Source organism: Haemaphysalis longicornis, unplaced genomic scaffold, assembly GCF_048455015.1.
Source record: "Haemaphysalis longicornis isolate Haplotype H1 unplaced genomic scaffold, Haemaphysalis longicornis Haplotype H1 scaffold_12, whole genome shotgun sequence".
Classification (NCBI taxonomy): Eukaryota; Metazoa; Arthropoda; class Arachnida; order Ixodida; family Ixodidae; genus Haemaphysalis; species Haemaphysalis longicornis.
In genome coordinates, this window is record NW_027526225.1 from 57,150,143 (window position 1) to 57,211,090 (window position 60,948).

Here is a 60,948-nt window from a genome sequence, read left to right on the forward strand (position 1 = left end):
TACTCGAGTCCCCCTCGCGGGGAGATGGGCCCTTTTTCTACAAGCTTGCAAATCGTCGCCGTAAGTGATATTGGCCGCAGGTTTTCTAGCACCATCGCTGGCTTGCCAGGTTTTGGTATAGGAACGATATGCGCTGCCTTCCAGCTGCCAGGAACGACGCCCCTAAGCCATACCTGGTTGATTGAATCGAGGAGCTGAGAGAGCACATCATTGTTCAAATTCTTGAAGGCTTCGTAGGGTATAGCGTCTGGACCAGGCGCAGTTTTCCGCATAGCACGGTCTATTGCCGCAAGCAATTCTGCCATCGTAAAAGCCGTGCCAATACCCTCTACGTCAGGAGGCAATGGAGGTTTGTCCACATGTGCAGGGAGGAATCTTGGGCAAGACCTCCACTTTGTCAGCTGATCCGGTGGCCTACTCCGTTTGTGGATTGCGAAGGGATGACTTCACAGATTCGTTGTCGTCGTCTTCGGCGCGGCAGACCCGTGGCGCACCGGTCGCTCCCCAACGACGGCGACGAAGGCAGGAGCTCCTCATGTGGCGTGAACCCACGTGCAAGCGTGGATGCCGCCGAGAGGTCGCCGCGAGTCACGCGCTCGCGTGCGCTCGGGGTCAAGCCATTGTCTGCTGCCGCATCGTCCTCGCCCGTGGGAGCACGAGCTACGCGCCGCAAGTTCTGCAGGGTACCACGACCTTCTGTTTACGCCGGAAGGATTTGTGTCGGCCTAAACAGCTCTGCTGTTAAATTTTTTTGCTGCAGCCTGGCTTGTCATCCCCAATACGCAATGTTCGAGTCGACCCTATTACAATGGCCGAAGAAAAATGAAATTCAAAATGGGAAACTTGAATTGACGACGTGACCGCTGCCCCGAAAAGCCGGAGGAAACTAGACCCGCGAGCTCTTCGACAACAGGGGGCGGTGCGAACGCGGGTCACACATCGGTGGGCCTTTAAAACTTTTATGTACCTCAGACTTTAAAGGTCTTGGATATAATGCCGATTGATAACTAATCCAATGGCTTGGATTAGATTAGATTGGATTATAAATGAAATAGACTTCATATTATGTGATAACCCTGGCGTCGTGAAGGATGTGAAGTGCTCGGAAGGGTAAGATGTAGTGACCACCGTATGGTAAGATCTCGAATCAGGATAGATTTGAGGAGGGACCGTAACAAGCTAGTACGAAAAAAGCCGATTAATGAGCTAACAGTAAGACGTAAAGTAGAAGAATTCAGGATCGCGCTGCAGAACCGATATTCAGCTCTTACCGAGGAAGCAGCAGAGTTTACTACACAGGAAGCCAGCGACAACCTTACACGCATTATCAGGGAGTGTGGAGTAGAAGTCGGGGGGATCATGGGCAGGATACTTGTAAACTTTCCCAGGAGGCGAAAGATCTAATTAGGAAACGCCAAAGCATGACAGTCTCCACCCCAAATGACAGAATCGAACTAGCGGAGCTTTCGAAGTTAAACAATAAGCGTAAGACAGCTGACATATGGAAGTACAATATGGAGAGGATCGAATACGCTGTAAAGAACGGAGGTAGCCTGAAAGCAACGAAGAGGCGTCTTGGTGTGGGGAAAAATCAGATGTGCGCACTTAAAGACAAGCAAGACAATGTCATCATAAATAGGGATAAAATAGTCACAGTAGCCGAGGAGTTCTATAGGGATCTGTACAGTAGCCGGGACATCTAAGATAATGCCGAGCGAGAAAGTAGTTCAGAGGAGATAGACATCCCACCTGTAACGACCGAAGAAGTAAGGAAGGCTTTGAAAGAAATGAAAGGGGGCAAAGCACCTGGTGAGGATCAGATAATAGCAGACCTCTTGAAGGATGGCGGAGAAATAGTACTTGAAAAACTGGGAAACCTGTATAAGCAATCCCTAATGAGCGCAAGTGTACCGGAATCTTGGAAGAACGCGAACATCGTCCTAATCCATAAGAAAGGTGACAGGAAGGACTTGAAAAATTACAGGCCGATCAGCTTACTGTCAGTCGTCTACAAGGTACTTACCAAGGTAATCGCTAACAGAATTTCTGCAACCTTAGATTTCAGTCAACCTAAAGAACAAGCAGGGTTCCGTAAAGGCCGTTTAACAATGGACCATATCCACACGATCAATCAGGTGATAGAGAAGTGCGCTGAGTATACTGAACCCCTATATATAGATTATGAGAAAGAATTTGACTCGGTCGAAGCATCAGCAGTCATTCAGGCATTACGGAACCAGGGGGTAGATGAGCATTATGTAAGAATAGTAGAGGATATCTACAATGGGTACACAGCTACCATCATCCTCCACAAGGAGAGCAGTAAAATACCTATAAGGGCGTCAGACAAGGAGACACAATCTCTCCAATGTTATTCACAGTATGTTTACAAGAAGTATTCAGAACGTTGGATTGGGAACAGGTGGGAGTAAGGGTTTATGGAGAATACCTCAGTAACCCCGGATTTGCTGATGACGTTGCCTTGCTAAGTAATTCAGGGGACGAATTGCAAAGCATGCTTTCCGCACTTGACAAACAGAGTAGAACAGTGCGCCTGAAAATTAATATGCAGAAAACTAAAGTAATGATCAATAACCTCGGGACAGCACAGCGGTTTGAGATAGGTGGCGAGGCAGTGGAAGTGGTAAACGAATAATTAGGCCAAATTGTGACCCAGGATCCCCACCATGAGGCAGAGATAATTAGAAGGATAAGAATGGGGTGGAGTGCATACGGCCGGGCAGACATTCTCAGATAATGAATGCAGCCTACCATTGTCCCTGAAGAAGAAAGTGTATGACAGCTGCATCTTACCGGCACTCACCTATACGGGGCAGAAACTTGGAGGCTCACTAAGAGGGGTCAACTTAAATTGAGAACGACTCAGCGGGCAATGGAGCGAAAGATGATAGGTGCAACGTTAAGGGACAAAAAGAGAGCGGAGTGGGTCAGGGAACAAACGCGTGTTGAGGACATATTAGTAGAAATTAAGAAGAAATGGACGTGGGCAGGGCATGTAATGCGAAGGCAAGATAACCGTTGGTCATTAAGGGTAACAGAGTGCATCCCTAGAAAAGGCAAACGTTGCAGGGGGCGGCAGAAAGTTAGATGGGCAGATGAGATCAAGAAGTTTACGGGGATAAACTGGTCGCAGTTAGCACAGGACCGGGGTAATTGGGGAATAATGGGAGAGGCCTTTGCCCTGCAGTGGGCGTAGATAGGCTGGTGATGATGACGATGATAACTAATCTCCTCAAAATCCAAGTTATGAGGCGTATAGTCTTAAGATCTAAACCAATGTTTTGACGGCGTGAGACTATGACGGGGATCATTACACATACCGGGAGGTTCGTTTTCCAACGCCTCGCGCTATAAAACGCCTCTCTCTTCAAAGACACGGGATTTCTTTTTGTGCGCAGACACGAAAAATCTGCGCAACCCCACCCATCTAAGATGATATGTCGCCAGAAGACGACAACGATGATGTGCGCGCGAGAGAGGCACTGGGTTCTGTGGCACGAGCGCGCCTCACGCGTCGGACGCTGGCCAGTGCTGTCTCTAACGCCCGAACTACTGCCAATGTTCCTACCTCTTGAGTTGTAATAAATCGTCGGCAGCCATCCACGGCTGTGCGGACGCAACAATTTGGCGACGAGGAAGACTGCGGACTCACCGGCACTTCACCGGCAGGTCACCGACGTCAAGAAACGGAACGACATGGCGACGTGCGACTTCGGTAGGCTACCCGAATTCAGCGGCAGCTCCGGCTCCTGGAGATCCTGGTATGGAAGGCTTCAATTCTTCTTTGAAGCTAACGACATCAAGGACGCTTCCAAGAAACGCGCTCACCTGCTAACGCTGTGCGGGGAACAGACTTACGACATCGTCTGCGCCCTCGTTCAACCCAAGCAGCCCAGCGAAGTGGACTATGATGACATCGTTGAGGTGCTCAAGTCTCACTTTGATCCGCAACCTTCTGAAGTCTTCTGCAGGGCACGCTTCCAACGACGGGACCAAAGGCACGACGAAACGGTCAGTGATTACGTGGCAGCGCTCAAAAAACTAGCAGCGGATTGTAATTTTGGCACCAGCACAGATATGGCTGCGAATCCATCTATGCTACCACTGGACGTAATGTTGCGAGATCGTTTTGTCTGTGGTCTTCGGAATGAGCAGGTCCAACAACGGCTATTTGCAGAAAAGGACTTGACGTTCAAGAAAGCTTTTGACTTCGCATTGAGAGCTGAAAACGCCGTTGAAGACCAGAAAAACGTGAAGGCGGAATGGAGAGAGATCCACAAAGCCAGTGCAAGTACCTGCAGTACGGGAAAGACAGGCCGCTCCAGCAGCTACGCCGGGAAGAAGAACCAACGTTGTTGGCGTTGTGACGCACAACATAGTCCGGACACTTGCAAGTTCCAGGCAGCTTCCTGCAACTACTGCAAGAAACGCGGACACATCGAAAAAGCATGTATCAAAAAGCGGAAAGAGGCAAGAACGAAGGGGAACAACAGCATCGAATATCCATGTGAAGGAATTTCGACAACAGCCTCAGCCCAGGACACGACTTCTCAAGAGTCGCCAAGCAAGGCGCTTTATGAGCTCAACACCTTAATGGACACATCGAGCACCCAGAAGGTCATGATGCAGCTACGCGTACATGGCAAATCGTTGACCTTCGAAGTCGACTCAGGTGCAGCCTGTACTCTTATCAGTGAGACAACGTTCAGATCCATGTGGACGAATGACCCACCTCGGCTCCAGACGAACAACATTCTCCTACGCACATGGTCAGGCTAGTCTCTTCCAGTGCTCGGCTGTGCAACGGTATTAGTAGCGCACAAGGACAAGACTTTGACATTACCACTTGTGATAATCAAGGGATCAGGTTGTAACCTTCTCGGACGAAACTGGTTTCCTCATTTGGGAATAGAGATTTTCATTTCATTTATTCCACCTTAAAGGCCTGAAGGCATTACATAAGGGGGGGCGCAGTACAAGGTATGATGAACAACTCCACAAAACTCAAAGGGTTCCAAGCGTAAACATTCAGAGATCAATGATGAAAAAAAAAGTACAATATACAAAGCAAAACGTCAATATTACCAAATGCAAATAAAAAGTAAAGGTACAAAGGTAAGCTTCCAGAGAAAAGTGGCAGCAGTTTATACAGTAGTTAAAAAGTATTTAAACATTGGCAAGGAAAACAGCACATTCAGTTAGATTGCGACATGTGACATTTTAGTTTACTGCGGAAAATTTGGCGGTTATTGCACGTGACTATATTATCAGGTTGTTTGTTCCACAGTGTTATTCCATTGGGAAAGAAGGATGTAATCATTGCAGAGGTGTGTCCGTTTATTGGTGCGATAGGGTGACTGTGGTTTATGCGGGATGAAGTTCTGTGCGATGGTTGAAGGAGGACGTGCCGTGATTGAGGGTGATAATAGAAAGCATGCATTAGACACAATCGAGAAATGATACGACGAGATTCAAGTGACGGCAGTTTCAATGATTCTTTTAGTGCAGTAACGCTGATATCGTTAGTGTATTTGGAGCAAATAAAACGGGCGGCGCGGTTCTGAATCCTTTCTAAATCGTTAGTTAGATATGTTTGTGAGGGGTGCCAAATTGAGCAAGCATATTCTAGTTTCGGTCGGACGTAAGTTTCATAAGTTAACTTTTTAATGTCTGGCGAGGCTAATTTTAGGTTGCGGCGCAGGTATCCGAGAGTGCGTGAAGCTTCTGAACAGATGATTTGAATATGCATTGACCACGATAGCGACGATGACAGGTGCACTCCGAGGTATTTGTATGATTGTGTAGGGCTAATGGGAACAGACTTTATGCTATAGGTAAATTTTTCTGGGCTCATTTTGCGGGTGAATGACATAATTTTACATTTAGTCAGGTTTAATGGCATTAGTGATTTATCACACCAAGTTACAATTAAATATAAATCATGTTGAAGTTTAGCGCTGTCGTCTGGTGTACAGATTGGAGAGTATAAAACGCAATCATCGTCAAAAAGTCTTAATTTGGTTAGCACATCGGTGGGTAAGTCATTTATGTATATTAGAAAGAGAAGCGGGGAGAGACAGGCACCTTGGGGGACGCCTGACGTTACGTCGGAGAGAGGTGAGTCGTGGTCATTAGCGCTGGTGAACTGCTTACGGTTTTTTAGAAAATTTTTTATCCAGAAAATTATGTTGGGAGGGATTCCCAGGCTGCATAGTTTAGAGAGTAATAGGTTATGAGGAACACGGTCGAATGCTTTAGAGAAATCTAAAAAGATGGCGTCAGTTTGAAGATTTTCATCCATGAAGTGAAGTATATCATGTGTGAATTCTGCCAGTTGTGTTTCGCATGATAGTAGTTTCCGGAAATCATGTTGATGATCAAAGAAAAATTTGATGGATTCCAGATATGTCATTAGGTTTGAAGCTATGATAGGTTCGAGCATTTTAGATGGCATTTTAGATGGAACATTTTAGATGGATTTTAGACAACCGGAATCGACAAGATGATTGAAGATACAGTGAGACAGTGCTCTGAATGCCAATCAATGCAGAAGAGCCCACCAAAAGCTCCTATTCCCACATGGGACCGTCCCCAGACACCATGGCACACCCTGCATGTTGACTTCGCGGGACCACTACTCGGGCGCACCTACTTGGTTGTTGTGGACGCGTACACCAAGTGGGTAGAAGTCCGTCACGTCACCCAGACAACATCCGCGGTTGTCATTGACGTACTCCGGAGCCTCTTCGCTACGTTCGACATTCCACGAAAAGTCGTCTCGGACAACGGAAGAGCCTTTATTTCAACCGAGATAAAGCAGTTCTACGCATCAAATGGCATACAAGCTATGACGTCACCAGCGTATCACCCTGCAACAAATGGGCAAGCAGAACGATACGTGGCAGAACTGAAGAGAGCCCTCTTAATGGATAAACACTACTCCATACAGTGCAGACTTGCAAGGTTCCTGTATCGGCAGCACACGACGGTGCACACAGCCACAGGAATGACACCGGCGAGAGCGATGTTTGGCCGCGAACTTTTATGTCCCCTCGATCTGCTCAAGCCAGAGAAGGAAACGCAGACCTCTGATCACCAGCCGACGCTGAAACAATCACGTCGTTTCGAAGAAGGGGAAAGGGTGCTCATACGACAGTTCTTAAGAAAGCCACATTGGATTGAAGGCGAAATTCTGCGCCGCGTCGGACCACGATCCTGGGTGGTAGAAAGCGCCCTTGGAAAGGTTCGCCGTCATCTGAACCACATCAGGAAAGCGAGCCAGAGCAGGACACCCACGGACTGGAGCACAGCAGACGATTTCGCTGACACACCGCAAGAGACGCCGTCGAGTTCTGCTGTTCCACTGTTACCGGACTCGCTGGATATTCCAGATGTTTTCTCCCAGCCATCGACCTCAACGTCTCAAGCAGGGACCACCCGGCAACTGCGACCAGCCGAGGCTAGGCGGCCTCCAGATCGCTATGGAGACTTTGTTTACTGTTTGCTCTAAGGGGGGAAGAATTGATATGTCGCCAGAAGACGACAACGATGATGTGCGCGCGAGAGAGGCACTGGGTTCTGTGGCACAAGCGCGCCTCACGCGTCGAACGCTGGCCAGTGCTGTCTCTAACGCCCGAACTACTGCCAATGTTCCTACCTCTTGAGTTGTAATAAATCGTCGGCAGCCATCCACGGCTGTGCGGACGCAACATAAGATTTGCTTAAAATAAGGCCAACGATCTAAAACAAAACACGCCTTCATAGGGGGATCAGACAATCCGGTAGCGTTACTTGATGAGGAGCATCATCATCATCACAATCTAGCGCGAGACGCCACCGTGTCAAGAGCTCGCGCAGGCTCATTATGATTCGAGCAGCATTTTAGGGTTCACTGCGCACCGTGAGACGACGCTTCCGGCTTGTCTGCCAACTCAGCGTGGTCAACGGCTCTCGCAGTCTCTCCTCGTGACTCCAGCAGCCGCTTATAATATCGAATTACTTCGGGCGTTGACTTCGCAAAACGCCGTTCACGGCACCCCAAGCGCCGAGTCCTTCCGAGAACCTGGCCTCCGGTGGCCGGGTATACCCTCCAGGCGCGTTCGTGATGCCTGGTCCTCGGCCGCCATTACCAGAGTGGGGTGATGCGTTGCCTTTCGGCTGCCACTCGCCCTCCTCACGTGAAGAGCTGCTCGATCACTCTGCCGCATCGTCCTCGCCCGTGGGAGACAGCTACGCGCTGCCAGTTCTGCGGAATAACTCGCAAGGGTACCACGACCTTCTGAATCCACAAGGATCTGCTCCTCCACCACTGCACGGGATGTTCATGCGGGCAAGCGGAAAGTGGCGGCCAGGGTCTCATGACAACGCGCCAGCCGGACCTAAGGGTCCACCCAAATCCCGGTGCGATGGATTGGCCTCCCCACTCGAGGGCGGAGCATGCACTCCAGGGATCACCCGCCGCACGAATACGCTAGGGCCACTAGCAACACGGCCCGGTTGTGCATTCCAAGCGTATGCCAGCCTCGACTTCTCGAGCAAGAGCCTGGGTGGCGTCCCAGCCTACCGTCCCACGAGGAACAGGGCAGCCGCCGGGACCACGACTCCATTTCTGCGCTTCTTGCACCATCACCTGAAAGCTGCACCGCGCTTTAAAGCACGACGAGGTTTAGAGCTGCTGGAACGTCTTCGTCAGAGCAAATGGTGCACCTAAGGCGCCTACCAGAAAACCTCGGAAATCTGGACACTGATGTCGAGCGATACGCATTCCTCGAGTCCCCTCGACATTCTGAAGCCAATTGCGGTTGTTGCGGTGGATAACGCAGGGTATCTAGGGGCGTATTCGTGGCACCCTGGACAAGAAGTCTCTCTGCACCTTGGCACACTTAGCTCTTTGGTAATTGCCTACTTAAATTATTTTACCGCCAAGTTTCGAATTGATCATTTGAGTCAGGGGGTCCACGTTTAGAGTTTTCGAGCAAAATATCCAATTGTAATAAACCGAGTTTTATTCGAAATGTTGACTGTTGTAACTTACAAAAAATAGTGGTACTTGCTCAGCCGCGTTTGCGTGGTTTGATGTATGTACATTACATTTTCAACGTGATTTAAATAGATTTTGAGATTGATTGTGGGGTTTAACGCGCCGACGCTACACAGACGATGAGGCGCGCCGTAGTGGAGGGCTCCCGATTATTTTGACCACCTGGGGATCTCTAACGTGCGCCGAAATTTCGAACACACGGGCGTTTTTGCTTGCCGCCTCCATCAGTAAAGCGGCCGCCGCGGCCGGGAATCGAACTCGCGTTCTTGGGCTCAGCTGCAGAACGAGATTTTGAAAGGCTATATTTCGCACTTATGAAATGACCGTATGTCACCACTTGGGGTGTGTCCCTATGAAGAGCGACTCTTCCAGATGATATCCCTGACAAATGGGCCGGTCTTTGATCTTAACTTGTAGTTCGCAACAAAGGGAGAGAGTCATGGCCTCGAATTGACCACATACAACTTTAGGACACGGCTTCAGGCCGAATCATTACACGGCACAAAATCATGATTAACAAACAAACTAAAAAGCTAACGTACTTGCTGGCTAGCTGAGGTAAGGACCAAAAAAAAAACTCCCCCCACCTCCCCGAAGGGGATCGTGCGGAAATGCGAATGCATTGGGTGCACCGATGAGTGCGCTGCGGCAAGCAGTCACGGAGGCGCGCGCTCCACTGCATTTATATATATTTTTCCGAGCGCAGCGAGCGGAGAGAGGGTACGCGGAGAGGAGAGAGAGACCCGCGCAACACGCCCGCCCCGCGCGCGAGCTCTCTCCGCCGAGCTCCGCGATGCGAGCGCCCTCACACGCCCGAGCGCGCTCCTCCTCTACACTCACTCTCCGCTACTCCGCCCGAGCTCCGCGATGCGAGCGCCCTTACACGCCGAGCGCGCTCCTCTCCCCTCGCCCTCCGCTACTCCCGCCCGAGCTATCACGCGCTCCGGTTGCTAGGCGCGCCACAGCTGTTGCTAGGCGCACGCCGGCCAACGCACGACAACCCCCGACTAAGAAATGCATTCGCATTAAAAAAAAAATGGATACTTGCACTCAACGTGGAAGCTGTCGGGAGTGCGGAGCAGTGGTTTGCCATTGTTTTCCTTGAGTTTTTGTTGTATTTTGTACCTATCTTCGGTTTAGTTGTGTTTTGATTTTGTTTTGCTGTGGTTTCTTTTCGTTTTTTCTTTCTGTGTGTTACCTTTCTTTTGCTGTATTTAGGTTTTCTTTCCCGGTGTTTTGCTTTTGTTGTCTGTTTTAATGAACACGATGCAATAACCCTTCCGATTTCCCGATTCGTGGCCATTCTCCCATATGGGCATGCGCCGCGAAGCGAGGAACAAGCATAGGAAAAGGCTGCTGGAAACTCGCCTGCGATGCCTAGGACTGCTATTGTCTCTTCCCGTGCTTTTGTCTTTCAGGGGCACAGAGGAGCTGGGACACCGTCATAGGGATCTGCGTCACGCCTTCCACTCTTTCGTATAGCGGCCACTAGAAGTCATGTAAGAGGCGCCTAATCTCTCCACTCCTTCACTCAGCCGGAACTGTCCCGTCAATGTTTAAAATGCAGGGTTATGACCAAGCAGGTTTTTAAGTGCGAATGCACTTTATAAGCGACCCCAAACCATCCACCGCCGGCGGCGGCGGCGGCGGCGGCGTCCGCAGTCCTCCTCTCTCTATATAAAAAAAAACAGCATCCGGCGCCAGGTTTCGATCCGAGGACTTTGCGGCCGCAGCGCGACGTTTTACCGACTAAGCCACGGACGCGACGCTGATATCAGTGTTAGTAACGCGCTTTATATCTTTAACGCATTCAAACTACGTCGTCAGCGGCGTGCGTTGGCGACTCAGCGGCGTTATAGCGGCTTGATAACTGCGTGGTGTACACGTGATACTACAAACCCGATGGAAGAGATGGAAGAGAAGGCGGCGAGGCGGTGGGCTGCGGGGGCCGAGCGCAAGCGCCGCAAGCGGGCCGACAACCGTGCATTCGCACTTTCACATTCTCCCCCTCGGGGAAATGCGGGGGAATTTTTTATGATAATGGCGGTCGGTGACCCCTGGTGCTGCTTTCCAAGTACTGTTTACTTTGGATGACATGCAGGGACCAGACGCAGGCAGTTGAGAAGAACGTCAAAGCTTTATTTTTATTTTTACGCCCACTGCAGCAAACCTAGCTAAGCTGATGCTGATCTCTCGAAAACGGGAAACGCGAGGGGGAAAGGGGTCGCGCGGACATTCGCAAAGCGAGTAACCCGGTCAAAATTTTTTAGCCTTTTCTCCCAAGAATGACATCATTCACTGATTCTTCTTTAGACTTATTATATAATTCGGTAACCGTTTCCCCCATTCCTACAGGCTGATTATATAGGGCCATGAGGTGGGCGTTTCAGCCCCAAAAGCCACCCCGTTTCTTGGCCAATCCCCCACGTGGGTATGTGTCACTAGAAGAGGAACAACAACAACAAGAGCGAGTGATGGAGCTTGTCTGGCTCGTCACACAAGGGACAATTTGGAGAGAAGTGAGGGTACGTACGCACTAACACCGTGCGGTGAGGAAAGGTGGTCGTTTGAAACAATTAACGCACAGAAACACATAAACACATCGACATAGAGGCTCCTTGATTGAGGGTCTCCACTTGTGGAGTGCGAAGGGATGGCTTCACAGATTCGTTGTCATCGTCTTCGGCGCGGCGGACCAGTGGCACGAGGGTCGCTCCCCGACGACGACGGGAGCTCCTGATGTGGCGTGAGCCCACGTGCAAGCCCGGGGCCGAATTCTCTAAAACGACGGGGCAGCGCCATGCAGACGCACGTGTTTTGGGGTTGGGGCCGTCGCTTTGAGGAAGCTGTGCACTCAGTGTGAGCCTCAGAAAAGCACCGTGGCAAGGGCGCGAAGCGACAAGTGAAACGATGGGGGGCAGTGGGTGTCGCTTCGCGCCCTTGCCACAGTGCTTTTCTGCGGCTCACACTGAGTGCACAGCTTCCTCAAAGCGACGGCCCCAACCCCAAAACACGTGCGTCTGCATGGCGCTGCCCCGTCGTTTCAAAGCGACACCCCGTCGTTTTAGAGAATTCGGCCCCGGGACGCCGCCGGGCGGTCGCCGCGAGGCACGCGCTCAAGTGCGCTCGGTTTTTTTTTTTTTTTGGTCAAACCAGTGCCTGAAGGTAGTGCCCAGCGCCGGTCACTACCGGAAGGTCGCCGCTAGGCACGCGCTCGGAGTCAAGCCATTGTCCGCATCGGGGTCAAGGGTCAGTGGCAGTTTAGCCTTCAGCCCAGCGTCCCAGCTAATTGTGGGACTAGCGCCAAATCCTCCCCTGACGAGCCAGGGGAGAAGTTGAACCCCAAGAGGGTTCAACTTAAACTGAGGACGACTCAGCGAGCGATGGAACGGAAGATGATAGGTGTAACGTTAAGGGACAAGAAGAGAGCGGAGTGGGTCAGGGAACAAACGCGTGTTAAGGACATATTAGTAGAAATTAAGAAGAAAGGCAGCAAGACTGGCAAATTTCACAGTTTACTTAAACCTTAAAAGAAACTGTTAAATTAAATTTAAAAAAAAATTAAAAGACACTTGAAAGTCCTTCAGCGTGGAAACTGCAAGCAAATCAAACAAATATATTGACTGAAAAAACATTTGTTTATTTCTGTTTCTACGTTAATTCTTTCAGATGCTATTACTGGTGCTGCCGGAGCAGCCAATGCTATGCTGCAGTCCTGACGGCCTTGTGAGGTTCTACAGCAAAATCGCCCTCATTGAGATAACGTGCACTTCCAAGTACAAGGACACTGCCTTTATAGATTATGCAGAACAGCAGACAAAGTCGCCATACCTAATTTTCGTAAATGACGAGATTATGAGAGATGGTCTTCTCTGGAATGTCATTCCCTAAATGGAGTAGTTTTACTTCAAGTACTTCCTTTTGAAACACCTGTAGTCCTAATAAACAGTGTGACTGGCCAATGAGCTATGTCTGCCTCAGACACGCCAATTTTTCTTTGACCATCGAGATAAAATTGTGACATTAATATATGTATCCGTAACAGCTTCGCAGTTGCTGCCCTTTTGATGCAATGGAAGACCGGTTTCACGCATGTGCCGTGTATCCAGAGATCTTAAAAGCTTTCCAGTTGACCGAGCGGTCTAAGGGAAATGCATTAGTTTTCAACAGAATGACATTGGTTTCACCGAGCTCCTTCACTGGAGGACTCTGGTCCCACTAAGAAAGCTTTCGCTATAAGAACCATGCCCCCATTAGCATCAACTATTCTCCAAAATTTTTCAGATTCGCTTCGAGTTCAGTCATCCACATCGTCTGATGTAGCTTCCTACTGCTGATTTTGTCAAAGTTTATTAGGGTGCTGCTGCCTTCAACTCCCTCGCAGTTCTCTGGGCTTTCTTCAATTATCGCGTGGTCATCATTAAGGGTCATCGCCCGCCACAGGCAAACCGTGTGGCACCAGTGCATGTGCTTTGAGGACTAAAACACCGAGACTGACTGTTCTGGCAGTCAGGCTTAACCTGCGTTGTCCTGCGACGTTACCTTCAACTGATGAAGAAGAAAAAAAGCTCCGATGCGCTTCATACCATTGAAGTCGTAATATGCAGCCGCACTGCGACCGCCCCCGCCACCTGAGCTGTGCTTCACGCCGTAGCTCGCTGCGCGCTGACGTTTTTAAAAGTGAAGCTTTGTTTGCCTCACTGATGGCGACTGTCCCCAAAAGCATACTGCAGAAAAGCTAACTTTCTCTGACAATGATGGCGATCATGAGTGAAGTGAAAGATGGCTGAAATGCTACAAGACCAGTAAGACTACTGACGTGACACACAATGCAGCAACTAGATCAGTTTGTGCGATGATGAAAGTCCAGCTTTATTTTTTCACCATTTCACTTTGCGGCCGAATGTGGCGGGGACGACGGGCCTTGCTCAGCAGTATCCAGTTGCTTCAGAAGACGGAACAAAGCAGCTGCTTCCCTGATCCGGCTGAACTCTATGCAGAAGGCCTGGACTTCGATGAACAGATCCTGGAAACGGGAGGCTCTCGATTGCAAACAGCACCCCGAATGGTGCAAAGCACAGGCACACATGCGGTTCTAAGAGCTGGATTGAAAACTGGAACTGCAGGGGGTTCGTGCACACCAGGCAAAGCTTTCTGGGTATAGAACCACTTCAATGCCATGAAGACCAAATACAACTTTGTTCAATTTGAAAGAACTCCTCAAAAGAGGTTTTTTTAACCAAGAACAACGCAACAGGTACCAAAATAGGTAAGTAACCAAGAGGCAAACTTGTATTTTGCCTTTTACCGTTGAGTTGGAAGTTAGAGGGTGACATGCTAAGGAATGGAGTGGGCCTTAAAAGCTAACAAACAGTAATGATGGTAAAAATTTGAATGCATGCAATTTCTCATTCCGACTGGAGATATAAATTGTTTTTGCCTACGACAAGTAATTAAAGCTATTCGAATTTCCAGATTTAATTTTGCAGCCCAATATGGCATAGGTGAACTGTGCACAAGTCAAAGACTGCAATAAGACCACAAAAGTGCATCATTTTTCCCCTAAACCAGCCCTGCATGCATCAAGTGCTAGGAAATTGGTTACATCTTTTAAAGGGGTTCCGAAGAAAGTTTTGAACGTGGCAAAAGGAATAGCACGTCATTAGGCTGTGCGGTTCACTGCATGCATGCCAAAAAGAACTTTTTTTGCGCACGGCAGAAAGCTAAAAAGTTTGCTGCTGAGATTGTAACCCCTTCCTTTGCTTTCTAAATCCGCACATTTTGAAGTGCTACTGAGCAGCATTTCCATGCACTTTTGGCAAGAAGCATAGTCTGCTCAGTGTTACCAGGTTCTATTGACTGACGCGCCCCGATTTAACAGCATTGCATGCAGCCCGCATATGCCACATTCGTCTAGGTTTATCTTTGTTAAGAAAAAAAAAAAAAAAAAAAGAGGAAAACTCATTGCCAAGGCCAGAAAAGGCGTGTATTCTGCTAGACTACAGCTGTTTGCAATGTGCTGTCCTGTGGTCTCCTGTCCATGCTGAGAAGGCAGTCCAAAACCATCCTGTTGAACTGTGCAAACCGACGCATTTAGCGACCACAAGTCCTCCAGCGCTCTTCAACTGAGATTTTCGATGCGTACACAAAAACATAGCAGAGCAGTCATTGGCTGCGAAGCCAGAGAAAAAAAATTTGCTAACACGTACCACCGCACAGCAAGCTGCGGCAAGTGCGGCTACACGACATTAGGCTCTGGCGTTCAGACGAATTGCATGTACGTTTGGGGATGACACTTTGCTACACATGCTTACAGAAGAAATCCGGAGATAATGCAATCTCTCGCACCTGCCAGAAAAACGTCTGAGCCAAACAGAGCCTTAGCTGGTAGTGCCCGCAGCATAACTCCACCCTGGCAGACCACCTGACCTCCATCGGTGGATATGGGGACCCCACCACCGCTCCCTCCTTGCGTTTGTTCGCGAAACGGGAGTTAACCTATACTTGTAGCATAGTATTTATGCCAACAGGCATACTATCGCAAAAAAAAAAAAAAAAAAAAAAGTGGTGGGCAGGATTGCAGAAGCGCACGCATCGAGGCACCCTAGTTGGGCAAGGAACAGTCACTAAGCTTTTTTGATTTAGTGTTCGAGCAGCCAGCTGACAAACAGACGTTAGCGCAAAAGGACAAGATACAGGGAAGAATTAGATAGGCCAAAAGTTCTCCCTTTGCACTGGTCATCCGATGAATATGTACGGGCAATAACGCATTGCAATGGAGGCAGGTTAGCAGTTTAGTTTGCACACATTGTCTGGCAACAATGCATCCCTCTGTGCGTGCGTGCATGTGTGTTAGCACAGACACATTTACGCTGGTATGATTTCTTCCATGTTCCCTCTCTGCCGCTTCCCTTAGCAGATAAATTATGCACAATCCCCAACCCACATTACCACCAGGCAAAATGGGCCGGTATTAGCTATTTAGTGTGCCTTTGGAATGCCTTTTACAAACAGCATCACCCTGGGGGTGCTGGAAAATTATGCCGTCAGTAGGCATTTTTCCCCACTGAAACTGACAGGAGCGTTAAAAGAGAGCCATCTCAGACTGCGTTGGAGCAGCTTGGCATAATTTTTGAAATTTTCAAGCTTTTTAGAGCAGCCTGGCCAGGAAAACAAATTTGTATCAAAACTGCGCAACACGCGCAGCTGTCTCACCCCAGCAAATACATAAGGTGCACTTCTGAGTGAACGTTCAACTGCCAGTTGAATTGAAACTTGCCGTGTAGCACAGGCATTAGGCATTTTGTGCGGGAGCATTAAATGAATCACTGTGCGAGAAAGCCGACGTTTAGCATACGCTTCTGCGACAGAAAAACTGTTCCTTGAAGGGGAGTAGTACAGCTTGCACTTGACGTCAAAGCAAAGGCTTCTCCCGTGCCCTACTCTCAGCTTTGCCAGCGCTCTTCCGATATAAGAGTGGCAGATAAGTTCATGGCCTTCTACCGCACACGCATTCAAGAACATGCCAGCTATAGTGACGTCAGTGTAAGCTACAATATTTGCCATAGAATTGAAACACTAGGATTGCGCTGGTAGGCAATGCAGAACCCCATGCAAAGCGGCGGAGAGTTGCAGCTCTGTGGCTGTGAGTGCAGTGTTTGGCAACCAATCAAGCACGTGCGCCGTTGACCCAGCACAGCGTCACAACGGCCACAATTACACGCAGCGCGACACTCGAAGCAGGAGCACTCAGCGGCGCTCAACTAAATACTGATCTTAAAGTGTAGAGGTGCGCTGCCTGACACGAAAACATGCGACGACGAACAGAAGAAACACAGGAAAAGACAAGGTGAGGCACAAACTAACAGCTGTTTGTTATCATGAGAAGGGGGGTGGTTACATATAAAAAACCTAAAAAACACACACTTGAAAAAAAAAAAAAAAATTACCCCACTTTCCCGCGAGGGGAACCCTGTGGAGATGCGACGTTTGCGTTCAGCATCACGTTCACGCCGCTTCGCAGCCTTGTCTTCAGTGGTGCTATTCCTGTTATCACAGTGATCGGTGCATGTTACTGTTGCGCGGGCGATAGCAGAATTGTTAGGCTCCATTCAACGCATCGATGGAAATCGGAATGCCGGTGCTGGAACGACCGCGGCTATGACGCAACGTGGCGCCGCTATGACGCAACATAATCCAACACAATCCACTTTAATCCAATCCAAGCCAACCCAACCCAATCGAATCCAATCCAATGCCCCTCGCGAGAGAGTGTTCGCTATCGGAGAGGAGAGGGGGTGAGCGGCGGAGAGCGCAGCTCGCGCGGCGAGGAGAATGGGGGAGGGGTGTGGACGGACAACAACAACGCCGTATGGAGGGACAAGGCGAGTGAATGAGATGCAGTCGTATCAAATATACAACTTATTGACAAACATAAGACGTGACATGGTACCTCTTTCTTGTGTATGAAATCTATTTCATGCATCGAAAGCCGGACTGACGGGGCGCTAATGCAATGGGCGCAATCTCCCTCTGCTTTTGACAACATTGCGAATGCTTCTAAGATTTCACGAATAATCTTGTCTTTGGAACAGAACAAGACAGTGGTTAGTTTGCACCTAATCCCGTCTGTTCATGTGTTTTTCCTGTTTGTCACACTTTTTCACAACTCGTAAGATGTGCTCACATGTCCTTGGATTACCTGTACATTAATGATCTTGTTCCTGATGAGAGACTGGAGAAACACGCACACCAAGCGCACCAGCCGGTTTTGCATGTAGCGGTCCTTGATGGTCTCGCACGTCGAGATGCAGTTGGAGATGTACAGGTGCACAAACTCCGTCGGCAGCTCTACGGCCTGCGGGTAACAACCGTAACAGGTACACAAAAAAATTTGTCAGGGCAAATCAACGAGATTTCCTGCAACACTTATGCCTTAGCATTAATTTTTCCCCGTTCAACCCCCCTTGTGCATCTCCGTTTTTGCACACAGAATAACGAGACAAACACTGATCGAAGGCTGAGAATGATTCCTTGCGTAGAGGCATTACCAAATGGTGTTGCTTTTCTGTTCCGTTTCAGCTGCATGTCTTCATCACACAGCCTTGGCAGTCAACTCAACTCTTTGCCCAGAATCCATTGTACCCCCGAAGAAGGCATGGCCATCAGTTGTTATCTTTAACTTTAACCTTTAACACAACGAACACAAATGCATCCACTAAAGGGATGCATGGCCGTCTGCAGACTTGCGCAGGTGTGAAGTGCCCCCGCCAACGGCCCATGCGCCACATACGGTCACACACAAACCGGCCAACAATTTTTCATTAACACGGCCGTTCTAATTCTATCCTGTGGAAAAGTACTTTACACCATCGTACCATAACTGGACACATTTTTGGATGCGGCCGTGTGCGCCTGCCTCGTTCAAGCCGAGTTTCGAACAGGCCTCTAGAGATGGCCAACTGATAGGGATGCGATAAAACTACATTAATGCTCACGTCGTTTAGATTTAATAAGATTGATTATACTCTCTCTATTTAGCTTCATTAGTTTAGTTTTAGCTTAATTTTACCTTGTAAATTAATTACATTGAGGATTTGTAACCGTATTCACTTGATTATAATGCGCACCTTTTTCCCCAAAAGGGCATGGGTGTTATGATCAAGTAACAGCCGTAACAGCGCTGGTGGTTGCTTATCATGCATTATAAACTTAGCAAGGCTACCACAATCGCAGTAGTGCAACATAAGTGTCAAAGATTGCGAGACCCGCCACAATGCCAAAATGAGAGAAAAAAAAAAAAAAAAAAAAAAACACCATCTACCCGAGGGGAACCCTGAGGTGATGCGAAGCATCGCAGAGTTCCAATCCAATCCAAGCCAAGCCAAGCCAATCGAATCCAATCCAATGCCCCTTGCGAGAGAGTGTTAGCTATCGGAGAGGAGAGGGGGTGAGCGGCGGAGAGCGCAGCTGGCGCGGCGAGGAGAATGGGGGAGGGGTGGACGCCGACAACGCCGACAACAACGCCGGATGGATGCAGGGACAAGGCGAGTGAATGAGATGCATCGCATCTAAAAAACTATAATAAGAACACGCACGCGCGCATGCACAAAAATGATGTGCTTGCATGCTTGTATCCTCCCAGTGAGTGGTGGGCACCGGTATGTTACCTGCAAGGCGCAAAGGTCATGTGCAGCTGGCCTGAAAGGCTCCGCGCCACCTTGCCAGTGCTTCTTGCGCCAGTAAAAGTTAAAAATACATGCTAGCAGATAGCAAACACCCCTTATCAGATAGAAAGCCCGTTTTTTCTATACTCAGCCACGAGAAAGGAGACAGCGCAGCGCAAACCCACCTACAAAAAACCCTGTAGTGCAAGCCCATTTTACAGAGGGATTGCTGATCCATCACAGCCTTTCGCTGAACATGTTTTTTAAAGATATTTTTTTGAGTTTTTGTGACGAATGCCGATCCCCATAGGTGGTTTACCACAGAGTACGTTTCGGCTAGAGGGTTATGAGAACAACCTAGTCAAGTAATAAATGAAGTCCTTGCATCCATAAATGGAGCTTGTCCTGTGCAGGGAACTTTTGCGGTTTTTCTTTTTTTCTGGTTACCAAAATCACGTGAGCGTCAGAATCGAGGGTGCAGGGGTGAGACAGCTGGATCAAGTTTGGGAGCAGTTTTTGGAGCAGCGAAATCTCGATTTTGGAGCAGAAGGACCTTGGTTTGGAGCAGTTAACAGCATTTATTATGTCACCTTAGATGCCCAAAAAATCAAATTTTTGGCAACTCGGGGGGGGGGGGGAAGAGCACTTTTTAATCGGTTTTGAATGCATATAACACTGAAACAGCCTCTTAATAAAGTTTTTCTGCCAGAATATCATGAGGTACCAAATGCACTACCTTTTTACAAACCATTTTTAAATTCTTAAGCTCTATGTATAGATAGCATGTAGTCCCATTGAAAATATCGAATTGAAAAACTAAGCAATCGTAAGGCATTTTTATTAGCATGGGAATGCCAAAATTATTATTTTTGTAATCCCAGACTCGGCTTTAAGCACAAGTGTAGAGCCACGGCAAAAGTTGCGCAAAGCGAGGTGACAGTCGTCGCACCCCACCAGCTTTCCCATTTCAAACACTAAGGTGCACGTTCACTACAATCGATCGTAATTTGAGTAACGTTGATACTGTAAGGCCAATGGTAGGCGAAGGCAGATCAGCACGCGCAAACCGCTTTATTTGCAGGCCGAGCTCGCAGGCAGCAAGATGGCGACCACCCCAGGTTACCGATGATGATAGTTTGAGAAGGTGGAAGAAGCGGTGATGATGAGTATATACAGAGATGAAGAAGCCATGGCCTCAACCGGGCATCCGTGATGATAGCATTTCACGGGGACATTGCATTCAGCGGTCCGAACTTCCACAAACGAGGCTACCACTGGTCTCACAATATGTTTAGCCATCTCCCTTTTGGCATTAAATTTCACTTCAGATAGATGAACCGTTATTACTAGCGTGCAATAATAGCCCGTCCCGCTATCGGACACTGCTTGAACATTTTGCGGCGATGTAGCCTGCGCCGCCCCTTTTGAAGTGTCGAGGGTCCCATTTCCGCCGCTCGCAAGCTCACTGTCAAAGGCAGCAATAACTCAGTGTTTTATAACAATGCAATGAGTCCGAAATTTCACTTCAAGCGCGCACCGCGCCTCACACGAAACGCGGCGAATTCGCGGGCACCGCGTTATTTTTTTATGAACCCCACCTTTCGAGTGGCGCAACTTCCCGTAACAGATCAAACAACTAAATGTAAACCTAGCCACCCCCATAACCAAAAGCACGGTAGAAATCTGCGAAGAGCGGTCTGCCTGAACTAGAGTGAACTAGCCTGAACTACGAGCAACTGCTTCGCCCACTGGCCGTGTTTTCCGATCTTCACCATACCAAGATGGCGGCGCCCTGTATACGTACGTAATGTTGTTCCGGAGATACGGCGCTCAGAGAATCGCCGTTTTGTCATTAACTTGAACAAGTTTTGTCGCCTCAGTAAACATTAGTATTTTTATACACGACTTTGCAATGATTTTCGATGGGAAACCTTTAACTCTTTCGGTACCGCGCCTATCAAAATCGATCAATTTGATCGATACTTTTGGGAGTGCCTTTTCAAAGCGTTCCAGGCGTTTCTCAGACAAGTAAAGCTGTTCGGAGTTAGATCAGAAAATGGCCTTTCAAAATCAGTTTTGTTTTCATTTTTGCAACGGAAACGTGATTTTTGACACGCTTTTGAATCACCTGGGTGTGGGAAAGGGGCGTGATCATAGTGCGTCACGGCTACCAATGAAGAATGCGTGCAACTCGTAATTACTCTGCACAGAAGCTTGTTTTTTGCTATCAGGGCGTGAATGGGGAATTAGCAAACGATTTTCAATCGTCAGGTTCGCGCTGTGGCAGTAATAATCCCAGAAATCGGCTGAAAATGTCAAGCAGTGCCTGGTTGCAAAGCTACTTTATGATTTAAGGCAGTTTTATTGCCTTTGCGTACATTGTTCTAAGTACTGTGGTAGTTCTACTTACCCCAGGACCATTCGCAAACAGTTTACAACAGTTTCAGTTTTGTTTCTGCATCGCCAAATTCATATTTAGCGCTACTACGCAGTTACCCAACTTCGAGGCTACCTGCCATGGTGCCTGAAGCGTCCGCGACTGATCCTCGAACAAAGCACGGCGCTCCTGATTTCCCCCCACCCTAACCCGATTTCTGCGATAAGAACTTCAGATGCAAGTCAAAAGGTCACAGCCAGTCGCCAGATATCTGTTCCGCCGAGGACAGCGCTTCAAACCGGCCTTACACTGCCAGCTGTTCGCCTTCCAGTTTCGTTTCCATGCGAGGGTATATCCGGGTGTCTAATGTTGCTGCTTAGTTGAACTGTCTATTCGGACGGAGTCTCTGATAAGTTTTTGTACTATTTCATTTGAAAAATGTTAGGTGGCGCTGCAATAGAGGAGGCTCGTTGTGCTGAACTTTTTCAGCGCGCAACTGCTACTCGGCCAATGATCGCAGGGCACGATTCTAGCTCATCGTACCTGATTTTTGCGAGCAAGGCTACAATTGCGAGTAAGAAGATGATAATAAAGCTCAGCTTTATGTTTTGAGAGATAACTGACCGTGAACGACAACAAACATCAGCCACGGCGTTCCGTTTTCAACTTCATGCATGTTTTTTTCTGCATCGCGTGCTTGTCCCAAATATTGTGCTCGCTGTAAATGCAAAGTCAGCCATTGACAAGATGTTTCTACGTTATGTGGGGGCAAATAGGTGCCTCTGATAATGATAAACCGCCAGATTTATTCCAGGAAACCACCCGAAATTGCACATTTTGAATTGGAGGTTGGGCTTCACCGCATGACACGAGCACCGTGCATGCTAACACTTTTTTTTTAATATCTGACAAACTGTTTCGCGCAAGTTGACATTTTTTCTAGGGCGTGTTCTTGAAATGTTTTCCTATAAAATGTATATTCTAATTTTTTTCTACTACCGGTAGTTTAATATACACAACTCCTTTTTTATCATTTTTTTTGACAACTTGACAAAAATTTTGGTTTTGATATTTTTTTTACAACTATGATATTAAAAACCTTTACAAAACTTGTATTATTGGAAATGCCGTTAAATAATCTGCATTTTGTGCTCCTGCAATTAGTGCCTAACCAATTTTTTAGCAGGAAAAAAATGTTTTCTTGGACCCCTAAAATTAGTCAATTTTCCGGCGGTAGCGAAAGTTAAATACGTACAGAATAACATGTGCAACCCGACATTGTGACTTCCGGAAAAACTATTTCGGGGACCATTTTATGCGGGTTTTTTATTAAATGATCAATCAATTTTTACAAACCGCATCACCTTGAGGTAATGGAAAATTATGCAATCAGTAAGCATTTTCCCCCACTGAAACTGATGGGAGCGTTAAAATCGTTGGCTCTCAGACTGTTTTGGAGCAGTTTGGCGCAATTTTACCAATTTTCAAGCTTTTGGAGCAGCCTGGCGCAGGAAAACAAATTTGTATCAAAACTGCGCAATATGCACAGCTGTCTCACCCCTGAGGGTGCATTAGATTCAAGTAAATACAGTATACTAAATTTCACTGCAATACAACAAAAAATGTAAGAAAAAAACACATTACAGGCATTTATGAAAAGTTTATCACCACCGACGACAGTCCCGGTACAGAATCCTCAGATTTGTACATTTCATGGCAGCTTCAAACGCTTCAAAGTGTCCCTTTTGAGGGAAGCCCTGATTGGCTGAAAGTATATTTTTAACTTCTTTTTTTCTTTTAATACACTGAAGCTACCCGTGGAATATAAGGCGCACCATAGTGGTGGGCTCCGGATCAATTTTGACTACCTGGAGATATTTAACCTGCGCCAAACTGTCAACACAATGGCGTTTTCACTTTTCACCTTGATCTGAAAGGAGGCCCCCCCCTGCCAGGATTGAACCCACATATGGGACTCAGATTTGATTTGATCGATTGTAGGGTTTAACGCGCCGACGCAACGCAGGCGATGAGGCGCGCCGTAGTGGAGGGCTCCGGATTAATTTTGACCACCTGGGGATCTTTGACGTGCACCGAAATCTCGCACACACGGGCGTTTTTGCTTTTCGCCTCCATCAGAAAAGCGGCCGCCGCGGCCGGGAATCGAACTCGCGTCCTCGTGCTCAGCAGCGCATATTGGACTCGGACGCACAATGCCTTAGCCACTGAGCCACGGTGGCAGGCGACTGGCTGAAAACTTACGACCAGCATGTGCACCAGTACAATCAAGGTTGGTTTATATGCATGTCATTGGTCAGAGGCCTCGTAACTATGTTACGATTGAAATGAACGCGAAGAAGACATTTTTGAAAGACACACAACTGAGAATCCCGTCACTAGACCACATTTCAGGATATAAATACACGAGTCAAAGAAATAGTTTAATAGATTTCAACTTACAGTCGTCAACCGGTTCACAACTTCCATAGAGTGCAACGACATTTCCATGTTCACCAGGACAGAGAAATATCTGAAAGGTAAGAAGGATATCCTTAATTTTGAAAGTGGCTGAAATCACTGACGTCGGGAGGGGAGGTGCGAAAGGAAAACTTGCCCCCCTCAAACAACACCAGCACTTGCCCCATCCTCTGAGCCCTCCTCCTCTAACCCCGCCATTCAGCGTGTTTGCCCCCTTCGAGAGAAAATCCTGGCGACGCCCATGACGCAAACGTCACGGCATTCCATTCACTGACACACCTGTGCACCTCACTTTGTTGACTGCTCTATCGCGGATTCTTGTGTATTCCCTGAGCTCTTAGAAGAGCACAGCTTCGCTACAATAAACTTTCGTTCTTTAAAAAAACCTGTGTCTCCCTTGCCTACATGATAATATCAAAGCAGCTGCATTTGACCTGGGATGGGAACTCCAGCTGCCGGCTTGGCAGGATCCTCCGAGAAGGTATGCGCCTCTCCATGTGCTAGACGTTAATTGTAGGGGTGTGCGAATATTCGAAACTTCGAATATTCGATTCGAATTTTTTGGTATTCGATTCGATTCGAACGACACTTTTATTGTTCGAAATATTCGAACCACCCAAAACTAAAAAAAAAAAAAAAAATTCAGAGCGTGTCTTCTGTATCGGTGTTTATTTACAGTGGACGCTCGATGATACGATTCTGGGGGTGCGAATTACGGGATGATACGAATTTCCGAAAAGTCCCGGCGAAATTGCATTGTTTGCAATGGGAAAAATTTCGGCTGTTACGAACGGACCTGCGCGGCCCGGCGGAAGATACGAACGAGCCGGCGAGGCACCCGACTGCCGAACGAGCAAGTGACGGCTCTCGCTCCCCTGTTTGTCACTCTTTCTCCAGAAACGGCCGGGCTGTTGTTTTCTGCTCGCGAAAACGCTCTGCGTACGCCCAACGCGCTGACACCGCCGCGAAACCACGCCCACGCTGCGCGCGGTGCGGCCGGCGGCGTCAACATGGCGTAGGCTCCAGCCGCGAAGTGGCGCGGGGGCTCGAGCGACCGCTTCTAACCGCTCTTTAAAATGCGGCTCAAGGGAGACACGAAGTTGCTTGTGCGGTAAAGGAGCTGATAATGCATGCGAAAACGGTACTATAAAACATCATCCGCGCCGCTAGTGAATGCGCCCATAAAATATTTACCGGGGTGCTAAGCCTAACCATCTCCGGCGGAGCCAAGCCGGCTGTCTCGATCTCATCGCAAGTAGTCAGGCTCCTCCATCCTGCCGCGCGCGTCGTGCGTCATTTTCTGACCGAGGTAGGCGCTTCCGCGGGCGCGAAATCGTCGAGCGCGGGAGCGAAATCGCAGAGCCGAGGCGAGCGAATCGCGTGCAAAAACGCACCATGCGGTTCACGCTTGGCTGTTTCGGCGTGTAGCGAGCTTGGGCACAGCGAGTGAGGAGACGAGCGCGAAGCTTACGTGCTCCAGAAAGGACTGCTTTGCGACACGGGGGTTAAAAAAAGCAGAAAAAGTCACGAATTTCTTCACGCGAAAGTAGGAAAAGAAATAAACGAAAACTTTATTCAGCGCTAAATGTTTTGGTCTGTGCTGGTTCATACGAATTTCGGATGATACGAATATTTTTCGCAGTCCCGCGAGTATAGTATCATCAAGATTTTACTGTATCTGCGCGCGGCAATGTGCACGGGCTCGGGCATGCCAGCTACTAGTGTCTCAAGTGAGCGGCTGTTTTCGGTATCTGGTAAAGTGGTGACGAGCAGGAGGTTGTCACTGCTCCCCGAGCATGTCGAGCAGTTAACCTTTCTCCATGTTAACATTTAAGTGAGTGCAGACCTTAACCTGTTGAGTGCAATGTAATTCCTAATTTTACTTTGTGTGATTTGTTGTGCAATAAAGTTGCAGTTTTTGTGTCTCTAGATGGTGAAAACATTAATTTTACAAAAAACAATAAGTATTCATATTCGAAAAATATTCGATTCGATTCGAACTTTGTTTTTATTATTCGAATTCGCTTCGAAATTCAAAAATTGATATTCGCACACCCCTAGTTAATTGTGATTTCTAGCATCCGCAGGGTCTGCCCAAGCGCACTGAAGGTGTGCTACACCGGCTGTGACTTACAGGAGCCATAAAGGGAAAATGCAAGTTGGTTTTATTCGAAAGATTTCGTGGTTTATAGTGCCCCCAGCGCTTGTCCGGATACAAACGGTGCTTTATTCACTGAGAAATTAAACAATTTAGGTTAAAATTTTGATTTTCCCGCTCAATCGTGCGTTTTCGTGGTCCCAAATGACATCACAGGAACCGACCGCTCTGCAGCATAGAGTCCCTTCATTCACGCATCCGCCGTACAGGGTAGAGACACATATACGCTGGCGCCGCCATTTTCGGTTGCTCGCTCGCCGCCGAAGCAAGTCATTGTGTCAAAACCGCGCTAAAATTATCGCCGCAACGCGGTTTACTGAAGAAGTTTGAATCATATTGTCTGTTTCGCGTTGCTAGGTCTCGTGGGAAACGAAAAGAATAACGCGTTAACGCGTTGAGCCCGTTGGCCCAATTGCGGCGGCACGGGACCGTTCAAAGGTTGTCTCCACCCTGTACAGCGGTGTTGGTTTGTTCCCGCGTTTCTTTACGTTCCGTAACCTAGATGGCGCCACCATACCATGGCAAGCGTTTGGTTTGTTTTTGCCCGCATTTAAACCTGGCTTGTTTTTGTTCTAGGAGAAAATATTCGTTCCCTGAAACAGTGTTCGCTCGACAAATGGGGTCACGTAAGACACCGTTGCTTGCGTCAATCAGCCAGTGTCGTCTGAGACAACCCCAAGCCCCGTAGTGCTGTGCAGCTAAACCAAGCATGCTGTGCGCAGTACGAACAGCAGAACGCATCAATACTTCTATGTTTACATGTGCTTTCATAACTTCCACTGTTTGTCCCATCATTCTTATTGCTTTGTAAAGAATGTGCCCTAAATTTAAGCGCAAATCGCTCATTCGTCTAGTTTGTAAGCTTTACCTAATTTGCGTCTGCTTCTGCCAGCCTCCGCCAATCGCAGAGCTTAGCTCATGTGACATCATAGGTTCTGTTGCGGGAAATGAGCTGGTGGGTCGCATGACCATTCCCGTTTTTCCTAATTATGTAGCTTATTTGAGCGAAGTTTACATTAAAAGTAGTGTCAGTATGATTCTAACGAGACAATCTTTTGAATGAACCAAACGTGTGTTTTCTCTTCATGGCTCCTTTAACGTTTAAGCTGGGCTAGGTAGAGTCGCGATTGTGTGCAGTGTGCTCTACTACCGACAACATTAGGCACATTTTAAGGCACTGCCCGCGATATGCTGGTCAACGGGCAACAGCATCGAAGGCACTGAGGTGCTCTAGATCTCTCACACTTCCTTGGAGCCTGGCAAAGTAGTGACGAGGCAGTGCTGGGAACGAAAACTCTGCTTACTTCTCTTGCGGAAACAGGGGTACAAGAGGTCCTATGAACCCTCTGAACATATACATTTTATATATGGGTACATCACCCCTCCCACATGTTCCCCCTTTTTTTACTGCAAAGCAGTATATGGCTAACCCCCCGAGCTTTCATTCCGGTGAAGCAGATTTACTCGGCGCCACTACAGCGCTCCTTTTCACCACTGCCAACACCACTTTCCCAACTGTTATTAGATGTGAAGCATCTCATGCTCAGGGCTGTGTCCCTCCCTCCCTTGTTGTCCGCCGTCCACACTCTACTGCGCATGCGCGTCTCTTCAGCCCCGTCAGCGTTTGGGCTGACGTCAGCGCAGTCCACTATAAAAAGAAATAGTTAGGCGGCGCCCGGTTTCGATCCCACGGCTCTCTGGCCGCAACGGGAGGTACGTGGCGCTCTTCCCACTGCGCTACAAACCGATACGGGAGCATGTGCTACGAACGCGCCTTATGTCCTTCACTCATTCAAACTACGTCAAGAAGCTAATGATACAACGAAGGCACGCGAAGCTGAACGCCAACGGAAACGACGAACTGAAAACTACTGGGAACTTCAGTCGACCCCATGGCTGCTTCACATACTACTCAGGGTTCCCCTACGAGAAGATGGTGTAATTTTTTCCCTAGCCATCACCGATGCCTCTTTAAGAAGCTGCGCAATCGGCTGATAATGGTGATAGTGCCCTTATCAGGAGTTACCAGAGCAGCTTGGCCTCTTTGAATGTCGGCATGCACCCATAATTCTTTTTCAGCATGAAAGGCTTTCCGCACGATATTCTCGCCCGTTTACTTCACACCTAAGCATGCGCCCATTATCATTATCTGTCTGGTAGACATGCTTTGAGCAAAATGCTCAAAGCATGCCTACCAGACAGATGAGTGTCTGGTGGGAGGATTTTGTCCTGACATGTCACGATCACTCTTTTCTCTTTGCATCTTTCTATTTCTCACTCCGCAGAATTAGTTGGAAGCAACTCAGTTTCACTGTTGTAACTGTGAAGGACCCCCCCCCCCCCCCCCCCCCCCTCGCGTATTCTCGCCATGTATTTTGTATTCCCACATGTGTTTTGCCCTTGTCTGTTGTTGCTACTCTGCCTGTACCTTTGACATTTGAAGCAATGCCGCAGGTGTGGAATGTATGCCCTTATCTTACAGTGGAGAAACCCTGCTTTGAATGATTCGGGGAGTGTACTACGATCAAAAGTCAAGACGACGTTTGGTTGTGATCTCATTTCCATCGCGCCTCACTGTGATGCGTCTAACAGCAGTCACTCCGTGCTCAACGCAAGCCTTCAAGAACGTCTGCCTCAGTTTCATTTACGAGTTCAGTTTCCAAGAGGACGCCTTGGCAGCTGTTGAGGGTTTGGTGAGGTGTTGCAGCGATTTGAAAGTCACCTATGCTTGTTTGTTTTAGAAGGTTAGCAAGCAGATTGTTCTTTGGTTTTGGCCTAGATAAGCATATCACCAGATGCAAGTTTCTTTGCATCACAGTTTTTTCCAACCACACCTTCAATGAGCTTGGCTATTAGGAACGCAGATTTCGAAGTTGCAGAGGTTGCTTTCTCGACAGTCTGCATGACTAGGAAGTGAGGAAAGTTGTCAGGTTGGTGAAAACTGGGCTGGGTAGGGGATTAAAGATAGCTTCGGTGCGGGCCCTTTTCGGGGCCCAATCATTTGAAAGAAAAGGTTTAGATAATTCCATGCGCCATAGTCTAAAGTTAAGGACAGGGGCACTTCCTTTGCTCAGTTTACTCTGATGCCGAGAGAGGTCCTAGAGCCCTCTGCCTGGTGAGCAGACAGAGCTTGACCGTCTGCCGGATTGATCCGCCGGAGCTTGACCATGGCCACCGTTTGGCCACCGTTTGTGGTTTCTACCCTTAACTCACTACCCCGGTTGGTTACAGTGTGAGTGTGGGTCTCGGGGTCCGTGGTGTCGCCAATACTGTCACCATGAAAACTCAAGGTGCCCCGTGTGGGGAGTACTGAGGGTCTTGCTGGTTACAGTATCTAATAAGTTGGCAGCCCGGACACCTTTTTTTTGTTTTCAAAGAATTGCAGATGGGGAAACATCATCGACCTTGGGAATTTTTTACAAGTTCCCCAACTTGCCCTAATGCTCTTTCTGACGAGCTCTGCTTCGTCACGTGCTGCTGGTACTTGTCACGTTAACAGCCGGAAGCATGTGTCAAATCAGCCCAACAGAAGAATGGCTTAGTCAGATTGCCAATTCCCAGAAAATTCCCGGCTTGAATTTCATGCAGTGGCAAAATTATTCCTTTACAGAAAAAGATGTAGGTTCTGTGCAGCTTCCCACTTTGTGACCGCCTGCATTTTTGTACTGTATAATGTCCTTATACGTACAAGATAAAACTCTGTTATCGCCATTTACAATCCTGAGTTTTCAAAACGAGAACAACTTGCTTTCTGCGCTCTGCTATAGATAATTTTTGGCTATGTGTGTACAAGGTGTTTTCTACTAAGTTGTATTGCGCATATCTGTATTTATTCCCACCAACAACGTTCCCACTTGCAATATCAAATGACCTTTTTTTGTACGCTCTCTTCTTTTTCTCTTTACAGACATATAACGTGTTATTTGTGGTTCCCTTTTTTTTTTTTGTTCATTCGAAGTTTGATGTTATCTTACAATTCTGTCGCGACACTCACCCTTTGTTACCCCCCTTACACAATGCCCTGCCATGAGGGCCTGTAAGAAATAAATAAATAAAGCAATCTCCACCAGTACCTCAGCCATAGCATACTGCACTACAATGGTACCTCGCAAAGTGCAACTGAAGCCATGGTCTGAAGTACCAAAGAAACACTTTCCCCCGTTGACTTGTATGCACAGCGAGTGAAATCTCAAGCCCAGAACGGCTACACTTACTCTGTGATCTGGCTTGACTGCATCAGCTTGAGCAGGACCTCGATGGCAACCAGGGGGTTGTTTTCCACCAGCTCTGGCAGCTGCAAAGGTACGTCAGTTAGCATTTCTTTTTTATCCAAAGTGAACTACTGCTCCAGCACCACACACGCTGCACTAAGGTAGGTAGGCTGCATCGTGCGTTGAGGCGGAGTTAAAAGAGCACCGTCTCCGCAAAAACCTTTGAGCATGTTGTGAAGGGCATAGAGTTTCATACAAATAACTAGAGGGGAAACTGGCACTAGTGTTAACACGAATATGGCAGCGGCGCTTACGCTTCAATGGGAATGATGGGTAGTTGTGGAACCGGATTGCGTAGGATCAAAACGAGCTTATGACTGCGCAAATTGTGTTTTTTGACAAAAAACTCTTATTGCCCAGTTTTCCGTTTATAAATTACATGGCAAACAAGAAAGTTAGTGACGAAAAACTGTTTTTTTATGAAATAAAGCGGCGCGTTTAAATAAAAAGCAGACGCGGAGTCGAGAAGGTTTGTGGAGCAGGTTTGCCATTTGCAGCCAACTACAGCAGGATGCGGACTTCTTTAAAAACTACTTGTAAAAGTTTCGACGCTGGTGGTTTGTAATAGTAAGAGAAATTTTGTGCTCATAAGAAAAAAGAAACTGATTACCTTTGGAGAAGTTATATAGTGACATACATCAAGCTGCGTTCCTATCAGCCGCCGGTGCTGCTGTTCTACGCCGTAGGAGCCGGCGTTCGCACAAAAGGTGTGGCTGTTCCGAGCGATTCGCAACCGTCGTCAGCTTTGACAATACATTGCCCTGCCGAATGAGCAGCGCCGCAACTCCTAATTAGCAGACAACTTCGCCGCACAGAGCGCCGTCATTTGTGTTTGCATGCTCTCTGTGCGGCAATGCATTGATAACCCACCCAATTCGCAACTCTGGTTATAAAACATTCCACTCAGGGCGGCGTCAGTGCACGCGAGGCATGCAGTTCAAGGAGAAACGTATTTTTGATCACTCCTCCCAACACCCCGCCTAGGCAAATGCGTTCATGTAAATCCAAAACAAAAACGAAACTGCCTGCAATCCATAGTAAGTTCCGCGAGCCATCGATCGCCAATCCGAATCCACAACTACCCATCACGCCCATTGAGGCGTACGATCGCAGCGCCAGTTTCCCCTCTAGTTATATTGTAAGAAACTCTATGGTGAAGGGATCACAGCATCCACAGCGCTACAGAAAACATCCTGTGCACGGTGGCCAGATTAGACTATCGTCTACTTGCTAGTTCTACTTCCTATAAACAGCGGTGGAACAGGCTACATGAGTTTGGGAGCCTGGGAGCAACCAAAAATGTCTTTTGTAGCAGGCTTAGAGCAGCCAAAAAGGCTCATTGGAGCAGGTTTGGAACAGCCAGAAATGCCATTTGGAGCAGATGTAACATCATTTCACAGCATTATGGTGGCTCACTAACCTCCATACAGGTCACTGCGTTAGCTCCGTACCATTTACGTTTCATCCACCTACTACCGTATATCAGCCGTTCTGCTGTGCACTAGAACCTACTCCGAAACAGTAACACATCTTTCACACTAGGTATATCTGGAGGCTTACAACCTGCGGAGTTATCTAGCGTCAGCCCCATCGATTGCACTGCGTTATCACCATTCAAAGGTCAAATCTCTTTGACAGAATCGAAAGGGATAAGATAAGAGGCCTTGCTTAGTCCCAATGGCAGTGTTTAAGCAGTCTCACGGCGGCATTGTGCGGAACAAAGTGTTTGCTTGCATGTTTTCTATCAAACAGCGGTTGTAGTGCGAGCAAAGTTGTACATAGCTTGGTCTTCGCAGGTCACGGAGTTGCGAGTGTCAACGAATGTACGCCGTAGACTACTTAACTAGAGCGTGTTAGAAGGCACGGGTAATGTTGGCTGAATCCTAGCAGGTGTGCAGCTACCGAAAGTTGCGGGCAACAAAGCTAGGATCGTCAAAAATGGGAACTAAACTGATGCTCACCTCTAATAAGCTACAACCTTTATGCGAATACAGTAGCCGACTGCTTTTCCGGACTCCGAAAATTCGGACTTGCTGGATATTCCGGACTTTCACGAAGACTAAAGGAGTAATGTAAATGAACAACGGATGTTTTGGACAAAATAAAGCCAAAAGCTCGATTTTTTTTAATAACATTTTCTGCGACAGAGCCAGGGTGTGACTCCAGGGCGATGCCATTTTTAATCCTAACTTCGGATTGTATGGTTACTCCCACTGGGATGACCAACTTTGATCTTTCGTGACATTTCAGGCATTTGCTGCAGGGGACCAAAACACTGCTGTGTGCGAAGCTAATGGACGACAAGATCGTGCGCAAAGTGACCGCACTGCCGCAAAGCGACTCTGGCGCTGGCGAAGACTTTCCGACCGCTCGCAACCGTCAACGCAAGACATTGTCAACGCTTTGGCATTGTCCAATGTTTACAAAGAAAATGTGATGCCTGCAGAAATGCAAGTAGACGTTCTCACACGAAAAAGGAATTTAAAGCCAGGAACTATTTGCGACTTCTTCAGACCTGTTTATAAAATGAAATAAAGTTCGTTTTTGAGACTCGCGGATTTTTCAGACTGCTCTGTTATTCGGACTATTTTTCATCCCCCTCCAGGTCTGAAAAATCGGTTGGCTACTGTTTGCAATGAGACACGAAAACAATTTACTTCTGGTAATTTTCAATTGATTGTGGAGCAGTGGTCGATGCTGGCAAACGAAACCACAGAATGCAACATACCGTATTTACTCGCGCAATGAACCCTCCCCCCACTTGTCTTCTTGAGAAGTTACTTTTTTGTCACTTTGAATAAAAAATGCAGTGGGAATATCTTTTTATCTCAGCGTGGTTGCTGATCCCTTAGGCCAGCACAGTAACTTGATATCACGCTACAGTACGTGCATAAATGCTAAAAACGCATTATAACAAAAAGAAATCTCAACAGTAGCAAGAGAGGTGAGCGCAAATGCCGTGGCTCACAATTTAAAAATTGCGCGCTTGCGGAGCGCCACCCGCTGAACGCAAAACAAAACTTGCGCTGTAAAAACGTTCCTGCGTGCGAACAAAGCACAAAACGTACTCCGCACTTCTTCCCTGCTCTGTTGCTATGGCTGGTTCTGGTGGCGTGCGCACAACGCACTAAACGTACTCTGCACTCCTCTGGTCTTGAGGTCAGAGGTTCCGCGACTTCGCCATTACGCTCGTGGTTTTGTTGTTCAGCTGTGTTCCGACCTTTTCTTGAGCTCCTACTGCACGCCGTACGATGGGCCAGTACATAAGCTACAAAGCCGGATTTAAACTGAAGGCGGTGGAACATGCGTTGATGCACATGGAAACTGCGTGGCTGGGTGGCACTTCGTGTACGCTACGGGTGAAAATGAGGTTTTTGGGCGGGGAACAGGAATCGCCGTGTGTTTCGTGGGTCCAAAGAAGGGAAGTTTCCCAGTGTCGGAAAAGAAGTTTTGGAGTGCCTTGATGGTACGCAAGACGGTGCGCTGTCGGCCGACAACAAATGTGAGGCGGCAAGCGACTTTAGTAAGGAGGACAGCTCCGTGGCGAGTAGAGACCCACTACCATGTTGCGAATAAAAAATAAATTTGATTCCATAATTACTTACATACATGTTTTTACGAAAATGGGAAGGCTCTAACAGTGCTCCTCTTAGCAACTTTACAGTATGAAATTTCAACCTTTAAAACTGTTGCAATTTTTTTCCCGCATAATGAACCCTCCCCCCAAATTCATGCCAAATTTTCTGGAAAAAAAGTGGGTTCATTACGCGAGTAAATACGGTAAACGCAAAGAGAAGGTGGAGAAGGCACATAGTGCCTGCCGTCTTACGGCTAAGCCAAAGCCAAATTGCATAGCCGCTCATAGCATTGATTGAACCAAAACCATAACTGCCGTGATGAAACCGAAAGTGCGATGTTTCAGCCAATTTCAGGCATGGGGCATCATGATCCCGTGCATAATGCATCTCGCTGCTCCATTCAGGCGCTGAGGCGCAGGACGGCTTTGATAAACAAGTTTGGCGCAACCGGGGCGGTTCGGCACAGGATGGTGCAGGTAAACACGTTTGGCGCTCAATGGCACATTTGGCACGGCTGTTTCTAGTTCATTACGTTGAGTTTGACAGCTTACCTTTGAAACTGATACCCGCTGTGCTACATATACTGAGCAGACCTGTGTTAAGGGGGGACATGGTCTTAAAGCAGCTTCTTTAATTTTCAATTAAACTTTGTGAAACTAGTCAGCCCTGCTGCTTTTTTCCCACTGAATTTGAATATGCCATTGTTTTTTTCAGCCAGTAAATCAGCTCCCAAGATAATTAGAGATAATTAGCCATTTTTGGTCAGACAATAGACAAAACAGTGTTGGTCATAAAACTAATCTTTTCATTTTTCAATACTGTGAACCCCTGGTGAATGCAATAATCAAAGCAGTTTTTTGATGCATCGCTTGGGGACTAATTTTACAGCTCATTAAACTTTGGTGTTCGAAATGGGCACTCAAAATGATTCCTCGCCACTTGCTTTGTGGTCTTTTTCTTTCACAATTTCTTTGTGGTCTCAAAAAAAAAAAGAAGTCTTGAAACACTAATCAAGCCTCACATCAACAAGTCTGCATGCCTCATTAAAGTAGCATGTTTTACGATTTCACTTTTTATTGCTGTTTTTCCAGGATAGTAGGAAGTGCATTTCGGACAGAATTATTGATTATCAGCTGCTCGCTACGACTAATGTGCCAGAGAAAGAACCTGTTCCACCACAAGCAAACAAACACAGCTGGTTATTAAAAGTGCATGGCGTAATTTCATGGGAAGCATTTGGGGTGCGTATTAAGCTTCCCCTTGACCTGACTGCATGTGCATCAAGTATTCATGAGGGTCACATAGATCAGCTGACCAAGCCCTCGCACGTAGTCTTCAGTGATGGACCAGTGCAGTCACAACGATCTTATCAACTGCATCTATAAGGATTTAAGGTTAGCATGTGCAACTATAAATGTAATGGCAGTTTAATTTCCATGCATCAAGTTGGCTGTGTCCTTGACACACAAAACGTTAGCCATGGCACTTTTTCTTTCAACCACCAAGCCACAGAACCTATCCAAAATTGCCGTTCTGGGGCGTGTTTGCACTGTTTGCGTTGCCCTATCTGACATGCTCAATCGTTGCTCCGTTGGTGTGTCGCTCTGCTGATGCTTGAGGAAGCACGGAGCTTCCTCAAACCCAACAACGGCGGATTTGGTCGTCGCTGGTGGCTGCAAAGGACAATGCAACCAGAGCCATTGCACAGCCTCGCTCTGCCTTTTGAAAGCTGTCACGCTCCACCAGACGCCCCAACAGAGCGACGATTAAGCGTATCAGATAGGGTGGAAGGCAGTGCAAATGCGCCCCCAGAACGCCGCTCTTTGGTTCATGACAACGCTACTATGCATGGCAGCAATGCAAATCTGCCACCGCTCCCGTGCTCTGTTTACTTCTGCGTGGACCAGCTAACCTCTTCAGTATTCATTAAAGTTTTCTCTCTCTCTCTCTCTCTCTGTACATTTCGAACTTACTGGATGGCACCAAGAGTGAACTTTCAGAGTGTGAAAGCAGCAAGAAAAGCACCTATGTATCGGAAGATAATAGCTCATGATTGTTGGAATTGTTGCAAGTACCAATAAGCGCTCACACAGTTACCTTTGCACCCTTTGAAGGTGGAAATTGAAATAAATTTCCCAGCCGGTCCTTTCGCTTTATATTATTTCTTAGGTCCCCTTGCCTTACAGCCGAATAAGCAGGGTGCTTCTGTTGTGGAGGGGCGGGCCCCAGGCTGGCGCCAAGACGTACCCGGGCGGGCGACAGGCCAATGTGGTAGACCAGCTTGGGGTCGGCGGCGAGCTCGTCGAGCAGCTGCTGCTGCTGCGCCTGCGTCAGGGTGCTCTTGAAGGCGCGCGACATGAGCCGCTTGGCCTCGGGGCCAGCCGGGTCACTCTGGCAGAGCGTGGGGTCCCACGCCAGCTTGCGCTCCAGGGGCTCCATGGGGACCATCCATGTCAGCTGCCGAGGGAACGGAGCAGGGTTATCTAACACGGTGCTCCTCAAACATTGCTCTACAGCGAAAACGGCAGCCTATAGTTGGTCGAACTGTTGGCATCTGTGTGCGAGACAAAGCTTCCACCGCATAACCGCACTTTCTTGGAATTTTACCGACATTACGCCTAACGTTACACTCTGATGTCTAATGATGTGAACAGGTACCTGCAGCTTGACATACAATGAGTTTCATGTTGCTTGTCTTGTCGTTGGGATGAATTTTAAGGGCTACCTACCGCAAAACCTAACAAAGCGCAAAGGGTAAAGAAAGGGGAAAGGTACTGTACATATTGGCCAACGTTTTGAAATTTGCTCTTCCATGCGAGTCCCAAAACACACCGATGTGACCAACAGCAAAACAGACATTGATGACGTCACACAAGAGTGCTTGGCACGGGCCAGAAAAGATCGATGAAACTCCAGTGGTTATTGCTAGCAACTTCATTAATGACACTGCGAAACCCGATAAACGGGATTGGCTTCCTGGGGTCTCCAACTTTGGAAGCCTGGTAAGATGACTCCAACAGCACAACCGAATGGTGCTGATGGTGTTTGGTGCTTGCTAAGGATGTCAAAGTTGTCACACAACCCATTCCAGTGTAGCTCAGCGACCACAATGGGATTGTCATACAGCAATTTTCAGCAGCCTTGCACGACATCCCCTTTCGCAGGGCTTGAAAGGCAACAATTTTCAACTAGTGCAAGTTTACACTAATTACAAATACAAGGAGAGCTCGTTTTACTGCTGTTTTTTTGTGGAACCATTTCCCCCACTAATGTGACTGTGCTCTTAAATGAGCACAGTCGCATTAGTGGGAGAAATTAATGGCAAATTGTGGGGGAAATTAGTGGGGGAAACAGCACTGGAAAGTTAACCTATTTTTGTTACCAACTAGTTTCTCATTCTTGCTAAACCGTTACACATCACTGAGAGAAAATAACACCCTTGCATCATTTACATGTGATTATTAATAAGCATTGTGAACCTACTTTTGGAATTAACATTCTCGCATCGTACTTCATTTCAGGCAGTGGTTTCGAGTGTGAGAGGTACTAGGCTGTTTCCGTACTTTCAAATTATAACCTGTTTCAGCGGGCGACCTCTTATAGCCCCATTTCAGTATTTTGGCTTTAGAAGAACCACCTTCATTCTTTGTATGCATCCTTTTCTTCCAAATTGATCCGGTTTCAGAAAGAACGACATTGGCTCATCAAAAAGGTCCACACAAGTACAGCAGGAAGCCCGAGTCCCTGAGGTGTTTAGAAAAGGCCCTTTCCCATCCCAGAGGTGAACATTCTTTTGGTTTGATTTGATTGCAGGGTTTAACGCGCCGACGCAACGCAGGCGAAGAGGTGTGCCGTAGTGGAGGGCTCCGGCTTAATTTTGGCCACCTTTGGATCTTTAACGTGTGCAGAAATATCGTACACACGGGTGTTTTTGCTTTTCGCCTTCATCAGAAAAGCGACCGCCGCGGTTGGGAATCGAACCCGCGACCTCGTGCTCAGCAGCGCAACGCCTTAGCCACTGAGCCACCGTGGTGGTGAGCATTCTTTTCCCAAGCGATCAGCAACGCCAGTTTGCCCCCGACTCACCTCGTCGCTTGGATCGTGAAGTGGCGGAACGAGGCGAAGGAATTCGGGCTGGAACACCCCTTCCACGGGAGGCTTGTCACCAACCAGCAGCTGTTGCAGCGCTTTGCTTAGATTGGGGACGTCGAGGCCAGTCCTGCGGAAGGAAGACGACCATTGCGGGGTTGAAGTCATCAGAAGCAGTCGTTAGACTAAGCTGGCAGTACGCGTAGCTTCAGAACCTTTTGAAATGCTTAATGCCAATTAGAACTGTCAATGTGGAAATTTGGGGGCAAACGACTTCAAATTTGCTGAAACAGCTCTGTTTAACCAGAGCCTTCAAGTTTGTTTCTGTCCCCCTCACTGCTGTTGTCAGCTTGGTAAGAAAGGTAGCACCATAATTTTTGTGGCACCACACAGGAAAAGGAAGTACAGTCAAACCCGGATATATCGAACTCGCAAAAAACGGTCATTAGTTCGATATATCGTATAATTCGATATATAATGTTTAAAGAATTTGACAATGCACAGAACGTACCTCATCACTAACTGTTGTTTACTTGCAAGATACATGCTCCGCGGGCACACTAGCGCGAGAAATAGTCTCCGATCTTCTTTTGCTTCATCATTTTCGAAGCATTGTTGAGCACACACTTTTCAACATTGTCAAGTGACTCGAAACAGCTGAGCCCACAGCCTTCTATTGCCGCGCAGTGGCGGCGAAGAACGCTCAGCGCGTGAAGAGCATCGGAACATGGGGGCGGGGCGGAACTCGTCGAGTCCTCACAGTTGAACACAGATGAACAAGGCGTACCGATGCGTCGTCAACCGCGAAAACACGAAAAGGGAAGCATGCGTAGAAGCGAGGGGAGAGAGAGCCCGCCACGCGAGACTGGCGAGACAGCGGGAGAGTGTGGTCCAACCACTATTTCCAGGGGGTGGCTGTCAGAGCGAGCGAGAGCGCGAGCGCTTGGGCTAAGTGACTTTTCAAACTGGGGGAGGAGGCGTAGGCAGCTCGCCCAGCTGCCGCGCGGGAAAGCCAACTTCGGGGGCAATCTTGCGCTGCCGAAGTTCGATATATAGGTTGCGGCTGCCTTTTTTGTTCGATGTAGCCGTACTTTTTGCTATATATTCTCCCGGTAACATTATAGTGCACAATAATTGTTCGATATATGGGATAATTCGATGTAAACGGGTTCGATATAGTCGGGTTTGACTGTAGCAGCGCTAAACGAAATACTGAACACTCTTAAATCGAACATTCCTGGTCATACCTCTTATTCTTCGTTCACCACTTAGTGGCAGGTTTTCTTTGTTGTTTTGTGTCTAAATGAGAAAACGTCTGTTGCTAAGCACTTCTTTGTGCCGTGGGTGACAAGAGTAGCACAGTGGCCAGGGCTGTACAACTCACACAGGTCGCTTGGGATCTGGATCGTCAATGATCACCGGTATTCCTGAGCGGCTGGACTGCGGCATTTCGGACTGCCGCTCGGCGAAAGAAACCTGGATGTTCCCCGTGTCACACATCTGGCATTTGGGGAAAAAAAAAAAAAAAGTTCAGGTTAAGGACCCTCAACTACGATGCTTGTGGAGATGCAAAAGAATGCCAACTAGAGCCAGACCTGAAGGGTACTCTCATCCAGATGCATGATCTGCCACGGTGTCTTTTTGAAGAGCTGGAAAAAAAATAAGGGTATCCCAGATTAGTTGCAAGTGGAAATTGCAACATTACACTTTCAAAGCCAAATCCGAATAACTATCCAACAAGCTAGCCCACTGAACTAGCATTGGAAATTAAAAAAAAAAATCGCATGAACACTACATAGTCTTTACTATGAAAAACAACAATTGCCGAACTTACCATGCTCGTGTACGCTTGTTAAACAGATAATTAAAAAACAACCAGAGCGTGTTTTCATTGCCAGGAGTTCCTTCTAATGAGAGTGCTATTTGCAGAGGACCCCCATTTACAAGAAAAAAAAAAGATCCCTCCAAAGTTGTACGTTTATCTGCAAAAACGATGTTTACATAACAGGCCATTGAAATTAAATGCGATGCTTTTTCTGTTGCTCAAACTTCAACATCAATGTCACCGCCAATGTAAATGCAGTGGAACCCCGTTGATACGTCCCCCGCACTTATGACGACCCGCTTTTTACGACAGATCACTGCGGTCCCGGCAAACTCCCCACAGAAACAATGCATTAAAAACCCCAATGATATGACGCTCAGGTGCACGCGGTCATACGACGGACCCTCGCGCAGATAAACTGAAGCTTTTCCTGTAGTTTACACCGCATCGCCGCCTCATCCCGACCTTCTTTATTTTTAACCCCCATTTGACGCTTTCTTGATGTGCAAAGGTCCGTAGGCGGACCAGACCACTTACTGAACATACGCAAGCAAGCAGGCAGGTAGTTGTGAGCTGGGGTTAACTTGCGACGGCCCCACGCGGCAGCAGTACATCAACCACGAGAAGTCGAAGTTCAGGTGGCAGGGGGACGGTGAATTTGAAGCTCCCATCGAGCCCCCGACGAACGCGAAAACATACGACCCAACCCCACGGCAATGACCGATCAGCCGCTTTCCCTTCCTTTCATGATGTTCTTTCTCACTATATCTCTGCTCGCTGCTTATCAGAGAGTTTCAAACCCGCGTTGTCAGTTCGCTTTTTGCTTTGCTAGAGTGCCTCAATTCGCGAGCGCCCGCCGCAAGGGTGTAGACACGTACCCGTTGGCACCGCTATTGATGGTCACTCGCTAGCCACCGCAGCAAGTCACTGTAGCAAAGCCACGCTATAATTTTTGCCGCAACACGGTTTCCTCGTTAAGTTTGGAGCAACGTGTCTATTTCGCGTTTCTGGGTCTTGTGGGAACCGAAAATAGCTATGTGTTGAGAACTATGACCCAATAGCGACGGCACGGGACCATTCAAAGGGTGTATCCACCTTGTACGGCAATGCCATTTTGTTCATCTCAGCCATGTACTATTGTTCGTTTCGCTTGGCCTTGGCATTTTCACACTCGCATTGTCCTCTCTCAATTTGCTCGACCACGTCGGCCTTATCTCGTGCACACAAGGCGCGGGGCTAGCGGCACTGGCGGGCTATAAATAGCGCTGGACGGCACGGGTGTCGCGTAGCGGGTAGCGCTTGGCTTGCGGGCTAGCGGGCGCCATGAAGAGGAGGAGGGCACAACATATGCATTGTTATTTTTTAACTTGGGATTTCAGCTAAAGGTTCACACACCATGCAAGAATGCGCTTAAAATAGTAGTTTAAATAAATTCTCAGCCCACCTGCCGCATGAGACTGTTTACTAGGCCGGCATTTACCCGCACCCCGGTCGTACGACACCTCGGTCATACAACACCTTCTCGTGGTCCCTTGAAAATTGTATTATTGGGGTTCTACTGTAGTTCTTTCCAAACAGTGAAACTGTTAAAATAATGGATCGTAAAAAGTCGCACCACACCAATGCATTCTATTGACTGGTGTTCCAAGAGTTTACCATGCAAAGGCCCAATCCACCTTTCAAACTATGAGCGATGTTTTTTCTTTAATATATTTTTTAATTTCTTCTGCGTCGACAGCCCCGCTTTTTTTCGTGCACATCCAGCAAGCGTAGACCTTGCATCGTACATTGTCCAGCAAACAGCATTTCAAACAAATGCTTGAAACACTACATATGCATTCATTCAGATACGATGCTGCAATTTCAACAATATCGAGAAATCATCTGTTTTGTTTCCAGAGTAATTTTCTAAATGTCTCTAACAACTCCTCCGAACGAGTTCAATTACAGCGAGCGCTGACTTTGCGGGAACGAAACGCCCTTGACAGCCGTTTCACGTAGACGTTTTAAAGTCACAAAACTCGAGCATTACCACGTACAAAGTAGTTAAAAAACCGCAGGCGGCTAACAAAAATCTTTCGCTTTACATGCACGATGCTGCCGTGCTTTGTGGCACACAACAAGGAAAGCAGACTACCCATTTCGAATGTATCCCAGTCTCCGGCATCATCATTTCCCCAATTTCAGCTTTGCCATGCTGAAAGCATTGCACGCAAGTGCAAGTACGCAGGCAAGTTTGGCAGGCAAGTACGAAAGCAGAAGAAGGGCTTGTTGCTGCACTGTGACTCGAAGGAAAACAGAGCAGACGATGGGATGGAGCAAAGAAGTGCCTGTGTTGAGCGTTTCGTTTGCTTCGTCCTGTCATCTGCAGTGTTTTTCTTGGAGTTTCAATGTAGAAGCAGTTGCAGTTATTAATCTCACTCCCCCCGTGACAAGTATTCACCCTCTAGAAGGTCTGACAAAAGGAGTAGGTCCACCACCCCCGTGAAGGACACCGTCTCAAAAGTGAGCGGCTTGCTCCTCAAGGAAAAAAATGAGCTGTAGATCCTTGAATCCACTCTTCTTTGAGGACACACGCATCAAAACCATGAAAAAGTAGCTCACAATGTGTGGCACTTACGCTTAAAAAGAAAATGAGTTTTATAGTGCTCATTAACTATTAAATACAATGTCAACCACCTGTCTCTTGGCCCCTATTGAAGGATAGTTTTGTGTAACATCTGCCCAGTCTAGCTGCGGACGCAATTTGACTAAATTTTCTGCTCTTTAAAAAAACTCCTGTTGCCCCAGTCTTAGTTTGATGCTCATTAGTATTTCAACTATGCCCCCCCCCCCCCCCCCCCCCCCCCCTTCTCTAAACTAGAACCTTGAAAGGCAAAAGTTGTTCGGGGGTGGTTTCAAAATGCCTTGCTATGTGTTTTGCCCAAATCTGTGTGAATACTTTCTGTCTGACATCTTACCTCCTCTCAAACAGGACAGGGTCCTGTCAAACGTTTGCTTTGGAACACTACAAGTCAGCTGGTCATGTTGATTTCAGCCTCCCTGGTATCTAATTCAAAACACTAAAAATTAAAATAGCAGCGACACAGACCACATTGAGACGTGAGCAAGGGGAAGCACAGCAAAGGAGTGGCCATATACCCAGTAAAATAGAAAGGCTCGTTCAACTGGCTCCTGTATCACTGCTACAAAATCAATTAAAGGGACCCTGCAACACTTGCCATCGACTACTAGTAATGTATTTTGGGATAAAGTCTATTGACCCAGATATCTCCTCCCGCAAGAATTATGAAAATCCGTTCACAATTAACGAAACTACGCGCGATGAAAATCGCGCATAATCGTTCCCTCTCAACTCGACCGCGGGAAACGCGACGAAAGCTGCGCACTCTCTCCCGGAGAGGGAGGCGGCTCGCAGCGTTCTCTTCGGCGGCCTTCGATATACCACATGCCGGGTAGTTTTCTCCTTTTCTCCGCAACGCGGAGGGGCCTATTTCCGGTCTGGTGCCACAAAAAAGCAGGCATGGGTGCCTGCTCGCAAGTGCGCGCTCGGGCTGATAGGGCGTTTTTGAAGCAATAAACGTTTGTAGTCGAGTGGTCCCGTTGAAAGGGAAGTATTGAGCTCATCACTCAAACTCCGCGCGCACTCAACACAAAAGAAACGGCAAAACTGTGCCTACAGGTTCAGGCATAGAAGAGGTTCATACACAGCGATGACAACGACGGAAATGGGAGAATCTAGCCGCGAAGTTGACCAGTAACAGCTGATCGGGCAGCCATGGCCTATGTGATGTCCCTTAGGCCATGCCAGGGGTTGCATAATGAGGACAACTGAAGAGAGAGCGGTTGGTTTTTCCGCGTCTTTCCCATCGATTTGCGCGCTCACCGCTTCATGTGCACATGTAATATTTGGCTCAGGTATTCCTGGCAGTGTAATCTAAACGTCGCGCAGGTTTAATTGCACTGCTCAAAGAGTGTTGCAGGGTCCCTTTAAGGGAGGACACTGGTCTTGAGGACATTTTTGTTATTTTTTTCTTATGTGCTTGAGACATTCATTATGTGTATTTTAACATCCTGAGCAGAAATATGCAGTCTGTTTTCATGTAAGTGCTGTAAGTTCAGAGTTGTGCAACATGTCATGCCATTCCATTTCGGGCAATGCTTTCATCTACCTACAAAATATTCAAATACTTTGCATTCATTTGTCCTCTAAAAAGAACTAGGGAGTACAACTATACCACAGCAGTAATTTTAACATTCTTTCTGCAATTGCAGTAAACTAATGAAAAGTCCAGTCATCAATTTCCAATGTTTTTATAAAAGAAACTGCCCGAAAAATTGTGCTAGCAAAAATGAATACATACTATATTTTTGTGTTTTTATTGCACTGTTCAGCTCCTAAGCTTTCGAATGCTGCAAAAATGATACAAGTCTAACCAGTACATCCCAGGATAGTGTACCCGACAGCTGACCTCGTGGGAAAAAAGTGGTCCTGAGAAAACAAGGCATGAAGTTTGGAAACATGGGTGAAAATGGTCATTTAGGCAACTTCAATGGGCACCAGCTTTGTAAATACTTCAGTTACAGCTATAATATTTTTCAGGTACATTCTTTGGGACTCGTAGACTGTAAATAAAATTAATAGAGAAAATTGATTTTTTGGCAAATTTTTGGTCCTCAAGACCAGTGTCCCCCCCCCCTTAAGGCATCAGCTGCCACATGTAAAAGGGAAAAAATACCTAGGCAAAAATTAACCTCGACAGCACATGCCTATAGGTCACACCTGTCAAAGCTATATTTGAGACACAGGTCAACGACAAATGCCAACAGGAACAAGAAGCATGCGCTACGACTGAGAAATTTCAAGCGATGCTTACATCTTTGGTTGGCAGAGTCAGCAGCTGGGTAATGAAGTACTTTTCGTGCACAGTCAGCCTGGGAATGACATGCCCGAACTCCGGCTTCCTTCCCCCAATGTCTTCAATCTTGCACCGAAACAGAGAGGATAACACAGGAATAGTGTGAGTGAAATATCGCCCACGTCTTTGGCAGGCACAGTCGACAGTTGTGTGAGGAAGTGTGTTGAATGCACCGTTGCCTCCACAGGAGCACAATCAGCTTGCTGTTTTCAAGACCCTAAATGCAGAAACTTCAGTCTGCCTGCGTCACTCGATTCAACTGCCCAGTCAAGATCAAAAATGCTTTTGCAAGAGCGCTCCAAACTAGTAAAACTGCTAGCATGGGTCCCACATGTTCACATTATTCGATGCAAAGAAAACCTCAGGCATATTTGAGAAAAATGTAAGTACATAACTCGGAGTACCAGTGTTCTCTTAATCAAGGATACGAGTAGGGTTGACTAATTAGGAAATTCACATTGGCTTGGAAAAAAAAAAAAAACGTCAAAAGTGATGGCGAAAAGAGGCGAGATAAATGCAAACAGAAGTGAGAGTTCCAACATGAGCTGTTTCTAAATAAAAGTTATTTTTCTGCTTATTTTTCAGCAATATTTTTTTATACATGACCTCATGAATCACAAACCAACAGCAAGTTACCATGAACCAACACCAGAAACATGTTTTCCACATAGCGAAATAAATACTCTCTTGACTGCTGTGGGAGATTCTGGAACTCTTAAGGATTATCAGCAGCTTTACATCTTCATAATACGCCCAACTATTTTCAACTGCACAGTTTGTTGGCTCTTGTAGTTGCTGTGCGTTTTTAACCAGCCAGTATTCGCTCCATACAAATGCACCGCCCACACAAGCTTTATGAATGCAATGTGCTGGGTAGCATTACCAGGAGGGCAGAGGAAGTTGCTCGCGTGACTCTGAGTGCCCCTCGTACTCCCTCCAAGCGGTTGTGCAGATAGCCCATGCCACAGAATATCTGGCAAGGTCTAGAAACAACAACACAACGCTGCCACAGGCAGTTAAAAAAAAAACAACTAAAAAGCCATCTACTTGTGCTCCACATAGTACGGACTGGTCAGAGTATCTGGGAAATTACTGCCTTCGAATTTGCCGACTTTGACAAATTATTAAATCCTTGCTTGCGACTTTAAGTGGTGAAAAGTCGAGTCATTTGTGGTCTGACTCCCGCAATTCTCCACCCTTTTACTGTATTTTGAACGATTCTAAAGCGCACATTTTTTGGTTAAAAGTGGCCTTAAACTTTGTGAGCGCATTACAATAGGGCTCAAAACCAAAATCGGCTTTCAACGTTTCCTGCTTTAGTTTTAATGCCAGCAGGATAAGCAAGTTCAAGAAGCACAACGAATGTTCACTGCCACATTTGTGCGTGTCAAATGTCCTCTGCCAGGTATTTCGCGTCGTGCCTTTCACATCTGCGCCGCAGCACCGGCGCAAAATTATTTTTTTGAATTTTCATGAGTAAATTTACCTGTGTGTTACAAACAGGGGCGTGTTAGAACCGTGCAAATGTGCTATTTCACACCTCACCTATATGCAAGAACTGCGATCAATCCTCAATCAGAATCTCCTATTCACTTTAAAACAAACTTGGGCAGTAAGCAGAGCTGTGTGATATAAGGAACTCCAAAAAGGACAATAGGAAACCTTGCCTAAATGCCTCCATGGGTTCACATGAATGTGGACCAAGCTGCGATACCTCTGGTTTAGTCACAGAAGGGGAGCTGCTTTTTTAACACGTAGTGTGTACCACTCACAGGTGTAAACAGAAGGACCACTAGCAGTGTCAACCCTAGTACAGTTTTCACGAGCTTCAAGCAATGTGCACTCTTGTACAAGCCCGTTAGAGTAAGGAACTTGATGCAAAACACAGGGTTGCACTTGACCACGCATCAATCACAGCGAACACACGGTTGTGACTCACGAGTAGGTGAACGAAGACCGAGATGAACGGATTCATGTGAATCGACTCCGTCCGATACATGTCGTATAAGAAATAAAGGGCCACTATTCTTTGGCAGGGTCCGGTCAACAGCTCGGACTGGCGAATCAGCAAAACCTGAAACGAGTAAATTCAAACAGAAAGCTTATGTTTAAACTATCACAGTCACCTGCTTACACCTTCCCCATAAACTGCAATGGATTGCAAACAGCAAAAGTGTCTAGTATTGAGCAATGTTGTACGGAACGGCCTTCCTGGAACTAGTTCCTTTTTGGAGGAGCGAAGGAACGCCACGATTCCATTAAGGACCCTTAATGAAACGGTGGCGTTCTTCCATTAACTCGTTAAGTTTATGAAGGAACGGCAGGAACGGCGTTCCTTCTGCAAATGTTACATCGCTAGGAGTTGGCTGTTTTTGATGCCAGGGCTCGAGTACGAACATCCACAAGTCGCTACTGTGTTTCTCTTCCTACAAGCAGGCCAATTTGTCCGCCCTTCAGCGGAATGTGCTTCCTCGAAGGTCAAAGGCAGAAGAGTGATCACACAGCGGGCCGCAGCTTGTACTTGCTTTCAAGCCGGTTGAGCTGACGCAGCGTTTCTGGTTCAAACAAAGCAGGTAGAAATGTTTTACCCATCAATAAATGGCAACTGAACCAAACCATAAAGTGTCTATCTCGTGACACCAGAAAGTAAACTTGCAAGCAACACAATTGGTCATGAGGTTCATGTTTGGTCATGTACACGTTATCGCTACGCAGGCGATGAGGCACAGAATTTCAATTTTGGGGAGTGTTGAAAATCCTGATGATGATGATGGTTGGTGTTTCATGGCGCAAGGCCAACGAGGGCAAAGAGCGCCAGAAAAGAAGTTATATAATGAAGCGAGGTGATTACCACAAAAAGGTAGGTATAAAAACATGTAAATCGGACATAGTAAAATCAATTAAAAGTAATGGTGATGGCTGGTGTATAGGGCCAGATTTGATTATGCGTGATATGAGATAAGGTTTAAAAACTTAACATCTGACAAATAATCAAACACACGTTTCATAGAAACACTGGCATCGTCCCCTAGAAACAGCGATGGATGTAGTGGGATATGTTGTCTGTAGAGTTCTCTGAAGTGTTTGTGTCGTGTTGTGTGAAGTGCCTTGCATGTTATTAGTATGTGGACTACGGATAGGCCCTCCCCGCACCTGCTACACAGAGGTCTAGGAGATCCCGTGAGCAGGTGGGAATGTGTTGCATGCGTGTGGCCTATCCGTAATCGAGCCAGGGTAATTTCGTTGTGTCCGTTGTGAGTATCAGTGGTGTATGCTCCCAAGAGTGGCTTTATAATGTGTAGTTTGTTGTCAGTCTGTTGATTCCAGTGTGCTTGCCATGTTGTGCGAAGGTGTTGTCTGATGTGCGATTTGAGGTCGGTGTAGGGTACTGTTGTTATGTCAACGGTAGTTGTAAGGGCAGCAGCGGCCGCCATTCCGTCTGCGGTCTCATTACCTGGAATTCCAGAGTGCCCTGGCACCCAGCACACGGTCACCTCAAGGTTTAACGCATGCACAGACATAAGAGTACTAATGAGAGCATTGACCACATGGTTTTTAGACTTCTGTGAGGATAATGTACGCACAACACTTAAAGAATCAGTATAAATTACAGATTTCGTAATTCGACTCAGAACAATATGTTGAACTACAAGAAGTATGCCATAGGCCTCTGCCGTAAAGATACTTGTATTTCTATTCATAGTTCTACAGACATTAAAGGTGCCACCATGCGCAGCACAGGAAACAGTTGTGGCAGTTTTTGAAGCATCCGTGTAAAATTCAGCACACTTATATTTGTGCTGCAGGGACAAGAAATGTTGCATGATCGCGCTTCTAGGCACTCTGTTTTTCTCGACACTTATGAAAGATACATCACATGATATCGGGCGAAGCTGCCACGGTACTAGAAGTTCAGTAGCGGAGGTTTTGATGGTGTCTGAGAACATGACATCAAGTTGCGACGCTTCTTCTCTTACTCTGAAAGCGAAGGGAGCAGAGACTGATGGACGATTAGTAAGAAGTTGAGATAAGGATGTATCATAAAAAACTGATGTAAAAGGATGGTGAGGCATTGATGAGATTTTAAAAGCATAAAGCAAGTCTGTGTAGGTTCGCTGACATTCTAGGCTCCATTTGTTGCCCTCTACATACAGACTTTCGACTGGACTAGTCCGAAAGGCACCACATGACAAGCGGAGCCCTAGATGAAGCACAGGGTCCAGCATTCTGAGGGATGTTTTAGTGGCTGACCCATAAACAACGCTACCATAGTCCAGTCGTGAGCCTATCAAGCTGGTAAAAACACGTAAAAGAAGTTGTTCGTCAGCGCCAAAAGAGATGTGCGACAGAACCTTCAGGATATTCATTGTTTTTAAGCATTTATGTTTTAGTTGTTTTACGTGTGGGATAAATGTAAGCTTTTCGTCAAAGATTATACCTAAAAACTTGTGTTCTTTCTTGACAGGAATCGAGACACCATTGAGATGAATGTCTGGATCCGGCCGGATGCCACGCCTCTTGGAAAACAAGACACAAGTGCACTTCCCCGGATTAAATTTAAAACCGTTGCTGTCTGCCCAACCAGCTAGCTTGTTAACACCAAGCTGGACTTGGCACTCGCAGACAGACAGGTTACAAGACTTAAAGGATAATTGAACGTCGTCTACATAAATGGAGGAGGAAATCGATGGTGGTAGCGCCTTACGAAGAGAATTCATTTTTACAATAAAAAGGGTGCAACTTAAAACTCCACCTTGCGGCACGCCGTTTTCCTGCACATGAACCCTAGAAAGTGCAGTTCCAACTCGCACGCGAAATGTTCTTTCAGACAGGTAACTGGCAAGCGTGTTCATCATGTTACCCGACATGCCAAAGGTCTTCAAGTCGCTAAGGATGCCGTACCGCCAAGCAGTATCGTACGCCTTTTCAAGATCAAAGAAGACCGTCATGCAGTACTGCTTGTGGAGGAAAGCATCTTTGATATAAGACTCTAACGCAACGAGTTGATCGTTGGTAGATCGCCCCGCCCTGAAGCCCGCCTGGCAGCTCTTGAGAAGACCATTGTACTCTAAGAAGTACACAAGTCTCCTGTTTATCATCTTCTCGAAGAGCTTACACAGGCAGCTTGTCAGGGCAATGGGGCGATAACTGGCAGGAGAGGAAGGGTCCTTCCCTTCCTTTAGGACAGCCACTACTATGGCCTCCCTCCAAGAGCGAGGAATGTGCCCCGAAAGCCATATTTTATTGTATAGGTGTAAGAGTGTTTCAAGAGTATCTGGGTGTAGGTGTTGGATCATGGTGTATGTGATTTTGTCTGCACCTAGAGCTGACGTCTTACATGTGCTCAGAGCAACCTTCAGCTCATGAATTGAAAAACAAGAATTGTAAGAAGTGTGCGACTTGTTGTTATCACGCAGAGACTTTTTTTCTACAGATGTTTTGTGTTTCATGAAAGTGTTTGTGTAGTGTGCTGAACTGGACACGTGTTCGAAGTGTTGTGCAAGTGTGTTAGCCTGGTCTTCCAGTGTGTCCCCTGTTGTACTAACCAGGGGCAGGCTGTGTGTCTGTTGTCCTTTTAGTTTTCGTATTCGTGTCCAGACTTTGTGTGTATCAGTGTATGAATTGATGGAAGTGAGGAAGGTGCGCCAACTCTCCCTTTTCGCCTCACGACGCACTCGCTTCCCAAAAGCCTTTGCCCGTTTAAAAGAAATGAGGTTGTCCGACGTGGGGTACCGGCGAAGGACACCCCACGCCTTGTTCTGGGCCTCTCGCGCCCGCCTGCAGTCCTCGTTCCACCAGGGCCTCCTTGGGCAGCGGGACCCACTGGAGGCCTGGGGAATGGACTTTTCGGCGGCGTCGAGGATGTGCGCCGTGACGAGTTGGGCGGCTTCCTCCACGTGTAGGTGTTTTATGGATGTGTGGTGTAGTTGAGATGTTTGTGTGAATGTGCTCCAGTTTGCTTGTGATTCATTAAACCTTTTATGGGAATATGGACTGCTCGGGCCTATACCTATATACGTTAATGAAGTGGGGAAATGGTCACTACCATATGGGTCTGTGCCCACACCCCAATCAAGACATGGAAAGAGAACTGCGGAACCAATAGCCAAGTCAAGATGCGAGTATGTATTGTGTCCTAAGTTATGGTATGTAGGCTGTTTTTTGTTGAAAAGGCATGCTCCGGAGGATGTAAGGAACTTCTCTATCAGGCGACCTCGGGCATCCGTTCTGGAGGAGCCCCAAAGAGAGTTGTGCACATTGAGGTCGCCTGTTAGGATGTATGGTTCAGGCAGCTGGTCAACCAGTGCCTCGAAATCAGAGCTCAGAAGTGCAAAATCAGGAGAGATGTAAATAGAGCATACCGTTATCAACCTATTAAATATTATGGTACGGATCGCTACAGCCTCGAGGACAGTGTTTAAAGTGACAGGGTGGCATGCTAATGATTTCCGGGCGATAATGGACACACCTCCTGAAGAGTGGGTGCAGCCAACCCTGTCCTTTCTGAATACCATGTACCTATTTAAGAAATTTGTTTGTTTAGAGTTGAGGTGGGTTTCCTGGAGACACATAATACTTGGCTGACTGGCATGCAGAATCTCATACACACCGTCAAGATTTTTAAGGAGGCCTCTGCAGTTCCATTGGATAATATTTTCTGTTCCCATTATTTAAATTTAAGAATGACTGGAATGTGTGTGTTCGTGTGTGTTCATGTGTCGTCTTTCGGGGCTGTTACTCTTGGATTGGGCTTTTTGGGCCTTTCTGTAGGCTTGGAAGTCGGTGGCCACTCCTTGCGCTGCGTTGCAGGCAGGAACGGCCCGACGTCCATCTCGTCGTCAGATGTCCGAGGGGTGCCCGACGGACCGGGCCCCCCGGACTTCGCCCCCCTTCGGGAGCCCTTCGCTTGAGCCGCCACCGCCGCGGGCGTCGGGAACGCCAAAAGTGACACAGGCGGTGCGGTGGCGGTGGGAGCCGGTGCGGGGCCCGTGGTGTCCATCACCTCGGTACCCTCCAACGTACTGGAGGACGGGGAGACAGAGGCGTGTTGAAAATCCTCCCTGGGGGGGGGGGGGGGGGCTGTTGGGGTGGGGGTGTATAAATCCCTGAACGGGGTGCTCTTGTTCGTGGAATCTTTTTGGAAGGGTGTCAAATTCCTTCTGGGGGGTGCTGGTGGTGTGTGTACATGGGCTTTTCGCATCTATCAGAAAAGCAGCCACCACGGCCGGGAATCAAACCCATGTCCTTGGGCTAAGCAGCACAACGCCTTAGCCACTAAGCCACCACGGTGGGGCAACACAAGAATGATATTGCTGCACAATACAAAACGAAACAGTGTGCAACGTACCAGTGCGCAGCTGACGCGGAAGTGGTCTTGCTTGGCAAAGTGATGCTGCAGCGCCTGCCCTAGGGACTCGAACGTCATCTTCTCCATTTGCTCATCTTGCAACAAGCTAAGGTGGAAAGATCATAAGCTGTCAAAGCAGTCAAAGGGATCTTGTTGCAGACAACCTGATTATGCAGTGCAAAGAAAAAGAACAGAAGAAAGGTTGGGCCCGACGTGTTCCTTTGTCGTGTCGGGGGCCTTTGAGATGTGCAATTATGTCGATAAATGTCAATTTCACTGCAACTGAACCATTGCTTCCAGCCAAAAAGAATCCCGCTGAGGATATTTTGAATTAAGCAAAGTGCCATGTTGTCGTCCTTATCCCTTAAAGGTGACCCCTGAAAATAACGAAGGAACAGGAAAACAGGCTTCTAATTTTAGCGCAACAGATTCACAGCAAGAGCGGAACACAGCAAGGGTATTCTGTTTGGTGATGGGTGCAACCGTTTTCAGCCAGACTAAAAGCGAGAAAATAAAACACCTCTCGCCACTGCTCGACATTCGAACTCTGGTCCCCATGACTGCCAGCCGAATTCCCTAATCACTCCACCTGGGTACATTCAAATGATCACTTCAAACACGATGTCCACTTACCTACACCACGCGCATACAAAAAAAAAATACAAGGAATGCAATAACGTGAATCGATTGCGCACTGCAGCAACAATACCGTAATGCAAGCTAACTGCTCTGCATTGGGAACCTTCCAATAAAAAACAAACCAATGAAAAGAAAGCGACAGCATGAATCGACTCTCTGCTCAAAGGGCCTGGCCAAACTCTGCTTGTCAGCGCACACTATAGATTGTGACCCTAGGCACGCATAGGTCGCAGTTAATTTGAACGGGACAAAACTAACCAGAACGCCTAGATGCGTCCCAACGTTCGCAAATAACGCGCTCATTCTCGCACGTTGCGATTTGAACTACAGCACGTCCAGTAGTCGGTGGCACGCATGTTATCGTATTTTTCAAAGCACGGCATGCCGTTTGCAAGTGTTGGCACTCTACGGTAGCAATGAATCCGAACGGGAAAAAACTAACCAGAACATCCATTCGCAACTGGCGCGTTCATTCTGAGACGCTGGGGTTTTGCGTCTACATGCCCAGGCGTGAAAATTCGTACCACTCCGGAATATTTCGTCAACAAAGCCAACAAAGACCAACTGGCTTACCTGAGCAAAACTGCAAGTTCCTTTTCAGACAAAGCCATGACTGGACCTGGGAATCAAAAGAAAAACTTGACTGAAACTTGATTTCAGGGCGAGAAACATGCTGAAATTCTTACCTGGTATGTGACGGCGTCTTCACGAGTTATTGAATTTTATCACTAAATAACTACTGTATCCTTATACTAGCGCGAGCTAAACATAAAGGAGGGCATTTCTGTAGACGTTGTTAAACGGTTTTTCGCCTTGAGCGCAAATAAACGTACTGACAGCACTGTTAAATGTTAAAACACCCGATCCCGAACACGCACGCACTGCCGGCACAGACGGGGCATCACAAAACGCAACCACATATACACATGGACAGCTTTTCTTTGCTCCATGACAAACGCGCACAATGCACGCTTTGTTGGTTGCTTGTGCAGGACTTAGAGACGAGGTAGGTTATGCTTGACGTCATGCCCCTAGTTGGAAAGAGATGAAAAAAAAGGGGGCCTTAAGCAAGCCTCATGGAGTTATAATGTTTACTTTTTAGGTTTATCCAAATCGTTCAAGTAAACGTTTTTGCAAAAAGTTTACAAAGTTGTGCCTTCTCTCGCCAGGTGCGCTGTCCACAAAACCAGAACTTTGTACTCTCGTTCTCAGAAACAGGCTTTCTGAATTTCCGCGCCGTTTTTGAATTGTACTGATTGCTGCCTGGTTTCGATTTTAACACAATAATTTGAAAATCGGTGATGGTCGTCGCAAAGTTACACGTACTTGTTACAGCAAATGTCGATATTCCACTCACGACAGTTGTGATTATTTGTTGGTTATTTATCGATATTAAATGAAGATGGAAAGGCCGCCAGCAGGCGTAATTTGTCGTGCCTTGGGAAGTGGGGGAAGAGACAGAACAAGTATACAAGGAGAGGGGAACAACAAAACAAAGTGAAACACATAACGTGGAGAAACATAAGTAACACGACAGTGAAGTTTGTTTTTCTAGGACCTGTAGCAAAGGTCCCAGACAAACAACCAATTAAAAAGATGGAGTGGTGGTGGGGTGGAGATGTAGCAATGTACAAGCAAGAATCGCGAAAAAGACGATACTAACTCGTGCACAAGGGGCATTAATAAAATGATTGTGATTACTCTTCACGAAATTCGTAACGAAACGTACGTTCTTTATCGCTGTTTATGCTGCTCCGCCCGCGTCAGTTGCAGCGTTCGCGTGCTCTTTTATTTGAGGTTGGTCAAGAAATCGATCACTCGTTCGTACGCAAACTTTTCTCACACATGGCGTTTCGTCTTTTGAATTTCGCATTTAGCCACACTACGCGCTTTTGTTTGTTCATGGCAGTAATTATTTTTGTCGGATTTATAGCAGTTTTGGTGCACCCTGAAGGATTGCTACATAAAAACTGGCTTCATTGCATTCGCCTGTTTAAAAATATTACCACATTGCAAGAACATTGCGAGAAGAAGCGAAGGAACCCGTCGCTCTACAGTTCTCGGAGTTGCTGACGGATGAAGCAGGAGAACAGACGTTGGAAAGCAAAATTGACGAACATTTTTTTCATTGGCGCTTTAAGTTTGATTTCGTTTAATGCGGTTTTGTAGTCTTACGCAGTTACGGCCTAGAGTTATAAGTAGGCGATCACTGTTCAGCTTCAAAAACTATACAGCGCAAACTTCCCGCTCAGAGTGTAATTTGTCGAGCAATGCGCGCAGGTGACTGGCCAGTTTCCGTCTCCGGCCCAAGCAATCACGGACGTCCGTGGAACGTACGAAAAACAGCCGAACATCCGATGCCAAGTTCGGACGGCCACTGTACGTTCACTGTAGGTGCATGCTTGGATGTACATTTGCGGACGTAGTGGACATCCACCAACGGATGTACGAAGGATATACATACCCGTATGTACGAAGGACATTGGCCCGTGGGCGTTCAAAGTTAGCACACAGCATCAAATAATGGAGTAAATTGCATATAAAAGCAAAAACACAAAGGATGCTCTGTTTTTCAATTTAAAAAATTTCGTACATAAGCACCCTGAGTTGCTTGAGGACGGCGTGTAAAATGCATACTCCTCATTTCGTTATTTCGTTTTTGTGGTAACTTCCCCAATAATGCATTTCTGTGCTAGTGTAGGGCATGACACGGTTCGGGAGGTCGGAGTATTCAGCAAAGAATGCTTACGCATAAACAGTAGGATAACGTGTTCGTTAACTACGCCCGGTTAGCTACAGCACACATCGGTCGTAACTCATTTCTAAATTCGCTCTTGCCTGTCATCAACATGTCGATAAGGAAAATGAAACTACGCCTTGGGGCTATAAGTTTTCATAAAATTTTGAGGGGCGCAGAAAAAACATGTTTTTTTCACGTTTTTCTCTTCAGAAAAATATCAAAAATTGAAAAAGGACGATTCCGCGCAGATCTATAAAAAATTCGGCATACTTCTTAAGGCGAAAAGCCTTAGATGTCTCATCAAACGCGAAAAGTGACCTTAGTTGCTGGCGACTACAAGAACAAAACCAAATTACAGCCGCTGTAAAAAGAAAATAAGTAAATAAAATATGTATAGGAACTTATTTAGGTTCGAATGGGATTTGAACACGGGGGGCCAAGAGCCGCAGCCAAGTGTAGTAATAACTACAGAACTAACCCTGTAGTGCCCGGATGGAATTCAATTATCCAGATGCGTGCGACAGTAAATTCTATTACATTTGCCCGCACGTCTTATTCGTATTTCAAGTTGTGTTAGTTAACCTCCATATTTTCTTAGCTTGAAAGACAGCTGCAAAAAGAAACCGTATTCAAGAATGCATGAAACGCCGTCATGAAGGAATGATGAAGACCATCATGAAGAGAGCGATACACTGCGTTCCCAGCTGGCCATCGGTGCAACTGGCGATCTCCATGTCAAATATTTTGGTGTCGAATTCATCAAGGAGGGTTCCGTAGCTATTTTGTTAACAACATTGCCACTCGGCGCAGTACGCAACGCTTCTGACAGCCAATCTACGATGCGTTCACTTTTCGACCCATGGAGGAAGCATTTAAGCGCCGTTGGTGACGGCAAACGTCGCCGACGCAATTTGCTGCGAAATAATCCGTCAATAAACGATGTTTCAGGGTCAGGGACTCATTTGCACAGAGGTAATACTTGCGTGTTCGCATGGCTTGTAGTAAGGCTAGATGCGCCCCGCTAAAAGGTACGGCTTTTTTTGTTCTCGCTTGCTACCTTGGAGAAGATGAGTTTATAGCGACTTTAACTGTACATTACTAAAATTAAGCATAGTTTTTTTTTTACTTTTTTGAAGCACCTCACCAACTCCTACGATGATCTTTTTGGGGAAGGGTATACGTATAAGAACTGAGTACTGCTAGCAAAACGTGCGAAGCAAGTTTACCGTGTTTGTGGGTACTTGTCTTCCCGTTAGTGCGTTGGTGTGCGGTGTATTATTTGTTGTAGGAACATATGCTTCTAGTTCGTATAACATTTGTGACTTTGCAAATTTTTTGCAAAGCATCCAAAATACATCCAATTTAGGACGTCCGAATGGACTTACGGAAGTGTTAAATCCTGACGTCCCAAGAACGTACATGGTATGTCCATCGGATCTGAAACAGACGTCCTGCAGACGTCCGCTAGAGCCGGAATGGACGTACGCTGGTCGGCCGACGGCCGTCCGGTGGTTGCTTGGGGGGATTTGTTGCAATCTGATTGGCTGGGATATATGCCTAGGATGGATCTAGGCCGTGGCGGGTGTAGGGAAGACAGCCAGGCCCGCGGTTGTTCTGGAGTGCGGAGGATGGTGTTGCGGACACTTGCAAGCGTTGATCCCTCTCCCAGGCGCAAATGTCGAAACGGGAGAGAAGGTACCTTGCCTCATGGGCCCATTTCGGGTCTTGCGCAGAGCCCAAATGCGGCTGTACATGACGTTTCCTGACGCTGTCTGCAAGGCTTGTGGGCACTGCCATAGCCTCCTTTTAGAGGCTATGTCAATGCTTAGGTTTACCCGCTATCAGTTCTGCGCGGTTCGAAACGAGAACATCCACTCTATTGTAGACACGTGGTTCCACTCTATTGTAGACACGTGGTAGGGCCCGTTTCTCCCCATTTTTCTACTGTGACTACGGTCCCTAGAATATTCAAGAGACATTAGTGGGACGTGCGCGAAAATACACAAAAGGAATGGCGAGAGGTGGAAGGAAGTGGGTGGCAGGGCTGCTCGCGCAGGCACGAACGAACCGTGCGCGCGCGTCTTGCAATGCGGGAGAGCCCGGGAAGCGAAGTGCCGCGGTGAAGAAAGTGACGACTGCCTGCCATGCCGTTTGAGAAGAACCCAGCGGCATGGCCCATTCTGCTCTTCGCGGCAACCAGACAACACACGGCCTGGCCCGAGAACACGCCCGTGCTAGCCCCCAGATAGCCATGCCGGCCTTCCCTCAAAAATATTAAAGCGTTTATGATCACCGCTATCAGTGCCTTCCTGCCTCCTGCCTCTCCTTCGCCGACTTCCCTTCTCGTTTTTTAAATGCAGAGCATTTCTTTAACTCACATGTAGCGTCCGCCGTCCGTCCGCAACAGCTCAGCGCGCAGGTGCGCCCTCTCCCCCACCCCTCCTCTCCCGCATCACGCTACCCTCCTCGCTCTCAACAACAGGTCCGCACCCCTCCCCCTACACTATATAAAAAAAATAACAGCTATCGGCGCCTGGTTTCGATCCCACGACCCTGGGCGGAACGCGAGGTACATGGTGCTCTTCCCACTGCGCCACAAAGCCGACACAGATTCAAAGGCTACGAACGCGCCTTATGTCCTTGACTCATTCAAACTACGTCAAGAAGCTGCTGATACACGGCAGCAGTTGCATCGATCTCGTCTTCACCAGTTGCTGCAACGCACGACCACTGCTTAAAGACCCCTTAACAGTACACTTTAGCGACCACGAAGTCGTCGTTCTCAGCGTCCAATACAACGACAACAGCAACAAATAAATAAATAACGACTTACAACAACCTACTCCTTGCCTTCACTTCTTGCGTCACAAAAAAAAAAAAAAAGAAAAACCCATCTCTCCACGAGGGGGGACTCGAGTCGCAAAATCACGAAAGTAATAATTAATATATGAAAGAAATAATAATAATTAATAGTAATAAGCAATAATAGTTAACACATTCACTACCCCCCCCCCCCCCAAACACTAACGTTAACTCAATACACCCACACCCACCCCCTACGCGATGCATTTACTCGAGTCCCCCCTCGTGGGGAGATGGGCCCAATTTTTTTTGCGCCATTTTGCCCCAGGGCATCAGAGGAATTGAAAAAAAAAAAAAAAAAAAAGTGGCGGGAGGCAAGCGGCTTCATGGACTACAGAATGCCGTATAGGCCAGTTTCAGCAAGAAAGTCCAAGAGCTGCCTGTAAAGAGGACCATGCGTCCACCGATGAATATCGGGCGGGCGGCCTGGTCGGTGTCCTGGGGCTACCATGTGCTGGATTCGGGATGGTTGGAGTCCTGGACATGTCCCCAGGAGGTGGTCTAATGTCGCCTCCGCAGCGGAAACAGGGCAGTAGGGGCAGGTCGCATAGGTAGCCGCAAGGCCAGAAGTCCATGTTGCACGAAAAGCAGGCGTGAGTGCAACGTCCAGGCGAATTCTCCGGAGCGTGACCTCCTCACGGCGGGTTAAGCCGCCAGGAAGGTCAGTCCCACGCGGAGGAAGAAGGAACCGCGTGGAGCGCCGAAGAAACTCTTTCTTGATTAGAAGAGCGTCCTGCAGGGGCAGCTGCAGAAGCGGGAGCGGGAACATAACTTGCGGAGGATGAGCAGCCAAGTCGGCCTCGACGTGGGTGGGCGTGCTACGGCGGGTCCAGAAGATGCGGACAGGGCACGGGAACGATTGCAGTATCCGGTGCACATCGCTTGTAATGCCCAGTGTGCTTTATACACGCCGTATCTCGCGAGTAGCCTGTGTTGAATTGGTATAGATGATCAGGCAAGACGGTGGGTCAACACACAGACGAGGGCCTAGGGCACACAAGCCGTCACGGATGGCGACCAGCTCTGCCAAAACCGACGAAAGTGGTGCCTCTGTAACATAACTGCATGTCTGGTTTACAGACGGCATAGCATCCACATGGGCCATATGGTATGTTGATAGGGAGGGGTGGGTTGGTCATGATGCCCTGGGCGAATACTTTTTATACGCCCGAGAGGCCGGTTGTCGGTGGCCTGTGGGCGGTGCCATGGCGGTGACCCAGCTGGACGCCTTATCAGGGGTGATGCGGGGTCATAGTAGTGCGCTAGTGCGGCGGCGGCAGGAATCGATTTAGTTTTTAGAAGACGTGCCGATCGACGCTGGTGTACAAGTTCGTCCAATGTGTTAATTTGTGCCTCAGCTTGCAGGGTCGGAATGCAGTTCATGCGAAGAAGGCCGGTGATCACTCGCATTGCTTCCCTGTTTGCGGTTTCCAAACTATCCCAGTCGCGCAAAGAGAGATGCTGGAACTGGGCTTGGTAGACGATACGAGGCTGAAAGTCTTCCCGCACTAATACACGCAAGACACGAGAGCAGGCACCCCCCGACTTTTGGCCGATGTGGCGGAACAAGTGAAGCATGCTGGCAGCTTTTTGTCGAGTGCAACGGACCCATGAAGCTGCCGAACCTGCTGCGCTTATTTCTAACCCCAATACACGAATATGGCGGTATCCAGGGGTTCCCCATTCAAGGACAGGCATATTGGTGTCTGCGACAACCGGCGTCGGCCCCCACGATTGGTAACTGACATGTATGTAGTCTTTGAAGGGGACAGATTCAATCCAATGTTAGAGCACCACCATGAAGTAATTTCCAAGGCAGTTTGTAGACCTGCTTGTTGCCGGTGCAGTTGATTGTGCACAGACCACACAGTCACATCGTCTGCATATACGAGGCAGAAAGTGTCCGGTATTTCAGCCAGCTTCCATGTCAAAGGCAGCATGGCCACGTTAAATAGCACTGGGGACAGCACAAAGCCTTGAGGCACGCCTCGCTCCGAAAGAAAGTGTCCCACGCGTTCTTTTCCAATGCGGATGGAGAAGGAGCGGCTCTGAGGAAAAGACGCTACGAAACGGCCTACTGCTGGTGGAAGGAGGAGCCACTGTAGAATACTGATTATTGCAGCGTGGCTCACGTTGTCATAGGCCTTTTGGACGTCCATAGCAAGGATCGTGCGGATTTTGTTCGATCTGCTACCTAAATGCACTTTTCGTGTTTTTTTCCTCTTTATTTTTTTTGTTTTGATTTTATATTGGTTTCAACACTTCCTGGTGCTACATCTCATGTTTGGGCAGTTTTTTTCTCTTTTATATTTCCCCCCTAAACGCACATTTTGATTTCATTCATTAAATGAATTTATTTATTTACTTAGTATATATATATAGTTTCTCTCGGTGAGCGCCCCTTTCCTGGCCAATCCCCCTGAGTGGGTATGAGCCT

The 60,948-nt window shown here is 47.5% G+C and overlaps 1 protein-coding gene across 2 annotated transcripts; it reads right to left on the reverse strand.

The window, feature by feature from the left end:
- Positions 1–13,904: 13,904 nt before the first annotated feature.
- On the reverse strand, positions 13,905–53,892 carry LOC144162691 (CCR4-NOT transcription complex subunit 11-like). 2 transcript variants are annotated; one of them, XM_077693327.1, is made up of 13 exons: positions 53,596–53,892; positions 53,483–53,528; positions 52,271–52,376; positions 46,862–46,996; positions 44,881–44,988; positions 39,774–39,827; positions 39,563–39,678; positions 38,176–38,308; positions 36,337–36,546; positions 30,455–30,534; positions 24,065–24,134; positions 17,748–17,918; positions 13,905–14,087 (listed from the first exon to the last, which is right to left on the reverse strand). In XM_077693327.1, exons 2-13 carry the CDS (start codon positions 53,518–53,520, stop codon positions 13,950–13,952), a joined length of 1,359 nt encoding a protein of 452 aa, XP_077549453.1. In that variant the 5' UTR covers positions 53,521–53,528; positions 53,596–53,892; the 3' UTR covers positions 13,905–13,949. The 2 variants fall into 2 exon arrangements, with proteins under 2 accessions (XP_077549453.1, XP_077549454.1); XM_077693328.1 differs by having other exon boundaries at positions 17,763–17,918; positions 53,596–53,890.
- Between the last annotated feature and the right edge of the window lie 7,056 nt (positions 53,893–60,948).

Bases quoted from the DNA above. Each gene is read 5' to 3' on its own strand.
- LOC144162691 (XM_077693327.1), bottom strand. From the start codon at position 53,520: ATGGCTTTGTCTGAAAAGGAACTTGCAGTTTTGCTCAG. The intron at 30,535-36,336 runs GTACGTCTTGGC...GTACCTTTGCAG, and splicing joins TTGGCCTGTCGCCCGCCCGG to CTGCCAGAGCTGGTGGAAAA. The intron at 14,088-17,747 runs GTGAGCACATCT...TCCCGTTTCCAG, and splicing joins TACAGGTAATCCAAGGACAT to GATCTGTTCATCGAAGTCCA.